This window comes from Chlamydotis macqueenii, chromosome 9, assembly GCF_036417535.1.
Source record: "Chlamydotis macqueenii isolate bChlMac1 chromosome 9, bChlMac1.mat, whole genome shotgun sequence".
Taxonomy (NCBI): domain Eukaryota; kingdom Metazoa; phylum Chordata; class Aves; order Otidiformes; family Otididae; genus Chlamydotis; species Chlamydotis macqueenii.
Window position 1 is genome coordinate 19664045 of NC_141564.1, and position 72089 is coordinate 19736133.

At 40.3% G+C, this 72089-nt stretch overlaps 3 protein-coding genes across 3 annotated transcripts in view; 1 reads left to right on the forward strand and 2 right to left on the reverse strand.

Annotated features, from left to right (window-relative positions):
• Nucleotides 1-1625: 1625 nt before the first annotated feature.
• Nucleotides 1626-57857, reverse strand: USP13 (ubiquitin specific peptidase 13). Its single transcript, XM_086754877.1, has 21 exons — nt 57622-57857; nt 45842-45967; nt 41634-41694; nt 32453-32574; nt 31885-32027; nt 31500-31684; nt 27027-27121; nt 25235-25422; nt 23479-23550; nt 23125-23218; nt 18440-18565; nt 16967-17120; nt 14701-14875; nt 12543-12631; nt 12066-12188; nt 10984-11010; nt 10092-10235; nt 8727-8893; nt 8050-8212; nt 6298-6382; nt 1626-5728 (listed from the first exon to the last, which is right to left on the reverse strand). Exons 1-21 carry the CDS (start codon nt 57772-57774, stop codon nt 5635-5637), a joined length of 2586 nt encoding a protein of 861 aa, XP_086611003.1. The 5' UTR covers nt 57775-57857; the 3' UTR covers nt 1626-5634.
• Nucleotides 57858-60762: 2905 nt separating this feature from the next.
• NDUFB5 (NADH:ubiquinone oxidoreductase subunit B5) lies at nt 60763-65987 on the reverse strand. Its single transcript, XM_086754480.1, has 6 exons — nt 65829-65987; nt 65004-65092; nt 63998-64064; nt 62982-63043; nt 61791-61897; nt 60763-60948 (listed from the first exon to the last, which is right to left on the reverse strand). Exons 1-6 carry the CDS (start codon nt 65950-65952, stop codon nt 60828-60830), a joined length of 570 nt encoding a protein of 189 aa, XP_086610606.1. The 5' UTR covers nt 65953-65987; the 3' UTR covers nt 60763-60827.
• A 98-nt stretch (nt 65988-66085) lies between these two features.
• The window catches only part of MRPL47 (mitochondrial ribosomal protein L47), a 6142-nt gene continuing 138 nt past the window's right edge, over nt 66086-72089 (forward strand). Inside the window, exons 1-7 of the mRNA XM_086754479.1 lie at nt 66086-66199; nt 66756-66901; nt 67255-67315; nt 68109-68205; nt 69865-69995; nt 71166-71261; nt 71706-72089. The exon at nt 71706-72089 is cut by the window's right edge and continues 138 nt beyond it. Of these exons, the coding sequence (XP_086610605.1) occupies nt 66099-66199; nt 66756-66901; nt 67255-67315; nt 68109-68205; nt 69865-69995; nt 71166-71261; nt 71706-71823 (750 nt within the window). The 5' untranslated portion in view covers nt 66086-66098 and the 3' untranslated portion in view covers nt 71824-72089. The remainder of the gene's footprint in view (nt 66200-66755; nt 66902-67254; nt 67316-68108; nt 68206-69864; nt 69996-71165; nt 71262-71705) is intronic.

Consider the following 72089-nt stretch of genomic DNA (forward strand, 5'->3'; position numbering starts at 1 on the left):
GCACAGGGGCTGTGACAGCTACAGCAGAGGGCTATTGACAAAGCAGGACAAACTTGGCATGGATCTGAAGGCTGACACTGTCAATGGACATGTGGGTTGCTCCAGAAAAAAAAAACAAACAGAAGATACATCCACAGTTTGCTCATAGAAGGAAAGCTTTGTCCAAAAAGCTAACTGGCTGCCTATTGCTTTCACCAGAATCTTCCACTAAAGAATAAAAGGGAACAGACTCTAAAAACACGCTAATAGTTAGGATGAAAGCAATGTGTGCTCTTGACTCTGGTGTGTTTTGCCAGGAGGTGTTAAGGTTAGTTTAGTTCTTGCTGCTCAAACATACCAACAAAGAAGGAGCAGGAAGAATGCCCATTAGTTATGTGCTCTGTAGTGAATACGGATCAGGAACACTGCAGACCTGAAGCCAAAGACATTGGTTGGGAGAAAAGCATTAGTGCCAAATCCTACATACAAAACTGCTTAAAAAAAACCCCAAACGAAACAACAAACATTCAGAAGGATACTGGTAAAGAAGCCTGAAAATATAATCACCTACTCCACATCAGCTGTCAGCCATGCACCACCTGTCTTTATGGCATTTTTCTTTCATCACAGCTGTCAGTGCCTCCCTTATTCATGCTATGCTCGTGGCACATCTGAGGGACAGAGGTGTTAACTTGGTTAAGGGCAGTGTTAACTTGTCAGTTATCTAAAACTGCCTTCCACAAGCAGTCTGCAAAAGTTAACAGGCACAAATACTATATAGGAAATACTTGCATGAAGTCTGAGCAGGGGCCTTTAGCTTGCACAAGGAGCCATGTTCTCCCACCTCTTCCAGTTGCTACAAGTGGTGTGAACACAGAGCGGTGTGACTTGCCACGGGCACAAAGGACATCTCTGATAGAAAAGAAACAAAACCAAATAATTAAATTTGGACTTCAGGAGCTGAACCATCTTTACCTTTCATATCATTCAACACTTCACATGGCCTCTACTTCCATGTCAGGAAATGTCACTTACAGTCTTGTAGGTTTACCTCTCCTCCAGTTCCTGGTCCCATGATCCTATGAAAAGATGAAAGGGTTGCCATCCCTTGGTCTTCTTTTTTTGGCCCATTCTTGCATCCACCAAAGAGTCCCAATGATCACACTGCTATGCAAAGCCCTTACACATGAGGAAAACAGACTTATTTACTGAAGAGCAGGTCAAATTTCTAAACGAATATGAGGAATTACAGACCAAGATAAATAATTTCATATTGGGGATGAAATGACAACAGTCTTCCACACAAACATTGCCGACTCTTGTGTTCAAAGAATGTCAAACTGGCTTAGAAGTTTAAAACAAACAAATAAACAAACAAACAAAAAATCAGTCTTAGTTTAAATCCTATTTTCTATTTTTGCCATGTTTTATATCCACTCAGGGCTTGCAGATTATTTTTTTTTCCCCAATATGTAGAAGTACCACGAGTCACAATAAATCAAGACTCTCACAGACCTCTTTGCTCCCTATGCAGGTTTAATTAAAACACCAAACGTGATCACAAAGAGTAAGAAAAAAGGCAGCATCAAAACATACTCAGTCTGTTCCTCTTCAGACAGGAAAGAAAGCAAGAAGAATCCACACAGTTACAAGATGTGAGAATATTTCTTTTTAATTTAAAACAGTTGCAGCAATGTCATTCACAACCTTTCTTATCTCAGACAAACACTCTCCAAACTGTTAACAGTGCTTCAAACAAACAACTCTAAACAGTGTAAAGTAAACCAGTACAGACACTTCCAGGATACAACAGTAAAACCACTGAATAGTGAAGAGAAATCCAAAACTGATGTCAGCCATTAAGGTCAAAAGGGGCCATGAGAGAAGAATAAAAAGTTATGTCCAGTTACATATTTTGCATAGTCTGTCAGTGCATGAAAACAGCAAAGAAGATAAAAAAGGCTGCTGCCAGGATGGAGAACAAAATTAATGAATTTGAAATGCTTCTAAAATAATCTAATGAGCTCTGGTTGCATCCATATTCAGAATGTGTGCTACAATCCAGTGGAGGCTGCCTGAATCAAACAAACTGGACTGATGTTTGTTTCAGTTACACCAGAGTCAGAAGTAATGCCACTGAACCTAGTAGATAGTGATAGTCCAGAAGCACCTCGACTTGTTTTTAAATCACAGCTTTGAATAAATTAAATTATCCTATTTTAGCTAGGGAGATTAAATAGGAATTTGTGTCTACATGTATTTTGGAGCTTGGAGATTGTGGGTCTACTGGATCCAGCATGCTGCTAGGAATGAGAGGAGAAAAGGAAAAAAAAAAAAAAAAAAAAGGAAGAGTTGTTGAGTTTTTATTCCTTCCACTCTCCTAACTTAAATGTATCATACAAAAAATGAAAAATCATTCTGACAAATAAGAGCATTATTTGCTGCCAAGTCTTGGCTTGCCATAATTCCCAGGTTAGATTGTCTCAAACAGCTCACAGTGATTTTTTTTCTTCCTCCAACCTTTTTTGTCAAGCAGCTCTCAGCACACCTAACCCTTCAAGAGCTGTAACAGTACCCAGACACATGGAGTTTCCCATCAGTCACTGCCCAGGTTGCACACTTAAGCTTGGCCCAGCAGAGTCAAGTGCACATAAATTTTAGCAGGCAAAGCCTGACAAATTAGTCATCTGTTGAGGACAGTCTCTTTGAGTGTGGCTTCTGTGTGCTGAAATTTAAAAAACCAAACTCACTCCTCTGCCCCACATTAGGCTGAAGAGTCGGGAGTTTACATCCTGCTCCTCCAGATCCGTAATGTTCTTCACACATATCCCATCACAAAAGGGAGATGACTTAACTGGCCATTTGAAAAAGAAGGGAAGCCACTACTTTGGGATATATTAAAATAATTCCTCAAATAGCTGAAGAACTTAAACTTGGTTTTGTGCGCTAAATTTTAGAAGCCTTTCCCCTAAACTGCTCCCTGCACTTCTAACCACTTGGTAGTTTAGGCAGGCAGTACACAAGAGTGATGAAATAAAAACAGTTGCAGAAGTTGACCTGCTACAGTTCATCTATCACAGCCAGCAAATTGCTCTTCCCTTTCATCTACCATTTCCAGTTTATCACCTGCCAGTTTTCCAAGTGTGCCTCCTATTAACTGAGAGCAATCAGTCCCACAGCCATTCCAGTTTTAGGATGTACCAGACAAATGGCTTGCAAGAGTCCAAACTCCATCCTTAATCCTGCAAGACCAGCCACATTTCCAGTTTAAAAATGAACATGGCAACAACTTTGTTGGCCTTTATTTACCTAAGGTTTCTAAATAAAAAGACAGTGGCCACCAGACCTTGTTAGTTTATAAATAGCCCTTTAAGATCATGAGGCAAGAGGGAAGCTGCTGTGTTGAACTTCCTTGGAATATAACTGTGCATTCAAAAACATTTTGAAAAGGAAAAAAAAAAAAGGGGGGGGGGGGGCGGGAGACAGGCCTTTTGTCCTTTTCCTTTTTCTACTGCCAGAATGAAAAAGCACACTCATAGATGTACAAAAGTTTTGGTTTTTTTTTACTTTAAATAAAAGATGTATCACTGCATAATTTGCTGATCTCATTTTCAAATCCGGCATTTTCTGATGAAATACACAAATATTTAAAACTCCAAAGATGAAAAAAAAATTACTGGCAGCTTTTATTTTGTCCAGAACTGGTGGCTCAATAATTACAAGGAAGCTGAACCTCATGGGAGCCTCTTACTAATGTGCTAGGACGCCCTTCTTTTGTGTCAAAAAGCGCACCAAGTGCAGGAAGCTTTCCCAGCAATTAGGCACCATTTATACTCTACAGAATTATTGCACTAGAATTTCTCTCATAATCTCCTAAGATCAAAACCTGAATAATAAAAATAAAATCAACAGTATTTTTTTGGCTCTGCATGAGGCTATATCACCAGAGGGAGAGCTATTTTTCCCCCAAAGCTGGAAAAAATAAAATGCCCTACTCATAACCAGATTTTTAATCTAGGTTCTCTTCTGTAGTGCGTAGCTGCCTGAATTTTGCTATTTAACTTGCAGGCACTGACTGCAGGGAAAATGCAATTACACCTCCCTGCCTCTCTTGCACTCTGTAAGAAGGATTTTTTGGACTGTTCCAATTTATTTTGAGGGCTCAGTAAGATTATATGAGGCAACTCCAGCAACAGTCTCTAAGCAGTGGCCAACACTGTGAACCTTTGGAGGTTTTCTGGAATCATGAAAGGTTTCTCATTCACCATTGTATTTTTTCTAGAATTAGTGTTTTAAATACAACTTAAAAACCCACATATATATTCTCGCCTGTGACACAAACTGAAATAACACCTCAAAAAAAAAAAAAAAAAATCACCACCAGAAAAGGTGAGCCCCTACCTACTCACCCCTTCATCCCTGCCAGAGATATAAAACTCCTTTTAGAAGGTGTTTGTTGAAGAGATCAGATTATTGGTGTGTTTGCAAGTCTTAAGAAAGCTGAAACATCATTTCAAGGTGAGGGTTTTTTGGTCAGGTTTTTGTTGTTGGTGGTTTCTGAGGTTTTTTTTTTTTTTTAAAGGGAGGAAGGAGAGAGGGGCAAATCAATAAATCAGCGATTTTACTAAGCAATTTCCCCCACTCACGGATGGAACAGAATACTTAAGCAGTCTTTGGCAGAAAGCAGAATTGCACTATGAGTACTTTGACAGGGAGTCGATTTCAGCTGGAATCCGATGCAAATTTCCCTGAAATAAATATAATGGGACATTAACCCCTTCTTTACCTCTTTCATGAGAAAAAAAAATTAAATAATAGCCTTGCCTTTCCCGAGGGTATGCATTTCATTTTGTAGTCAGAAAGTCTGCTTCTTTTAGTCATCTATAATCCTGAATCTGTTGGAAGAACTTGCAAATATTCACGAGAAGATGAAGAAATTTACATCTGCAAAAATAAAATCTGCTATTTCTCTTTGGCAGAAAATGTACAGGGCACTGACAGGAGACTGCTTCCATCTCCAGTAGTTTCTTAGGCTTAAGCATCAAAAAGGCAAATCAAAATACTATAAAATTGAATTCCAACAGATACAACTTCAGTTGACTTTTCTCACTGTACTGAAAATAATCTTTCAAATAAGATATTCTGCTTTAAAGAACACTCACACACTCCCTGCCTCCAACTTTAGATGCAATATGACTTCTCTGAGTGGTCTGGACTCTGGTTGAAAACACTGGCTCCCTGTTATCAAAGATGCAAATATTTATTCATTGTATTCAACAGATGAAGGGACAGAATAGGCAGAAGCTGGGCTGAACTGGGCTATTTTTATTTAACTCAAACTTCTGGTTTTTTCTATATACGAGCTGCAAACTCCACCAGTAATCTGCATAGTCTTAAAGTATCCTTTCAGGCATATAAATTTAAAACAATGTACTACTATACATCACCTAATAGAAATTTTCCCTCTAATACTTAAGGCGGCATCAAATTACTGTTTTAAAATGAACTATAAATATCTCAGGTTTTCCTTTGCTTTTTGGCAGTCCAAGGGTTAGGGGTCTTTTGCTTGGCTTAGATTTTCTTTTTTATTGTACACTTTGTTGGACAGGTTAAAAAGGCTTACGGCTTCTTAAGGCCAGGTAGTAGATTTGAGGCCTAACTTGGTATCCTGTGGTAAAAATAAATGTAGCCCAGATCTTTGGGAGGTCGTTCTGAGGCACAGACTCTAAGGTCATTGTAGATCACCCATCTGAAATGAAAATAAGATTGATTACATTCCACACGGATAAAAATCACAAGTTTAGCAGGGGCTTCTCAGATCTAAACTTCAAAGAGCTTAACATATAAAATTTGGCATTGCAACAAGAACAAAAGATCAAAGAAAACAGTCAAAGCAGGTTTACTGGCAGTGTCAGGAACAGAAAACGAAGAGGGACGTGTAGTTACAGTTCAAAAAAATATCAGAGATTCTCAATGCCAAATAATAGGGGCATATCAAAATCATAGCCAAGATCAGCACTGCAGTACTAGCAATACTAGTATTAGTGAATAGTTGATGGGTTTCTTCTGATGGGCAACGAAAGTAAGTTGGAGGAAGCTCAGATAACAAAGCCAGACACAGAACAGCTATTTGTCACAGCAAGCACAGGAAAACTGACTCATCACAGTCTGTAATAATCTTCATTTCTTTGGTGGGAAATGCATACATGGTAACAATATGCATGTTGCCTCCCATGCATACACACCCTGCTCTGTACAGATGCACGCTTCAAAGAAAACATTTGCTCATCCTTGTGTGTGTCTCCCAATTCCACTCACCTTCCCTCTTTTTTGAGATGACAAACGTAGTGGCCACTCATGGTGGATGTTCCCATATGGCTGATGAACCCAAACAGCTCGTATCCTGTTTAAGAAATACAAATGCAAGCATAAGTCTTATCACTAACATTGCAATATGTCTTCAAGGGAGATTTTCCTTCTAATACTGGAGAAGCAGCTAGGCACTCCTAAATCAGACCCTGCATCCCCAAAACCAGTTTCTGTTAAAACTAGAGCATATTCTCACTATAACTAGTGGTCAGATTCACTGTCAAACATCAAACCAATTCAAATCAAACCCACATAGATCTGTGCACATACAACAGGGCTGTGATCATAGCCCCTACTAGGAAAGAGAAAACAGCAGATGAATTCCCAGTTCACAGAGAGCACCACAGAAAGTGCCAGATTTGGAGTTCGTTCTGCACACAAATTAGCCACATCTATGAGTGTGATCACAGATCCCCTATAAGTCAAACAAAACCCAGAAGTTTAAATTTCAGTAGCCCGTAAATGAGAGGACAGGAAAGAAACTTCTTCCTTTAATAGGAGGACAATTTTTGAGCTTAGAGTCTCTGGAGAACTCAGCATTAGTTTTGCTCCGCACCCATTCATGCCATTCACCCAAATTACCACCAAAAGTAAAAGGGTACCTTCTTTCAGGATATTGCATAAGGACAGGGGTCTGGATTTTGGTGGAGAGGGCTTTCTGGAGCCATTTTACAGTATGATGTTGGTTATCAGGATTTCAGGCACTCAGTAAATAGTCTCAGTCTATAAAGGCTAAGTACCATAAAAAATAATTACTCCAAATCTTTTTTTTTTAACCTAACAATAATCAATGTTTCCCATGTCTCCAAGAGACTTAAGATTGGTCTTTATTATGTTAGAAACAAAGAAATAACATAACAGCAGAAATTACATAACAGCAACCACAGAAACAAAAATCAAATTGGCTGGTTTGTTTTTGTTCTTGTTTTTTTTTTTAATAAGACCATTACAGTCAGGATCAGAGGTATATGTTTAGAACACACTAGTTATTAGAATTGATTACTGAAGACCCTTAAAAAAAAAAAAACGTTATGTGATATCCTTATACTAGGACCACCACCGCTGAACTTCTGTACTCTAGTGCTTTTACACTCACAAAAGGTTCTTTCCCTACTTCACAACTTTGCTGTACGTTAGCCCCATCTTGTGGTTTATTTAGCAGTAGTATGACTGAGGATCCCAAAAGAAAAAAAAAAAAAAAAAAAGCAAAAATGGTACATGCAGAATACCAACTATACCTGCCATATTTAGAATAAGGAACTTGGCTGAAGGGATTATCAAATCTCCCACCAGATCACATGAGAACAGAAACTCAGGTGGTCTGTAACAGCAGCGTTATCTTTAGGATCCTCAGCCTCTGAAGATTCAAATATTTTAGCTTTTCTTTGTCTTTTTATCTTACAGAAACAAAACAAAATGTAAAGCTAAGCTAGGAGAGACTTACATGCTGTGGCAACAAGAAACTTGGACTCAGGTTATTCACTGAGTCCAGGGAAAGAGTTTTCTCAGCAAACACCGCCCACAGAACTTGGCAGCCCCACAGAGCTGGACTCAGCCCCAAAAGCAAGACTGGAAGTAAATTATCTGGAACATGTCCAAAAAAACCAAAATAACTACTTTCAAAATAGAAAGGAGCTCTACAAATGTTGTAGGTGTGATGCAACAACATGATAGCCAGTTCTGAGCTGAAAGAGAACTTACTCCCAGACCCATCTTTGATCCTGGGTCCCTCTGACCCCGTCTCTGCAAGGATATTGGCATTAGCATTGTTCTCTGTATTCATGCCAGCCAAAGAAGGCTCATTTTCTTCCTCAAGTTCGGGGTGGCTGAAGATCCACTCTAGTGCACGCTCCAAATTAGCATTCTGTGAGTCAAACAAGCAAAAGAGCAGCCTTTAACACATTCTCTAGCACCCTGTTCAAAGACCAATGAGCGGTAGCAGAGTAAAGATCATGTTCGATAGAACTTGTAAGAGATATACTCTACCCTCCATGGAAAATAGTATTCAAGAAGCACTCTGCAGAAGCTTGACAGATGGAAAAGAAATCCTCCCACAATTAATCCCCACAGCCCCCAGGTTCTCATTTTGAAGGTGCACAGTCTTTAGGCATCCAGGTTGTTTCTCAGCAGATGGTAAAAGAAGCCAAGTTTTTCTCACTTTCCTCCACATTTTATCATTCAAGTGAAACACACAAACCACCTTCCCCATTCTAACCCAGACAAGTCAGGCATCTCACACTTGGCCAGAATAGTTCTATGTGCATCATCTACTAACTGGATTTTTATTTGCGTGTTTCAAAGGTTTCTGAGCATGCAGATGTACAAAGCACATAATATGAAACGAAACTCAAGTGCTACTGGTGACTCATGGAACTCACTGTTGCCTTCAGCGCTCGAATTGCTAGATTCCTTTGGAAGCCCATAGAAATGATAATTGCAACCATCTCTTCCGGAGGTTGGTTATCTAACCCAACAGCTCCCAATCCAGCTGCTCCACTGGAAGCAACATCTCCAAATGCAGGTACGACCAATGGCTCAGCAAAGTCTGGAACAAACAAACATTTGTCAATTTTTCTTTTTCCTTACTGAACTGGAAAGTCAACAACAAACACAAACAAACAACAAACAGGACCTCAAAAGCTGGTCTGAAATCAATGTAAGCTAATTTCACTGTCCCATTTGGGAGTTAGAGGTGTGGAAAGCCTTAAAACAATGAGATGAACATGCACATCACAAAATACCTAGGTGGACAAACTCATAGTGAGCAGACTGGAACAACTCAGACTTGATTTAAGGAAAAAATTTTTACAATGAGGGTGGTGGAATAGTGGAACAGGATGCCACATCCCTGGAAACATTCAAGGCCAGGTTGGACTGGGCTCTGAGCAACCTGATCTGGTTGGAGATGTCCCTGCTTCTGGCAGGGGGGCTGGACTAGGTCCCTTCCAACTCAAACTATTCTATGAATCTATGAATTTGGCACTTGACAGAATTGGAGCAACTGCAGGAAAGTAGCAAAGATTGGTATGGAAGTAATGATGACACCAGAATAGTAGACAACCCGGCTGATACATGTATAGATGTAAAATGAACTGATTCCATAGTTGAAATTACATCAGTTAAGCCCAAGTGAAACTTATTCCCTGTGTACACAAGCAACAGAAAAGCCCACAGCGAAGCGTGAATTCAACAAAGTCTGGAGTTTTCCGGCAAGGGAGTGTTCAGGTATACTCAGTGCTGAATCCTGGGTCCAAATTTTGCATGGATGAAGCACAGGAAGTGAAGAACATCTAGAAGCCCTGCCCTTTGGTAGATAGCTCAAGTTCTAAGTACAGCATGAATGCTCTAGCCTGAGGTAGAGAACGCCAATATGGAAGAAAAGCATCTGGACCACAGGATTCTTCCTACTTACACTTGATGACAAGTCAGCTTCCCCCTTAGCAGCATAGGCCTAGCCAAAGGGTGGAAAACAGCTGGCCCACACCATCAGTGAGGACAGGACAGTGTACTTCTGCTGTAGCTCTGTAGCTTAGGTTTGCAGTCATCTTCTTGGCAGAGCATGCCACATAATGGTCAAGAGCTACATATCCCAGGAGCAGCTTAGGAAAATTCACTCACACCTCCAGGTTTTCAGGGGTGGGGAAGGGGGCCATTGTTTCTCTGTCACACATTATAAAATTTCTACTGACTGCCAAAACACATAACCACAAGTTGCATTTAACTTTCATCTTCTAGTCACTGACCTGGTTCTTCCATGTGTGCAATGATCCAGTTGAAAGCGACTTCAGCACCCAGGTTGCCTGTATAGTACACAGCTTTCCGACACGCTTCCAAAGGAAAACCCATCTCTGCTAGTTGCATAACTGAAGACTCATCAATATCTAGAGCTACAAGAAAGGACCTTCTAAAGTACAAAAGTCTAATTTCATCCATTGTATAGTATTTCTTACTGTTATTCATGGTGCCACATATTACAATACATCTCCCTTGGATTTGTTTTAGTACCACAGTAAATCCATACCCATTAGAAAACAGCCTTGTACAAAGCATTATAGCATTCGTTATGGACTTACTGATAATCTTTTGTCTCAGTAATCTGCATAGATCCATAAACCTTGATGAATTCCTACAGGACTTTATTCAAGAAGAAGAAATTCAGCACTGCATTTCAAGGGGTGAAGTTAGGTGCTGACTTTGGCTAGAAATGGCAGCCAAAAGCAATCAGCTCTCTTAAATACAGGATGTTGCTGGTGAGAGAAACAACAGCTGCTGGATCTAGCAGCCTCCGATTGAACTTCATCTCTGAATGACAAGGCCCAACAGCTTCAGCTGAGGTCAGACTCCAGAGGGAGCCGGGATCAAGGTGCTGTGACCTCCAGAACTGCAAGATCCTGCTGATGAGCAGCAGACAGAGAAGCAGCTCATTCTGGCTATGCCGATGCTAGTACAGACTCTTAAAGTCCTGCACACATGCAAGTAAACACTGAACAAGTAGAAAAATCAGCTGTTATTTAGAAATATGCAGGGTACTACTCCATGCATCTCTATGAGGACAGAGAAGCCATTAGCTGAGCAAAAGCATGACAATTTTTTCAAGCAGCTGAAATACCAGTCTCAGAAAAATGAGATACATACACTCCATTAAATGGTTCGTCATACGATCTGAAAATTGAGAAAGGAAAAAACAGGGAAAAGGACTTATATGAATGCTAAGTAGATTCATATGAGAAATACAATTCCATGAAATCATAGAAACATTTTACCTCATACAGGCAAGGCATGTTCATTCTTACATGTACTATACATATGTACTGTATACAAGGGAGTACACAAGAACTGAGAGATTGATTTATCACCCAGACTACTTTATCACCAGGTTTTAGACAAGAGTTAGTACAAAAGTGCTCAAAAGATAACAGCAGTTTAGTAACACCTCTTAAACAAATTTAAGAAATGAGTAGATTAATGCTCCACTCCGACACCTATCATGAGACTCAGTGTGGGAGTCTGAGAAAAAGTCCTTTGCACCAGGCCCTGGGAAGTGCACAGTGACTTTACTGAAAGGGATTCATGAACGTGCACTGAAGGTCAACAGACAGAAGACTGTCTCTGCATGTAGCTGACTTTCATAAATGTAGAGCTCTTCATATGCTTCTCTATCCACTTAAGTCCGACATACCAATCAACATTCAATAAGGATGAGCACAAGGACTCCATCCTTAAGTAAGGATAACCATCGATGCAAATGCAAGACACGGAACAATTCTGCCGGTAAAGATGAAGAGATCATAATGCAGCACAAGCTGCTCCACTGAGCAGCACTAACTATACTACTGCAAATGAGGCAACCACCACACAGCAGGGTAAGTACAAGACTATAGCCAGTAAAGCAACTGAAATAATCTGTTTCACAAAATACGATATCTATCTTTAGGCACAGCAATTTCATAAAAATAGGAATTATTTGGAGACAGTTCAGAGCAACAGCATCAGTCATAAATCCTGCAAACATCAAAGCAGAAAAGCTGGAAGAACTAGGGTTGTCTAGTAGGGAGGAAAAAAAAGGCTGTGAGGTGTTGTAACAGTGTTCAATTACAGAAGCACAGAGCTGCTTTTTTGTTTATAGCTCCAAAAGGTGAAGATTAAGGAGAATCAGTATATGCTAGAGGGAAAGTGGAATACAGAGAGAATCAAGAGGGAAGTCATCAGTAAAATACCTTTTGGGTCATCAGGAATGACAATGGGAGGAGCAATGTCTGGAAGTTCCTCTTCTCCTGGCTGGAGACCCCTGGCCCGAAGGTAGTTGATATCTAGGATATCTGGCATGTCTACAGAAACATCTACAAAAGCAGAAAAACAGACTAAGCTTATGAATCCAGCAAAATTACCTCATGGTGCAACGTACCCTTTCTGAGAAGGGACTCTGGGACTCTAGTACTCAAGCTACAAACAAAATTCAGAACACTACAGCACAATTTAACTAGGAGGACAGACTATATGAAACTATATTTTGACTCCATAGACCTGATGAACTGGTTTAGTTTGTCACTATTGAAAAAAAAAAAAAAAAAAAAAAAAAAGAGGATTCAATCAGGATCTTCACAGTACAGCTCAAGCCAGGTCCTTGTTATAGACCAAAGCCTATAGATTATCTTGGCTAGAATGAGAAAAAGGTAAATACAGAAGTCACATACCAAGCTTTTTGGGTATCCAATCAAGGCCAAAGGTGAATTTCTTTATCTGCACCACTAAGTACTCAGGAAATGAAGCAAAACGCGAAGTCCTGGGAAGCACAAGAAATACAATCCAGTGAAACAAGGCAACCAAATCACAAGCAGCACAGATTTCAGTACTTCACGCACTCTGAGATGAGTAACTTCAGCCCTGAGTGAGACAAATAGTGATGGAGTTTATAAACATAAATTTCACCAAAAAAAAATTTTCAAGTACAGTGGAGAAGTATGGTAGTAGTTTTCTATGCATTCATATCCTGAAAGTCAGCCCAAACCCTTGTAGGCAACTCAGCTTGTAGGAAGATTACAAAAAACAACTACAAGTAATATTAAACTTGCTTACTCAAGTTGTTCTAAAGTTGAATGTCTGGAAATAAAGACATATAATAATGACATATTGGCTAAAACTTCAGGGCATGAGCTTAAAACACAGCTCAGAATGGAGTAATAATTAAATCTATTTTTTTTCACTCCCTTTCAAGTAACAGTAACATTGTCCATGAGGTATCAGTCCACTTAGAAAGCATTTCATTAAGCAAAGATTTAAAAAGCTGTTATTTGTAGTTTTTCACATGAAAGTGCAATGTAAAAAAATTACATTATATTCTTATTGAGCTACTATTATATTTATCAAAATAGAGGATGACTTTGGAGTTTAAGGGGATTCCTGATATTTGCCCACTTAGTGACAATAAAATGTTTAACCTTGAACACAGCATAATATTACATGTACTGCCATTCTTCTTCTCTATGCTCCCATTTTCCCCCCATTTAATTTCCTGCATCCTTCCCTTTATTTTCCATTCACACATACCATCCTTTTTTCTAATTCATTTAACTCTAGGTAAAATACAGTAAATGCATCATAAATATAAAGCTTTTCTATCATACTAGAACTAACGACTTCCTAAATTCTTGTTTGCACAACCTTGCAATTTTAGTCACTTTTCCCATCCGCAGCACAAAACTTTTGAATTTTAAACAGCAAATTATTCTTCATCTTTCAATGCTTTTAAAGACCTAGGGGATGAAAAGCTGAATTAGAAATTAACCCTGGACGTATTTAAAGACTAGAATGTTCTTCCAACACGTTCACAGTTAATACAAAAGCCTTTAGATTTCCAATACATTTTCCTCCACAATGTGCACTTGTCTCCTAATTTTCAATACCATGTCAGTGAAACTGTATGCTAAGACAGCAATGAGTCATTGATATGTTAAGTGATCTAAAAATAGAAGGTATTTAGCCACAGCAAACCAGTTGCAGAGCCCAATTTTCAATCACTCCTTGCTGCTGACATAGAAATGGAACCAGATAAGAGACTAACTCTTGTTCTCAGCACAAAATATTGCCCCTGAAAATTGCACTGATCTCTGCCTGCTGTCCTGTTTCTTCTTAATGCTTTTTTAAGCACAAGATGTTCTTGGTTCTTTTATCTACCTGACTATAAACACATAAGACATTTTCTTTCTCTTATATCACGTACCATGGCCCCACAAAAACAACAGCAAACTTCAGAGATGCAACCAAACACTGTAGCATACAAAAATAATGAGTTGAAATCCAAACACAAACAACATAAAACATAATAAAACCAAATTTTTCAGTATGGCACTTCACAAATGCAAAAACTTCCATCCATCTAAAGAACTTTCTCACAAGAAACCACCTTTATTTGTTTCACCTTGTTTTGTTCCACACAATGCCCTTCAACATTGTTACTCAAATGAAGATATCAAAAGACTGAGAAGAGGCATCCAGACTGTATCTCCTACCACACAATACTCTACTATCCACTCTATCACTAGCTGATACATAGGATCCCATTTTAAAAGGTAGGCAGACAACCAAGCTCCAAGCATTTAACATTCAAACTCTTAACAACCAGATGGCATCACCTCTTAAAGTCTGATAGTTGAGAACAATTTATCTCATGCTCAATTGGTCATTACAACTCTTGCCAGGCTTGATCTGCACATCACATTGATGAGCCCCAGCCCTAACACAATGCAAAGTCCACTATGCCTTTCTATTTCTCTCTGCATCATGTCCAGGTATCAAGATAAGCACAGAGCACTACCATATAGGTTTTTAGCAGGCAGCCAGACACGCACTTACTTAACTCCTGCAGATTTTGCTTGAAGGGCACTGCTCCAGAAATCTTCTACATTGCTTGGCTCAGAAAAGGCCTGCAGACAGGCACTAAATGGGATCTTGGCACGGACAAGCTCTGGTGGAGGTCTCCTTGCAGCTTCTGCTTCTCGCCTCTTCAATTCATAGGCAATTAATTCATCTGAGAAATATACATGACACTAAAAGCTAAATGAAGATTGTTGTGGTTTTGATGTCCCTTACCAGTCAAGGTTTTCCAAGTTTTAGAAATGCAAAAAACCACTTATCAATAAAACTTTTACATGGCTTTAACCAGACATCAAATCTTTTTGTCTGCACTGGAGTCAGGAGCTACACTTAAAACCATATCTCTTTTTTGAAGGTTTCTGTTCATGGAGAAAAACACAGAACTGGAAATAGTGAGCAACAGGCAATTAAAACCTTGCCATGACAGCCAGAATCCTGTGTTAAAAGTAATGCTAACTACCCATTTAGACAGCAATAATTTTCCAATTCTCTGTATTGTGCTATTTCCAAGGATCTGATCAAGTCATTGGAATAGATCCTTCTCGCTTTAAAATATTTTAAATTTTGAGATTATGAAGGAAACCAGAGGCACATCCTCCTTCTAGTGTTCCTGTGATGTCCCCTTCGCTTCCACCTCAAGCATACATTCATTTACCTCAAGCACGCATTAGCAGGACTAGGGAAATGATCATTCCCCAGTACGCGGCACTGGTGAGGCCACATCTCAAATACTGTGTTTGGTTTTGGGCCTCTCACTACAAGAAAAACACTGAGGTGCTGGAGCATGTCCAAAGAGCCACAAAGCTGGTGAAGGGTCTAGAGCACAAGTCTTAGGAGGAGCAGCTGAGGGAACTGGGGTTGTTTAGTCTGGAGAAAAGGAGGCTCAGTGGAGATCTGATCGCCATCTGTAACTAGATGACCTTTAAAGGTCCCTTCCAACCCAAACTATTCCATGCTTCTATGAACTACCTGAAAGGAGGCTGTAGTGGGGAGGATATTGTTTTCTTTTCCCAGGTAACAAGCAATAGGACATGAGGAAATGGCCTCAAGTTGCACCAGGGGAAGTTTAGATTGGACATTAGGGAAAAAAAAATTATTCACTGAAAAGGTTATCAAGCATTGGAACAGGCTGCCCAGGGAAGTGGCTGAGTCACAACCCCTGGATGCATTTAGAAGACCATGTAGATGTGGTGCTTATGGATATGGTTTAGTGGTGGACTTGGCATTATTCGGTTTACAGTTGGACTCAATGATCTTAAAAGTCTTTTCCAACCTAAATGATTCTATGATTTATTATCTTAGTCTGCAAGACTCCACCAAGATTTGTCAGTACCTCCTGCTTCCAAGTCTTCTAGCCTCCTCAGCCATTTTCTCCTTTAAAAACAAGTATGCTTTCTCAGGCAGCTCACAGGCATGAAAATATAATTCCTGTATATTGAATCAATATCCAGCACTTCGTCTTCCTTCCCTCCTCTCCTCAAGACCAGGATATCCAAATTGTATATTTTTGGCTTTATAGATGACAAGCTATCTTATACCCCTCTTCCCTATTATCACATTAGATCTTATAATCTGCTCCTAACAAACACAAAGCCGATTTGGTGAGGGGGTTTTTTGTGGTTTGTTTGTTTGTTTTGGTTTTTGGGTTGTTTTTTTTTTTTTACTATTTATTTAGTGTTTGTGTGTTTGTTTTTACAAGACACTCATGAGCTAGCATGATTAAGAAGTTTTTATATACTGGTTCACAGTCCAGGACAAAGGAAATCCAGTCTTAATGGGGATCTTTTGGCACACACATGCACACACAAAAAACAAGGGAAAATAAATTGTAGTACACGTGGTGTGGCATATGCCTGGGTCAAATCCAGGTTAAGGTTTTAAATCACAAATCTCTGACATCTTTATCATACAAACTGCTACCATTCTTGGTGATACACTCCTGAGTGGTGACTTAATGGTGGTCCCACAGTGTGAGAAGTCTGTCTGAAAATTTGCCATGAGTAGCCAGGTAGAATTCTTCTTCCCTAAAAACATAATCGGGGTGGTAAAGTCACAAATTGATGTGTGTTTAAAGTCTCCTTTAAAGAAAACCAAACCCAGTGACTTTCACCTGATCGCTTCATTGGTTTGATGTGCCACATGGCCTTGAAACATCTTATCCACAAAGAGACCACATGGGGGTCAGAACTTCAGTGGCTGAGAAAGTCACCAGAAGGTCAGTCAATGGACCAGTTTGTTTATTTACCTTTGTTTGTTGCTGCTTCCATGGCAACAGGTAACTGCATTATATAGTCCACCCTCTCTGTGTAGCGGACCTTTCTGGACTGGCAGCATTGTGTGCGTTCTTCCACCAGGAACCGGAAAACATCACTAGGGTTTTCTGAACCAACAGGGTTCCTCTGAAAGGAATATTAGATCCAGTCATTAAAGTGACAATCATTAAAATGGCCAGAGAACCCAAACGGCTGCTGGCTGTTTTATGGCAAGCACAAAGACACCAATCTTGCACCCAGACCTAACAGCTCAGCTTGCATTTTATTGCATATATAACTCCTGCATTCAGGGAATCCCACTGAAGTCCACAATGTCTGCACACACAGCAGTATCTTTCCATGCATAGTAACTTGCAGATTATGTACTTAATGAATCTGACTGAGCCAAGGTGAACAGAAGAAGGTAGGAAAGTGGCAGGTTACAATAAAGAGAGACAGCTCAGGTAAATAATATGGAGCATACTTTCAGCAAATAGATTTGCTCCTACTACTTTGAACCTGCACTGAAACAGAACAAGCAACTTGTAGCTCATTATCCAGATGGGAATGTCATACAAATAATACACCTCCTCTTTATTGTTCATGTTAATGTCTGTTATCAGGCAAAAACTAGAAAAATGTCTAACCACCCTATAATCAGTACATGTGTTTTGGGATGCAGAACATCATGCATGCAAGTGTGAATCACTTGATCTAGACTGTAACACGTGAATAAACACCCTCGATTCTTGGGGAGAATGGGAAAAATAATGAGGAAGGATGGACAAGAAATAAATGCTTTAAATCAAAACTGCATGTATTTGTAAGTTTCCTTTTCAGAAAGACAGCATTAAAATTCACAGTACTGATTCTTTTACACAGAGCATTGAGCTGGAGCCCAGTGAAACTAACATTTTACACAGAAATATTCAACTGACAAACAGTCACTTCGCTTTCAGCAGGAGAATCCTTCCTCTGGTAACATTTCAATGACATACAGCTGGGATTTGTAAAAGAACTGGACATGGTAATTAGTTTGCTCCCAACAATGATATCCATTTGGAATAATAATAATCATAACATCTGATTCATTAATATTCCAAGACAAGCTTCAATATGATAACCAAATGGATAGTATGGAATCATAAAATGAACAGCAATTTAAAAGGACAGTCATATATGTTTATTAATCTTATAGCCTGTACAGTAATGCTTGGACTTCTATATCTCCTGCAATTCTTATCAGCAGCATTGGCCCCGTGTGTGGTTATGCAAGAGTCTCTACTAAAAAGAAGGAAGAATTAAAGAAACAAGCATTTCTAAACAAAAATACGTTTAAATTAGTGCCATTTTCTATATATCCAAGGCTGAACTACGACAATAATAAAAATTGAGCCACTCATAACAGCTCTGCCATTGTCTTAACGTAACCAGGCAAAAAAAAGCAGTAATTCAGTAATTCTCACCTCTACTAGATTTATAAGATGCAGCAAAAATTCCTGTGCGTCTTGTTGTCTATTAGAGGAAAATTCTGTGTGGCCTTTACTTATAAAGGCCTTAAACATTCGGGGAGATATTCCATTGTGTTGAGGCTAAAAAAAAAAAAAAAGAACGATTTTTATTCATTCCTGGACCAAGTATCCCAAAGTCACTACACTAGATCTATCTATGGCCCGTTTCTGCCACTGGAGAAAAGATAGTTTCAGTTTAATCTGGTTTTCCATTTTAATAAAAATGAAAAGGGTCCTGAAACATTATTTGGAGGTCTCAAGACATGTTTTATGACATAGTACCTACAGTTTTCAGTTTATCTGATTTTTCTATAGCACTTGCAAGTTAAAAGAGATTACTGAAGATTTGCTAAAGGTCAGCAGTTTTCAGAAAGGCCAAAAGCTTACACTACTTTTGAACATTTGACATTCCTTTCAGACCCCTGTTCCACCTGAAAGTATGTGGGCACTTTGCTGTATCAGCTAGCAGCTTTACTCAGGACAAAACCTTTTCAGAGATCTCTACAGAATCAAGCAGAGAACAACTAATGTGTGCAGCATGCATTCCCATATGGGTTGTTAAGAATAGACATGAATTTGCAATTTGCAGGTATTGGTCATGTTAAAGGACCGTATCATACTGCCTTTAGCCATTCAGTTACATCAGTAGGAAACCACTCCAAATCAGAAAATCTCTAGCTTCCAAGAGACTCCTAGTTTTGACTTTCTCACCCTCTATACCGCTTTAAGAAGCCTCCCCAACCACCTCAAATTGCATCCTCAAGACAACACTAGCTATTATCCCTTTTAAACAACAGTTTTGAAACGGTCAGAATCTTTTACTCAGATTTGCCCTCATCCTCCATGAGATCAAATAATTTTCAAGACAATCCATGCAAAACTGCAGCCTTTAGGATATGTCAGAGGCTGTTAAGCCAATCTCATTCTTTACTACAGTTGCATTATCATACCAATATAAAATAGAAAAAGTGGCATGAAATGAAAGGGACATAAAACACATACTAAAAGAGCAAAATTTTACTCTTGGTTTCACTAGGGTAAGATATTCCTAGACCCATTGAAATCAGAAGCAGATTCTCAGTTTTAATGCTTTTTCAATTTCTGGCAGTACACCAGCAACCACATTAGGCTAAGATGCTCTTTAAAGGCTCTCGTAAAAAGACAGAGTCTCAGTATTGCTTGAACAAAGAGATGTTCTAGGGATTTCTGAATCTTTGGTTATATATTACTTCCGTGTCCTCAGCTGCCTTTCATCAAAGCTAGGACTGGGGAGAGAAATGCAAAAACCAGCTCAAGTTACTACATACCTGGCTTCTTTCAATGTCAGAAGCAAGAATACAGCAAGGTGGTGCATTTGCCCTGATGTATAATGCAATGAGTTTGGAATTAAGCCTCATTTCCACCTATATGCTTTTTACTCAGACATTTCAGCAGGGAAAAGAGCAACATGCTGTGTGTGACAGTCTATAGAAGAGGACCGGATCTTACCCTCTAAACCCTTTCCACCTCAAGGACAAGAAAAATAACAGAAGAAATGGAAAGGCTCTAAACAGAAAATAAAGTCCTAGCTGATGATCATTTTGGCTTTCAGCCTATTTTTAATGTCAAAGCTGGTCCAAGAAAATTGCTGCTGTGGTGAAAAATTTTAGCTCCACAGTACCATGAATATTTATAGAATACCTAGCATACTTTCCCCATGAACATTTGCAAAACAGTTTAGCTAAATATAGACTGTGCTGGACCACTGCAGATCTCATATGATTGCTTTTACAAGCAACACCTCTCAAAAACTTTGGATGAACTCCAAAGACCCAGAAAGCTAGAGAACTTCTTTGCATGTAAGAAGGGAAAAGAAAAAAAAAAATAAAAGAACTTAAAAAAAGAATAATTGATTTTATATACACAAAGCAGAAACACTTGAAAATGCTGGTGACCTGAAATCCTATGCAATTATATTTATTACAAATGTCAGTAGAACTCTTTGGATGACAAGATATTATCTGTATGTATACTAGTATTATTGCGGTAGAAGACTCCAAACAAAACAAAGCATCCCCAAACAGACAAAACATGGATTTGTATGTCCAGAACGAGGGGGAATTGAGAAAATATCTATACTTGATTTTTTTTTTCTAACTAAATCTTCAATACAACAAAGAACAAAAGCAGTAAAAGCTGTTTCAAATCCTAATACATGCTATGAATTGCTTGATAAGGAAGTAATCTGATGCATTTAACTACAAGTTTATTTAACTGAACTTACAAACACCACAAATATTGTTAAATGCCACTAGAGGGCTACTACTACCTGACAGTCTTACACCATCTGTCATCAAAAAGTTCTCAATATCTCATTGCTAGCAATGGCTGCTGGGCTAAACATGGAGATGTAGCTTTATTCAAAGAGTTCAGGTCCCTGAGCTTCCAGCACATTATTCTTCATTCATATCCTGTATGTGTTTAAGAAAGCAGGTCTGTCAGTATACATAATGTAATGCGAGGAGTCTGTTGAAATCTACTCCGCTATTCCTTAGTCACAGTGATGCACTGGTAAGTTTTGAACTTTATTTAAAGGAAACAAGCAGGATTCATTCATTGTTCCAAAACAATAAATAGCTACTGTACAAAGCAGTTACTTAGGAGACATAGGACTTGCAGATCATACAAACTACTCTGTAACAGATGTTCTATCTTTGTCCAAAATCTCATTGGCATTCTGATTTCAGAAGGAGAAATTCCTCTATCAATAACTGATAGATGAAGGTAGAGGAAAATATCTATTTCCATAGAAACTATCACCATGATTCTGTGACATAAGCACGCATGACTTAGTAGCTGTGTATATAACTACAATTTAATATCAGAGATTTTTCTTCCACAAAGACAGCTCTTTTCTAAAGGTAGTATTTTCAGTACTGGTTATTAGTTGACCTTTCATTTCTAAATATCCCATCTGTGGAGTCTGTGGTTTCACTCCACATGCTGCTTGAGGTCACCACAACAGAGGCTGACAGGGACACACATACATTCTAGGTCGTTTTCCCAGCATCACTCTAAACAATATGTTTCAAGGTAGATAGTTTGAATAGTAAAATGAATTTAAAATAACAGATTTGCTTAGGTAGGTAACATTGTCTCAACAACAAACATTTTGCTTAAGACAACTGTTAACTGGATGACTCCAGCGAAAACAAAGGCAATCCAAAAAGCAGCAGAGCTGGAGGAGAAAGGCAAAATCTGAACTGACCTTCTCACTCTCCAAATGTTGTAAACTTAAAAGAACTTACAAAAAGAGAAGATACTTTTCCATCTCACCACTAAGCTACTGATAGCTTTTCTTCTTCACAACAGCAAGCAAAACCAGGTAAATGATAAGCCAGTGAATCAGGTAGTGCCTGTGACCTTGTTAATACAAATAGATCAGTCACGCCTTCGTCAAAAAATTATCCTTACTGCTAAAACCAAAAGACTGTCAGACAAATAAGATGAAGAGGCTTTCTCAAGACTGTGAAAGTGAACGTATTCATTGCTGGTTGAGGAAAAAGCACAAACAGATGAAGACACAGGTCTATGAATGTTATAATGCCAACACATGCCTTAATGATTTTTGCAGTGGAAGGGAAACAAACAACTTAGATGTTGCAGAACACCACCACAAAGGCAGTATGAAGATTACAGAAGCAGCAATATCAGAGTTCTTGAAGCTAGATACTAGCTAGATAAGCTAGATATTGTAAGCTAAGTATCTATCTTGCTGCAAAATTACTGCAAATTACAGGAAAAATAAGTTTCCCACTGGTAACACTATGACAGAGAAATAAAATTCAGTATCATATAAACATGGGCAAAATGGTTAGTTCAGCCTCCAGTTCCTCTGTGTCTAGCATGTTAGCTATACAGTACTTACCCCTCAGTACACCTTCGTTCTGAAATTGCCTATTCTGAGCAAGCTGATTCCAAGGTTTGTTCTATTGTGAGTTATTAGAAATCAGGATACATACATTGTTCTCCCCAGGTTATTCAGCAACTAGAGTTTCAATTTTAATCCAAAATCACATATACTACTGTTTCCAGGATAGAGTCCACTGGCACAGATGTGCTTCTACATCATTTCTGTACCATGAAATACTTGAATAAAGCCCCAGTGTACGTGGCTCTGCATGGCCCCTCCTTCATCTACTTCAAAGCCTCCAGCATCACTTAGTCTTGCATTACCTAGAAAGCTTCACCTGAAATCAGGTGGAATATTGTCAGACACTTCCTGGAAACAATTCATTAGCTCTTTATACTTCCTTCTGAAATTTAAAGAGGGTTTAAAAGTTTGCTTCTAAATACTCAGGACTCTCTAGATAACATTTCTGTTCCTCAGAGAAGATAAACAGAAGAAGTTGGAAGTTCTATGAACTTTTGCACTGATCACTGGAGCAGCAGGATACTTAATTAGCAGAACAAATGATTGCTTTAATGCTCTGCACAAATAGCCCCTGACTAATATATTCCTGACTAGAATCCTGCACATTCCACCTTGCTAAGCACCCCATGCTGGATCCACATGTGTTCTTCAATGCCCAGCACCTGTTCCCTTTTCTCAGGATATCACTTTTACCTAGTTACCAGGCTGCACAAACTCAGTCAAATACCTTGTGTTCTTCTTTCATCACCTGTTCAATAAGCTCAGATTTCATGGGTGGCTTAGAGTACTGGCCTGAAAGGAGGCCGTGTCCCAATTTAGCCCTGTAGGGAAGAAAGTGGCGGGGTGGAAACAAACATATGAGAAAAACAGAAAAGAGAATATTTTTATTCCAAGCAAAAAAGAAATTTACTGTCTTTGACCCCCTGATGAAACATCATTACCTGCAACTAAGCAGGCAAATCTTCCCACTCTACCTTGTGCCATGTTTCAGTTTCAAGCAGAGACATTCTTCTGCTCTGCCATGAAATTATTTAGATTCTATTTAACTTGACCAAGTAAATCACTGAGAAGTGTCACTTACATTTGAGTGTTGAAATCTTGTGTTGGATCAAGAGGAGAGTAGTCAAATATTCGTGGAAGATTTCCCACATACCTGTGCAGGAAGTAAAGAGCAGAAACATTCAAATATTGCTGCTAGATTTACTCAAGGATATCCTAACAGATCCTCAGCCCTCAGCAGACACTTTAGCAGGCTTCCTCTGTGCTAACAAGTCAAATTTTGTATCATAGCAATGACTTAATCTACCCCTGGTGAGTGCTTCTATCATGGAAAAGTAATAGCAAAGAAATTAGGAAATGGACATTTAAGTTTTGCTTAGAAGCTTCTAGCTATAAAGGATATGGCACTGTTGTTTATCTGGAACTCACATTTTATTCCTTGATCTTGAAATAGCTGCAGGATAGTGTTGCTCAAAATCAGAGCTGGACTGAGAACCAACGTACTGTCTACTCCTAACCAACATCGCCAATAAATTCAAAATTTCTATCAGGACAAAAACACATAAAAAGAATGTTACTAACAAGCTTCTTTAGAGAAAAAAAGGCTAACTCCTGACAACAAACACTGAAGTATATATTCTTCTAGCCAATTTGTTGAAAAGTGAAGCATTTAGTAGTCCACTATCTCACATTACTTCCCTTGAGCACAAGAAAAACAGGCTAGGTAGGCGTGGCCATGTTGAAAGATCACTTCTAATTTCTGCCTGGTCTCTCTTTCATCAAAGACCTCCACTACTTGGTTGATAATAAGTGCTCTAGGTAACTCCAAGGACCATGCTGTAGGAAACAACCTCCCTTAGTAGAGTCCATTTTGATATTTTTCAAAAATGCAGGTAGAAAAGCTGGCATTTAATGAATCTACAGGCTGTACTCCACATGGCTAACAAAGTAAACAAACACAAGTTTTCTCTCTCATCTTCTACAGAAGGCAATTACTACATGAAAATTTGGGAGGCTTTCCAAAATCTAAAAGCCTTACTTCCAGCACACACACACACACACTACTACTGCTGTGGAATGAAAGAGCACTCAATTTTATTGCAAACCATAGGCTGTCCTTTACAAAAAGGCTTCTCTACTTGAGTGATGTGTTCAGTCAGGAATATTTCATACTCTTCTGCTGTGCTTATGAAGGATGATAGGCAGACTCAACAAAAATGCTTTTGTCCTTTTACTCTCTTAATTATTCAGTGGAAGAACATGCTCAACACTATCCTTTTCATGAAATAAGGTTTTTTTTTCATTAGAATTTTAATTGAAAAATGCCTCTGATAGTTCCCCAGACCTGCATGCAACAGGTGCATTGCTTTTCACTAGCACGGATCTAAAAAAAATTAACGTTTGTGCCAGCACAGTTTTTTGCACAAAGGACACTGGAGCAATATAATGATTCCTGTAGCTATATGAAGGTGTGGACCAGTACAAAAAAAAAACCAAAAACCAAAAACTTAATGTGATACTAATGATACAGAGATAGAGATATGTACCTAGGTGTATGAAAAGCAGAGACAGAGCAATCAAGTTTACAAGGTGGCATATGATTTCCCACCACTGAAGTTAAGTGATTAAGTTCTGATTTCAAAGGCAGACTGGGTTTTGTGTTCCAACCTTTTCCAGAACAAAACAATACAATCACTAAATGCGCTAAGCAGCCACTGAACTGACTGGAAGAGACTTGTTTGCAGGCAAGATAAAAACTAAAATACCCTTTTGCTTAGGAAAACAAGAGACTGAGGAATGCAGCAGCTAGTGACAAGAACTACCTTGAAGCTACTTACGCTCGCTGGAACTCTGGGATACTGAAAATGGCTTGCATTACAGCATTGAGGTAGCAGCTGTTTCCCAGGTTCTTCATGCCGGTGTATCCTGGGCCATACATGGGCTTGAGCTTCACGCCAGCTTCCTGAATCACTTCCCATTCAGAGACTCTTGGTTTTATATCATTATCTGTTAGCCCATTCTCTGTCTGAAAGCAACAAGATATTTCTGTGTAACTTCTGCAATAATTACGCTGCTGCTATCCTCATCACCAACTTTGTGATCTATGCTCTAGAAAAGAAGAGCCAAACCAACGGGCAAAGGGAGGTAAATTCTGCCTGTAGGGGAGAAGATCAGGGTCAGAAGGCCAGCAGCTTTTCCTTCCAATATACTTAGCTCTTTACCACAGACCACTGGCTCTTCGAGTGTTCCTAGTTGTAACCTCGATTCTAGCTGGGAGCTTCACTTCTCTCACAGCTGAGACCTCAAGCCTCATCATAGAAACACTGCATTTTTTCAGATTTTGTATTCCATTTGTAATGGCCAGGAATAGCTGCTGCTGTAGAGGCTGGTCCTAGCAAATAAATTAGATGAAAAGCTGCAGATCCAAGAACACTTCCCTTCTTTCAAAAGGGAAAAGCCAAAATTTGTGATGCTGAAGTTTCTCCCCTTTACCACTCAGCTTTCAGCTTGGAGGTACATAGCTTGTTCACAGCTTGTAGGTACAGATCACTACAGTGTCATTTACCACTCACACTACTCCACCACTTCACTTAGAACTTTTCAGAATGATCTGAAGACTGGAGTCAAAACCTTTGCAACAGCCAAGACTAAGTTTTCAAGTTTGCTGAATACAATAGGTTTTCCAGAAAGACCGCTAGATAAAAGAGACTTTTTATTCATTATAAGACAAGAAAATTAGTATATAAAAAAATATTAGTAGTACCAGGAGAGCTTTTGAAACTGCAGTTTAACTCTATAATTTTAGAGTTATTATTAGTTTCCTCTCCACTCAGACAATGAGATACAATACATCAGTATCAGGTTTGTTCGTTTTTAACAGTTTTCATGTTCAGGTTCAAAAAACCAACCCCTACAATTGCCTTTATTCAGACTTATTCCTTTTCCATATTGCATTCAGACTTCTTAGATCATTTAAACAGAACCAAAATCAACAACCATTAAGATATAAAATATGAAAAGGACTTATCTACCAATACAGACTAGCAACAGGTTCAGGAACAGGACCCTTTTTGCCCCAGGCCCTTTCTAGTGTACCACACCACAGGTCACGCTGTTTTCTAGACTTGAGAGAATATATTCTTTCATTAACAAGACCTAAACTGAAATTTATAACTTTACATAAAGAACCTTTCACTCTCTCTTTTAATTATCCATTGCTTAAGCTTATTTTTGCTTAAGATGTTATTATCTGTTTACACATACAATAGACTTTCGTTCACTGACTGTAATTAAATATTGTAGACATTCTTCTCTAATTGAATGAGGGTTTTCATCTTGAAGGAAAATGGTACATAACACATGACAAGCGAAACATGTAAACTAAAGACTACAAAGGAACTCTTTTGGAAGGCAATTTTTATATTTAAGAGTAATGATTCACTCATTGCAGACCTCAGAAAATAGAACAAGAACTGGCTGGCTGAACTGTACAAAACTAAGTATTATCATAACAGTCTGAAATAATCACACAAATATAAGCTACAAATACAGTTCTTCTGTTTCTCTCCCACCCCCAACTAAACAAAAAACACGTAAACAACAAACTAAATAAAAAGATAGATTTCCTACCACTTGCATCTGCAGCATATCAATTCCAAAGTGTGCCAGATGTTTTGCTATATGTGGATCTAAAACTGGCTCCTCTTCATCAAAGGAATAGACATCTACAAAAGCAGACAGAAACAGATGAGCTATAGTATCAAATATTATTCCTTCTCTTTGTTTACCAAGATTACATTCTCAGTACAGGATTGCCTATACAAGATGCCTTATTCATGTTCTCCAAGTTTGGTTATGACCAGCAGAAAAAATGCATAGACATCCATACAGCTCAGCAAATATTTAAAATATTCTCAACACAATCACCTCAGCTACTCTCCTGAAAAGAAATTAAATGCCCTCACAGTATGAAAACCTAAGAATGTTTATAGTGATCACAGTATTTTCTCCCTCAAATTAAGAAATTTATAAGGAAAACGAGGCATGCAAAGTTCTCAGATACGTGATCAGTCCATGCTTTGAACATGGCAACAAGAGATTCTGAATTTTTGTGGAGCTGCTAGATTCAGGCAAACATTTAAACTGTGAGTATATGGTGCCAAATGACTACTGCCAATGGTATTTTAATTTCTAGCATGGTTTAATGAATTCACTTAGGCCCTTTTCCTACAGAAATGCAGGGAGAACTGAGAAATTCTTTACTAGAAATAGAGGTGTTTATTGGATTGGACACCATCGGAGTGGACTCGGAAGATTAATCTTGTGGTTAGGGAGAAAGGATGATTTAGTGACTGAAGTGTCTTGCTTTACTGTATGGAAGATCTAGATTTCAGTTCTAGCTCTATGATAGGTCTTTATGGCCTTAGTAAAAGCCCATAAACATTTTGGCAGGGCAAAGTTCAAACTGTGTAGGGAAGCAGTAGGTCTAATGATGATATTTTCATTATGAAACCAAGTTTAATAAATCCAACAGAAGGAGAAAATAGTTGAGAGAGAAAAAAAAACCTCTGGTTTTGTGTTTACCAAGCAAGTCCTGTAACGAAGCTGAGTCCAGATCAGGTTTCATCTACCTGAGCAAATAACAATAAAGCTGCAGGCATCGTAAAAAGATATGAATGATAAGACACGCACCAGTAAGACTTGAACAGGTCTTCCATCTTTTCTCTTCTCTGGCCTCTTCCTCTGTAGCGAATGACTACTTCCCTGCTTTGGTTTCTATTCATACTAAAATCCAGGATCCCTCTGCGAGTCTCCCTGCACTTGTCTCAGCCAAGCTTCCTTCATGCCCAGCAGTTTCTCAGTGACCTTGTGCCCTATGACCAGACCCAGGCTGACAGAGAAAACTTAGCCAGAAAATGAAACAATGCAGGAGAAGAGAGCAGGAACACAGATAAAGACTGTTCATGGCACAAATACCACTTCTGAAAGATCCTTACCCTACCCTCTCCTGGCAGCTACACACCCTGGCTCTGATTTAGCCCATCTCCTATGTAAGACTTTAAGAAAAAGGCAGTCTCCTTGAAATCTGCTAGTACCAAGCCCACATTCAAATGATAGGTTGAAGGTTAGTCAAGACCTCAAAAACCTAATGAAACTTTTAAAATTTACAAGTCCTATGAAAACCATTAACTTTCTCAAACCAGGAATTGTACTTTTGGGTCGTGCTGCCAGCTGCTGATTAGCCATCAGACCCTCTATTATCATTGGTCCTGATGACCTCTCTGGCATGCACCTGACTGTAGCTGCCCATCTGCTGGAATTCCACTGTGTGGTAGCAAGCATGCCCAGAAGACCCAACTGTTCATCCATACACAAGAGATCACAACATTCCCATAGTCTTCTGGTGAGGTCACAGCACAGCCAAAAGATCCTGTAAAGTTCAAACACCTAATGGACTGAGATTACACATCAACTGATCTTGAGTGACAACTTTCAATGTGGAAGCTTTGATTTTGTTTTTTCTGAACTCTGGCAACTGAAGAGAGAGCAGCCACCTGGGACTACTGACCCAGAGCAGCAGAAGTGGAACACAAGACACATTAAACTTTTGCTCAGGCCTAGCTTGTGTACTACACTTAAGTATTTTCTGCTGCAAAACTGACTTAAACTCATGGGAGAGACACAGAATTCACTTCAAAAAAAAAATCAAATCAAAGAGCAACATATCAAAAAAAAGAAGATGAGAGGCTCCAAATACAGGTCTGTAGTGCTGTCATACAGACTCTGGTAGATAAGGAATGTAGACAAATCAACAAATGTGACACACAAAAGCTGGTATCATTACAGTGAGAAAGGGGAGAAAGGGAGGAATATGGGGGGGGGGGGAATAAAAAAACCCAAGAAAAATCTGAGATAGACAACATAGAATATTGTAAAACAGAGACTAAACATTATTATTCATATTATGGTAAGAAAAGAAAAATTACAATGCTACCTGTACCTCCTTTTCTTCCACAGCTCAAGATTTACACCTGTTCTGGCTGTGCAGACATCACTCCTTCCTACTTAAAGGATAACAGGCAATGGCAACACTGTCCCTGAAGAAACAAGTGGTACAGGATCACCCAAAGAATTATCTGACAATTGCTGAGATTGACATTCACAAAGCAACTCATTCGAGTACCTGTCAGGTAGGGCTTCCCCACTGCCAAATTCTCATTCCATTCCTCAAACCAATTTCAAACAAGCAACCTCATAATGACTTGAAAGGAAATCTAATGGCATTGTCGAGAGATGCAGCAGGTAGCACAGTCTGCCAAGTATTCAACCTACTGAAACAAGCAGCTTTTCTGACTCGCTCATGCATCCTGTCCAAAGAGTGGAAGACAGAAGTTTGGTTCAATTTCTGCCCTGATCCCAGATCTGTGTTTGACAGAATGCTACAAAATAGAGCTAATGCCCCAGAAGTCTTTCATAATGTATACAACGTAGATTTGTCAATGAAAGACAAGGAGCTCTCCTCTGCTCCTTCTGTGTACACGCAGGGTAAGTATAAGTGGAATACTGGCACCACCTCTTTCTCTTTCTTACTGGTGTGGAAGAAAAGTTACGTCAGCAGAGGGACTAATGCTTATTACTCCCCTACCATCACCTCTTCACTCCCAGCTCAGAGACGCAGAAAACAGACAGACTTTGTGTCACAATCAACCATGGAGCCTCTTTCCTGAAGCTCATCTGACATCCAGCCCTATCAAGAGGTTATGATTGCCACTGCAATACAGATCAGAGAGACTAATTACTGAAAAGGAAACAAGGAGGGTTGGGGGAGGGAAGCCTTTTCTACAGTGAAACCAAGTAAACGTCATCCAGAAGAACAAAGGTCTGTGGAGAACAACTGGTGCCCCTCATTTAGAGGGAAGGATGACAGCCTGTCCTTTGTTATCCCAAAGGCCATGTAAGAGAGGAAGCAGCTGACTGGTGGAATGCAGAAGGACAGCAGACATAAGGAAACAAGTACTGCTGCTAAAGAATAGAAAGAAAAAAAAAAATTGGAAAAAACACCACTGAAGAACATTCTGTTTATTTTGTAGATACAGTTGAAACAGAGCAGGGCAAATCCTAAACACCTTCAATAATTGAGAGACTTGGACAGAAATCATCCAAGACCAGGCTCAGGCAGGGAAACAATATTCCATCTGGGAGAGAAGAATGATTTTGCTCAATGTTTCTGTGGCACAGCTGGTTGAATCTGACTACAGTCTCCTTTTCCTGACATTGAATAGGACATAAAGATGAAAAACTCTCAACTGATATGTGTTAAAAAAAAGAGGCTGCTCTAAACAGCTATTTTTCATCCATATGGACACAAGCACTAAAACCATATGATTGTGCTACGTGTTCTTCTGGTTTTTTATTTGTCCATATAGTGCAGCAAAGGATCTCCTTGCTTATCACTTTTTCAGCTTCTCATATTTGTACTCCATTAACCCTCACACACTATAATCCTCTCCACAGCAATGCTTCAGAATATCATGCTCAAAGAATAAGCAAACAAGGATACATCTACAGCTTTTTTCAAATGAGCATCACAGCAACCCCATGAAGACGAGCGTTCATTAGACTGAACAAAGTGTTACTGAAACAATAAGGAAAAATAGCACAGTTTCCAATATGATTAAAAAAAACTTACATGCTGATAAGAACAGACTTGTGACTTTAAAAACCATTACCTTGTTATTGTCTGAACGACTTGCCCCAGCAAATGTAGCAGAACTGAAAAATACTGTTTCTCCAGATTCTGTTGTTTCAAAATAATACCATTCTTCTATTATAAATCTACTGTTATACAAACCCAAAAAAAACTATTTACATCAAATATAAAAGAGTAGGAGAAGGGCAGATAAAAAAGGCAAAGGCTTTCTCCGAATGGAGAGTGTGTCATTCCCCCAACCCTGATCAAGATTCACAGACTCAGAGGGTTTTCTTTCCATATGATACACTCAAACATTTGCACTAGAAACACAAAACCACTTGGTAATAGATACACACTGTTAGTCTCATGCACAAAAAGTACCCCATCTCAGAACCTGCCAGGTGGCTGACCTGCTCCATCAGGAGTGATGGTTCCCAGCTTCACTGCCAGAGGATAACCTGTCTCCTTGTAGTGCTCTACTGCATGCCCGTTCCCCCCACTGCCATCGAAGAACCACTTCCCACACAGCACCGAACCATCTGTCAGGTTTAGCCACAGATTCTCCCGCAAGTCACATTTTGAGCACTTCCAACCGCTGCAAGAGAAAACAGGAAGAAACAACAGAAATAGTAAGGCAGGAATCAGTCCTCTATTTCCAATTGTATTATGTCAAACCAAACTTACACACTCAGCCTGGAGTCACGCAAAAGAACTGTCGGCTGAGTTGCTGGCTTTAGTTCTGTTACTCTGGACTGTATTAGAGAGTCTACAACGAACAAACCATATTACTCTTACCTGGGGGGAATTCTAACACCATTGTCTAACTGTACAAGTGCTTTGGCATGTTTAGACGCCTGTAGCTCTTCTTCCCAGGAGTCAGGATCCTGCTTCCTATAGGGTGATTTTGCACTGAGGAGTGCATCACAAGCTATCGTCACCTGGAAGACAAATGTATGTCAATCAAAACCTAACATGATTCAGTGACTGGACAGAACTTGGCATTCAGCCCATTGCTAGCCACATACAGAACCAGGTATCAGTAAGACTATTTATGTACTTAAATATGCACGTATTCTTCTAGATTGTAGTTATTATTATTTTAGCAGGACTGTAAGCACAACATGTACTACGTAAGCCACCCTGGGACAAGCTGGCATCACAATAAGGGAAGGAATATAGGAGGTAAAAGGAAATCCAAGAAAAAGACAAAGCAGACTTTTTAAAATGACTGACTCTCTATCACAGCTGGTTAAGAAAGATCTTTATATAAAAACAAGCACCATACATAAGAAAACAAAGCAGCATCTTCATAAAAACTGAAACAGGAGACAATTCATATTACCACCTGCACACATTCACTAACCAGTGCTGGTAACTCCTCTATATTGGGCAATGAGATTTCATAGTGATCAGGAAATATAACGAGTTTTGCTTCATCTTCATACTCAAAGTCATCATTGTTGAGATCACCGTTTGTGTCTAAATCTGGAAAAGAACATAGGGAATGTTAAGAGATTGTCCTAAGATCAAGGTTCCTAAATTGTGGCAGGGGTACCACTATGAAGCATTGCTTGCCTGGCATCAGTCTGCAAGTCGACACTGTCAGTAGTTTCTTCTGCCTAGAAATATTTGTGAAATCCTGATCTAAACTGAAATCTGACCGTCCTGCAAGAGGATGTTCTGAAGATCAAAATTTCCACCTTAATCTGATCCCTACTCACAGTTGATTTGGCCCCTCTCCAAGCAGTACACTGTTGCAGACATCACATTCTGGGAAGCAGATAACAAAATTCTGCTCATTTTGAACAAAATCAGGACGTAATACTGCTGGGTCTTTTACCCAGGATCTTGAAACACTACACAATGTGGAGACCAGGTCACACTACTCATGCCCAAACTGCAGAGCAGGAACAATACATCTCTCTTTCAGCCCCCCATATTTTCCAGATTACAGACCTGGCTGAAACATGCTATGGCTCCCATCCATCTTGAACTTGTGGCCTTTCCTCCCATGATGATGTCCACAGCTGGAAGTATTCCCACATCTCTTTCATACTCTCAAATAGCTATAGCAAGTATATAGCATTATACCAGCACTACCCCTCTCCTACCAACTCCACTGTAACCAGCGCAGCTAACTGTTTAAAAAGCACTTATTAACTAATATAGCTTTCCTTTGAAGATCAAGCCTCCCATAGCACTTGTGTACACTCTTATTCCAGTGTAAGGATGACTTTTTTTGGTTAAATATGAGCCTTGATCAAGCCACATCAGCTAAAATGCTTGCCCAGATATATGTGGAGAGAAGCCAGGAGAGTATATAAGTCACTAAATGGCTAGTGTTTGTATTTCTAGCTTCATCAGAAATAGAATTATCCAATAGCAACAAGGCTGAGCTAAAATCTTGCTCAGTTTTTTCCAGGACAACTGAAAAATTTAAAACTAAACATGTATATGTTGTGTCAGACATTTCACAAGATTAAATTGCAAGAATAACGTGGGCAAGGATGAGATCTTCTGGATCCTTCTCCCATTTGGAGATGCTGGATCTACTGTATTCCACCTTACCAGACAGTCGCTGACAGGATAAGGTCCAACCAAGAAAGAAGATGCATTAGCAGCAGCTAAAGCTGGCTGTTATTTTCGCTCCAAGTATACGCATATACTTCATCAGTCACTCAATAATAAACAAGCATTGGCAGTAACCACTGCACCCTGGGAATGCCTGAAATCTCAAATGTATATTTGGGAGAGAGGTGAGGATGACAGAGGCCAGATTCAGAAACTCTCTATTTACCCAGTAGGCAGTAACAGCCTGAACATCCTAAATGATAAACCAAGTATTAAAAGATACTTTAACTTGATCTGGAAAGACTGTCTCTTGAGAGGAATATAACCCAGGTTCCGTTCAATTCTTGGCTCACCTGCTGCACCAGCCAGTTCTATGGGTGACAACACCCACTGTCAGTGACTTCCAGCAGCACGACCTCTTTCTCAGTAGCAACCAACAAAAGCCCCTTCTCATCAGCTGAATATAGACACAAAAGCAAGAACTTTTTCTTATACTGAAAGCATGACATTTACAAAGAAAATATTAATTTATTACTAATTTCCTAAATCACACTATTTTCATAGCAATCCCTTCCCTTATGGCAGCATAACAAAGACAACCAAACTCACTTTACTCCAGGCTTCTTTCTCAGCTTGTATTACAATCCTGTGTTTTGCTAAAGGAGCGAATCTCAACAGATGCAGTCTGCAACAGTAAGCTCTTCTGCTCTATGAAGCAAAGAAACTGAATATCTTCAAGTTGATGATACATATGGCAATGTATCACAGAGAATTTCCATTTAATGGCCAGAAATTTGATGGTGACCAGCATAGCAAACCCAAAAGTACTGACGAACTCTTAAGTACGACAGAGGTTCCTCAGTGAGGATAAAAACTCAGTGTATGTTCAGACAGGTTTAAAGGCAGCAAACACCTCTTGCAGGGCCTGCAGTCACACACTTTCCTCAGCCACCAGAGGGAACCTGAGGACAGCTCACATTGCCTGCTGTTATCTGTAGACAAGTGTAACACCAATGCTGGTATTTTCATTTCTGTGTGATACTGACATTAAGTTTATAGTATTTACAATCCACTGTATCGAAACAGCAGTGATACATTGCCTGGGTTCAAAATTCAGACACACACTTCAGCTCATCTCACAAGCCAGACAACAGCCAGATACTAGCAACTGTACTGCTGCTGACCTGACCTGCATTTGAACTACTGATCCAGGGATGAAAGACTGAGCATCCTATTAGCAATCATCTGCTGCCAACCAAGGACTTCACATGCTTAGGAGCATCAGCCTTTTGTGTGTAACGGGTAGGGAAGAAAAGCTCCCTTTTACCTTCTGAGGCTTCATACCATTCACATTACCAGAAAAGCAGAAAATTATGTCCTATCAGCATGGCATTCTGGATGTCTGACATGCTGATATGGCAGCATCACATCTCTTATTTTAAAGAAAGATACACACACCTTCATAACAGCTCCAGAAAAAAAAAAAAAAAAAAAAAAAAGAGGATTTCACTGACAATTCCACTTTGAAGGTGACCATGTAGAGCTGGTACACTTCCACTCCACAAACCTACTCCCTCTGAATAGGAATTAAGAGGACCACCAGTGCTTTTTGGGGATTATAACTCTGAGGATAGTTTCTCAGGGTTCATATCCAGTACATAAGAGTGCACAGGACTTCTAAGGCCACTGACTGAAATCCCTTGATACAGCAGATGACCCTGACTAATCCCTTTTGTTGACTGTCAGACAGGCCCCTTACAATGTCCAGTTGAAAATTCCCAAATCACTACTCATGTTTTTAAATCTTGGCTTGTATGCAATGAGAGCCATAGTTGTTAAGTTCAGTAAGAAGTTCTACCTGCATTACATTTTCCGTGCCTGTGCAAGAGTCAATACAGCTAAGAAAGCATGAGTGCAGATATAACAAAAACAGACAGCTATTACTTTAGAAGGCAATGGAGCCCATGCTAAATGAGGGCAGAGGTTGACCCCATAGTCACTAGGCATCATGTGCAGTCTGCAGGCAGTTTTGAACTTGGATTTTAAAAATAGCACAGAATTTGAGAGTGGAAGAAGAGTCACTAAAGGAAAGAGGAGCTGGGGGAAATCTACTTGCAAATAGAGCATATTTAATTAAAAATTACTGTAACACTAAAGGCACAGAAAAGTATGACCTTTCAAGCACTATACTTCATACAAAGCTGTTTCTTGGACAACGATGCTCTTCCAAGGTGCACTGTGAGTAGAAGAACCTCTGGGCCAAAAAAAAAAAAAAATTACTTGGTTCCAAGACTGACCCACAAGACAACCAAACAGTTTGTAATCTTTTCAAAGAACTGATAGCTTGATGGTGAATGTCCACATGACATTGTTTCCCTTCTAGTGGACTAACAGCTTTATGGTGCCTCCTCAGAGCCAAAATTAAACACTATGGTCACTAAGACAAAGTGTCCATAGGTCCTAAGTGTTGTGTTGGGAGGCCAGGACAACAGGCAAAGCAAAATAACAGACATGTTAAAACAGAGGCTCAACTGACGTTATTTTGGGCAAGCAGTCAGTAGAGTAAATTTACCCCAGCTCACAGGCATCACTTTAGTGATGGTGAGAAATGCATTGCTGCTGAACTGACTGAAAACAGCAGCTGGAAGCGGAAGACAAAGTACTGTAAACCAACCCACCAGAGGGGAGGAAAAGGAGTGGACATGTGCAGATCAGATTTAGACAAGTTACCCACTGATTGCACTAATATAGCAGCATCAGGAGACTCCAGGCAGGACCCCCAAACAGGATTTCCTGTGCATGTGGATCTGTCTGTGTGCATATGAAAGAGAATACAAACACAAAAATTGAATGAGGGTGTTGACTGATGAGCCTACAAATCATTTTAAAAGCCTAAAAAGATATCTTAGGAATCTGGGCTTGATCTTGCTCTCACTGAATGCAATGGACAAATTTGTATTGATTTGGAAGTGGAGGACTGAGTCTTTAAATCAAATAATTTCTTCCTAAAGCCTCTAAATAATAGTGAATTGCAGCAGCAGCACTTTTCAAACTATAAACTACTCAGTTCATTTGTCTTCAGGCACATCTGAAACACTGACCTCATCAGATGAGCTATAAAAAAAAAAAAAAAAAATTTAAAAAATTTCACTCAACAGTTATAACATTCTATTTTGTGTCCCCTCAAAAAGCAAAACTTTCTACTAGGATCATTTGGATCATCCACTACTTGTAAAATGACATTCAAATTGCTTGCTACATCTCGAAAGCATTAGTATGCTGTTCTTACTGCTACATATAGACCTTACCCCTTGGATTTGTGGCACAGTTGTGTTAAACAAGCAAAGCTAATTCACCAAAATTCAAATTCTTAACTATTTTTCTAGCAGCATTAACGTTTGTTAATGTAGTCTAACTTCCACAGTTCTACCTAAACCAGTAAACTATTAAGACTCTATTAGCGTAAGGTATCTGCTCACCATTCTACGCTCAACTCAAGCTTAGATGGCAAAGCGAGAAAGCAACGGGTTCACTCCTGGTCTAACCAGTTCCACTTCTACTGCTGGGGAGTATGTACAACTTTACTGGGCTAAAATTTAAAAATGTTGTCAGGAAACACTCACATCCTCCTAAATTACACCTTTCCATTCATAGATATATACTCTCTATGTGCATGCTTAATTACATAAACTCAAACCACTCGTGGCAAAAGTCCACTTCAGAAGCTTACCAAACAAAAACATCCCTACTGAAAACAGGATTCTGCTACTATGAGATTCAGGAGAGCTAAGTGGAGCTGTGGTCAAATCCAGTACCATCACTCTCATGAATGGTCTTTATGCTTGCAAACAGTAGCCAATTCACTGCCGTAGGCAGGCAAGTGCCATCCAAGAAAAGCTCATCAAGTTTACACATTCTCCCAGACTCTCTAAGTGGAAGTTTTCTCTTCCTTTCCAAGGTCTTCTCTGAGACCAGCTGTGTGTCAAGGATACTGCTGCTCACGGACACTCTTCTCACCAGCAATTGCCATCCTCACAGATCTGCTGACATAGCTGTTCACTGGAGTACTTCAAAACACTTTTAACTGATGGTCTAAGTTAGCCCTGACTTTGTTCAAAACAGAGCTCACACAACTTGCTGCACTGGCAGATACTGCTATGGTAACTGATCTGGAAGAGGACATCTGTTTACAGACAAGTTTTATGACAGTCACTCTGCCAGCACTGTTTAGTGTAGAGTCCACGCTCTGGCATGGACCAACAGATGCCCAGGAAAGGGGTACCAGAACAATGCCAAAATGCAGCAATTCCTCCATCAGTGTATAACTCATAGTTTCCACGTATCTATCAAGGGTTTTTTGTTTGCGAGGGCTGGGGTGACTCTGTGTGTGTCTGTCTGTCTGGTTTTGGAGAAAGAGAGACAGGGGGAGATACTGCATGCAGCTATGGTTTCTCTGTTCAAGAGAGGCTCACTCTCTTCACTGTATAAAGCAAAATAATAGAGAATAAAACATAAAATATCACTCTACTGATGTTCCGCTTGTCTCTTTCACTGCTGCCAACAACTGAGCTGACATTTTTAGAGAACCCTTCACGCAATCTCCCTCAGAACTACCTCGCTGCACAGTAATAGCTAATTTAGACCACATCACTATGCATACAGTTAAAGCACTTCTCATTTTCCTTGCATTTTCCAACATTCACTTTATCTATTGTTTACTTACTCAGTTACACATTAAAAATCACTTTTAGATTTAATCTCTTAGACAATTTAAAAATCAGCCAGCAAACTGTTTCCTCATTTTTCAATCCCTTTCCAGATCATTCACAATTGCATTAATTCTTCATCATTAGAACATGATAAAGGACTCTGCTGATAACTCCTGGCAGTAACAGGTCCAGGGGGACTCTGCTGGTAACTCTACTGTAAGAACTGGGCCTCCAATCCCTTCAATACAAGGATTTTCCTTCTTCTTTGACCAGGATCTTGTAAGGAAAATCATAGTACGCAGGGAGACTACTACACATAGTCCCAGAGTATTCAGGCAAACCCAGAACCATTACTTCACTTTGGAAAATCCACAATGGTTCTCTTCTGTTCTGTCATATTTATGCAACTTTCTATCAATTCTGATTCTTTCTTTTTCTTCCAGATAGACTAATATGATAATTAAATTTAGTGACGATGCTTTTCCTGGTCCCATCAAGTCTTCTTTTTCGCCAAAACTGGTATCACATTTAGCATATTGTGGCTGATTTAAACAAGAAGTTGCATACCAAAGACAACAGTGCAGCTATTTCGTATTTGAGAGCCTTGTGAAGTCATGGGGAGCTACCATCTTGTCCCATCAATTAATTCATTTCAATTTTACAGACTAGATATAAAACTTCTTTATGTGATAGCCACACATATTGACAAGCACAAAGTATCTTCAAATGTGCTAGCCTAGATAACAATGAAGTAAGGATACCACTCCATGCACTGTAATGCAGACAGTCTGCTTTAAGTATCATGCCAAATCCCTTGAAACTCGCACAATCTGGGCTGAAGTTACCATATCCACACTGCCTAGCAACATGTAAACAATTCAGATTAAAGGCAGTTCATACATTTCAATGCACAATGTATTATGCTTCCTGATTACATAGAACACTCACAGTCAACACCCTCCAGCCAAAGAAAAACAAAATAAAACAAGCCCAAAACCTAATGCACATGCACACACACTTTGCTACAGATCTTTTAATGTTTAGGGAAAGACAAAGCTTCCAGTCGACTGACCCAACCAGCCTGTGTTGCTATTGCATTTGCTGGAAAGCAGCAGTGCTAGAAAGTAATCGGTGAGCATCCAGAAGATGTTTTCCTAATACAAAGGAGATTAAAAAGGGTTTAGTATCTTTAATAGCTTAACATCAAAGAGGATTATAAGAAGCAATGTAACAAAAAGGTTGTGCACAAAGCTTAAATCACTGGGCCTTCAGGGAATTATTCAAAGACACCTAGAAACACTGGTTTCTGTTAGTTACCCACTGATCCTTGTCTGTTCTTGTCTGACAGGATAAGCCTGAAATGGCAGCGTTAATATGGGTTAATAATAGCCAGTTTGGTGCAAACCTCTGCCATAGGTGTCTAAGGTTACAATGAGAAAGACAGAACTAAAACAACCTGTTAAGATGAGAACTCCAATGACCTGTTAAGATGAGAACTCCAGCAGATCTGAACCAATGAGGAAGATGTTGGATTAAGATATAGATGTCAAATTTCGCTCAGCATCTCTGCTGCTGTCACATGCAAAATTATCAAATCAGCTGAGCTCTCTGTGCTTGCATTTCCTCAGCTATGAACAAGGACAGGAATAATTCTTTGTTCTTCACTTTAAGCAAGGCCAAAAAATAATAAAATGTGCTGAGCCAAAAAGGTAGATACAAAGCATTTGGATGCATTGAAGTACTCCCTCAAAGATCAGAGCAGAGAGTTGATACCATTTTACTCCCAGCCAGCAGGGGCTGCAAAGAGGACTGTAGTAGAACAACAGACCAAATAAGATATATTTTCAAAAGTGTATTAGATTCCAGAACTGCTAGATTAAATGGTGACAGCTCCGTGTGCTAAATCCACCCCAGTGAAACTGCATCGCCTTCAGAAGCTGCCTGCAACCAGGACACTTGGCACTGCTGCACCAGATCAGCTCCATGGGAACAAAATGCTCATGTGCAAGGATGGAATTTGAGGACTCCAACGTGGCACATCAGAGATATTATGCCACGTACACTGTGTGCTGGCATACCACAATGACAGGAGCCTCAAAATGCATGCAGTAGATCAGCAAGAATAAAATTTGATCATTTTTTTGTACTTCTTGTTTACACACACATTGCTAACACTGTACAAACATTGCTGCATTGCAGCCAGCTTTGTTTCCGAACGAATTATTTTACAAACATACAGTGACCAACACTATTTTCAATGTGAACTGACAGTAAATGGCATTTAGACCAGCATCTGTGACTTAACAATATCTTCCTACAAAAGCAGTTTCATTTCTTTATGACTCATCTTAAGACTTTTTTTCTCTCTAAGGCCTCCTTGAAAAACTTTCTCCAGACATTAACAACAACAATTTCATCGATCACAATCTGCAAAGGCCTCTCAGGGACACATTCCACAGATCAAAGCAATTCCAAAGAGAGGCCATGCTATTGTTTCCCTTTAGCCATAAGGCTGACAATTGTAAAGAAAACATTTAACCTCTTCATTACCAGAAGAAAAATTCACTATTCACTGTTAATAAAGAGAGAATTAATAACAGATGAATTGAAGAAATACCACAAGTGGTGGGAGGACAGAGAACATAGGCTTTGTGTCACATTCCCCTCATCCATATTTATGACATCCTCAGGTTTTCTGGGTGATCTGAATCAATGGATATGAGATGAAATGGACAAGAGATGCTCATGCTATATGTACTGTTGCATTCATTACAGGAGAGACCACAGCATCAGTTAAGAACATTTACCTGTGTAACAACTTTGAAATTATAACAACCCTTCCTATGACCAGCTGCTGAGCTGAACAGTGCCACACTGAGGTCCTGTTATATCTAAACATTAAGTACAGATAAACATTTTAATAAAAGGGTGCTTTGTGGAAATCACAAAGAGAGAAAGGTACAGAATTAGTAAAAAAAATGCCTATCAAACCCTAGGCTGTTTGAGAATAGCTGAGGGCCTACTTTAGATTAAAATGTTTCATGTCTACATACACATATCTCTCAATATGCACAAAAATTGCTAAGAATTACTTATTTGTCTGGATCAACTTCAAAAACTAGAACCAAAAGCTAAAAAAAATAGCCCAACAGAAAAAGAAAACCCACAAGGAGCCCCAAAGCCAGACACAATGGTGGACAGAACCCAAGTACACATGCAGACAGGGTCAGAAAAGGACTGTGTGAAAGCAGCTGTTCACAATACCTAAAAATAGCTTAGCATTCCTCCTTTTTGGTAAAGCTCCACCAGATGCCCCTGGTACCTTCTGGAAAGAGAGAAAGAAACAATTAAAAATCCATCAAGCCAGACAACAACAAATCAGCAGTAACTCCATACCATCACCATTTCTAACACACATCTATCTGTTCATAGTCCTTCTATTAAACCACAGCTCTCGCTGAGCAAGAATGTAAATCCTTTTCGTTCACCTCTGACAACGGAACTCAACTAATCACTGCTTACTACCCTCATGGAGTGAGAAAGCCACCACCTGAATCCTTCATACCTTGCTCTGTTAGCCATTAAGCAGAGCATGTGTCATGGTCACTGTGGGTGACCGCTGTTCTATCAACAAGATAGGGACATCTAGCATGACTGAGACCTCTCACCACTAGATCTCCTACAGTATTCCTTAACGACCAAAACTGAATTAGAGAGAGGAAGAAAAGGCTATTCTCTGCATAAAAGACTCAGTCCTTCATAACTAACTCCAGTTGCTGTGATCTATTAGTTCAGCTAATTTTCTTCTATCCAGAAAAAAAAAAAAAAATGCCCTTTCCGTCAGGACCTCTGCCTGCTTCCATTAAGATCAATCCAAGTTACCGCCATGCTTTCTTAATATTAGAAAGTATGGAGGAAACCTGGCAACACTCAAGCAATTGTTTAGGGGGGGATTTTATTTTATTTTTTAATTTAAGCTCCAGAGTAGAGAATAGTAACTTCCAAGTGATATTCAGTTTCAAGCACTACTTTCCCAGTTCAAAATACCTCAGACTACTTAGGGAAAACACTAGCAGCTGAGGAAATGTAAGAGTCAATCACTTTCTTCCTAAGATTTTTATTAATAGGCAACATTAAATCAAATCAAATGAAGTCAAATAAGCCTCTGTGGCTGTAACACCAACACTATGTGTTATGTAGTGTATAATGTTAGAGTAACTGTCAAGGTTGTTAGGCAATTATTTTTTTTAAATAATAATAATAATAATAATATTGGTATACAACAGGTGGAGAGAAATCAGCCAAGAACCTGTCAGCCTAGTGAAAGTTCATGTTTGCCTCTGCTTCTTGGTAGGTGAAAGGGTCACATATTTTGGGTGGTTCCCTTCAACATGTAAATAAAGCTTTGGCCAAAGCAGACTGCTTGAATCATCAGTGAGGTCTTATACATCATATGAAAGTTTTCCATTCTTCGAAGGAGCAGATGCTAACACTCCTTGGCTGCACTTAAGAACAGAACCTATTATCCATACGTACGAGCCCTAGGGAAAGGGGAGTCAGGGTTGCAACTCCAGCATAAAAAAAAAAATATTAAAAAATCCTCCGTGAAGTGAAAATAACAAGCAGAACCTTTTTTTATTCCTTAACAGTACTAGGAAGTGCATGTTGAAGCAGCAAGATACAACATAACCCAATTACAAATATAGTATGAATAAATTACACATACTCCCAGGATTATAGCTTCAGAACTAAAAATAAAATAAAATAAAATAAAATGTTGCTTCCAATACTAGGAAACTCCAACTGAATTCTGATGTCACCCACTGGGATGTTGTGAAAGTCGTTAAGACTAGAGATTTCAAAGAGGAAGAATTCACATGGTGTTTATCCCTGCCAGCTTGGCATTAAATATTTCAGCTTGATTTTCCAAACGGCTGAATATATCTGAATGGGAATTGCATACGTTTAATACTCCTGAAAAAGCCAGAACCTGACAGTTTTTTTACCTTGTTTCTCCACCTGACAGAAATCACAGAAAATGTTTCCCATTCACAAAACAATTTTGGCTTCTAACAGATGGGACACACTCAAGCAAATGGGAGTCCACACAATGCATCAGTAGTGGCATTATATTCCATTTGTGATGCTTCTCATAAAAGGTGTCAGTATAGCTGATTCTGCATTCCCTTTAACCGCATCATTGCCAGTTTTTTTTTAATAACAGGGCCATCACCAAATAATATCCAGGAACCCATCATTGTAGGAAATTTCATGCTTCTCTGGCCAGCGTTTTCAACAGGGCTGAGGTACCACTACAGCGCCAAGCTGAAGCTCTGCCTGGGGCTGAATACTACCCAGGCAGTTGTATATCATAGGTATACACTGCAAGGAAATGGTTCATTTCAAAATTCTGGAGTGACATTCAAGGAAAAAGGGAAAAAAAAAATGAAGGTTCTTGATATAGTTAAGTATTTTACTACAGGGTGCTCCAGAACTTACACTTGCACACATTTCTGATGATTCAGCAGATGCCTCTGGTGCTGATCTGCCTCTGGCAGATACTTCAGCTCTACTTAAGCCAAAAGGCTGAAGATCTGACCCTTATTTTCTAATTGAATTGTGACAAGATACACAATTGATACTTATTGCAAACACCTTTGGAAGTAAACAGGGATTTCTGCAGTAATGCAGTGCATTTTGCAAGGATGATGCCAAGGGAACCACAGGCAAGAATAGCAGCCCCAGTAAAAGAATCTTAAGACAGCATATCAACGCCTTTGGCTTTACTGTATCCCACACCATCAAAAGTTTGGCTTAAAAAACCAAAACCACAGTGCAGCATGTGCCAGATACTTCATACAACTGTTCCAGTGAAGGCTCGATGTTTCACATGACTCAAAGGAAAACACAGATAGCATGTAAGCAAACAGTCATGGTAAACAAAATCCATAGCTGATGTATGAGGAATCCTAGCTATGAGCCATGTTACATGACACAATATTCACCTGTACTGTATAGTCAAACACTGTTTCCTACCATGTGACTCAGTGCACCAGTGTGTCACCACCTTCAAACATAGATGTCAGGCCCCTCTGCTACAATCACAAAGAGAAAAACAGGAAGCACTGAACTAGTTCAAAGGGGTACGCAACACCGAACAACAGACAGTATATTTGTTTCTCCCTTTTGGAGTTCTTCAGTATGATCTTTATCCAGGAAGGGAATTTTTGAGGTCTCATTTTAACCCCCGTTTACTTCAACACTGAAAATTCCCACGTCACATGTTAGAAGAAAGTTATATACAAGGAAAGTTGACAAGATGTCTGCCCACCTGTCTCTAGTCCTAGATATCATCTTTCAGGAACTTTAAATTAACTCAGAAAAACTGTCACTAAAACTAGACTAGGCTCTCCAAAGACTCAGTTAACAGTGTGAAGGAAAATGTTGCTATCACCCTTCCAAGGAAAGGCAATTCTAAAGTATAAAAAACATCATTAACAATCTCAATCTGGGAGACATGCAATCCACCTCACTACGATTCTGGTAAAACATGAACAGTCATCTTCTGGAAATAAAATAAGTGGTCAGGGCACTTTACATAACTCAGGACCTTCATCATGCAGGGGAAACATTGCTGTAGAACGAGAAACGTGAAGTATTCTGTCCTGCTCCAAGCAGCTATTTTAGGCCCTCTAACTTGCCAAAAGAGACAGAGCTTATGAGAGAGTGAGCTATAAGCAAACTCAGTGCCTTCCATATAGCCCAGGTCAGAAGTCATTAACAGCCCTTTAAAGATACCAGACAAACCACACACAAACAGATGTTATAAAAAGCACAGGTTATAAATTACTGTTGATATGCAGTGCTGTTATGGAAGAACAGTGAACATGAAGTTTGCATGTATACATCCATGTATAGGGGAGTGTAAGACTGAACGAGCTCAGTGCGCAGCTCTAGAATCCGGCATTAATTTAAGTTAAGCTTTAGATCCCAGACCAGGTCAAGATTAGGGTTCATGACTTAACTGTACAGAAATCTTAGGATGAAAAGAAGTCTGGTCACCCTGAGATGAAACCAAGTATCTCAGAAGCTTCCAGCCAAATCTGGGCCAACATCAGTAATTTGACACTTCCAAGACAGGTTTCAGGAAAGTATTTACTTATGTAGAGTCTGCACAAAACATGCAGACAATATGTATGTGATACCCAGAAGTGTGTAGTGGAAAAGATCAGCGGAAGTCAGGCAACAAGCTGCCTTTAAGGTCTGACTCTTTAAGGCTTTTGATTCATCTCAGAACTGAAGCTATAGGATCGGTTGGGATCCAACCATCTGAATTTTATATCCAACCCCAAATCTCAACATGTTAATTTCTGTCAATCAAGATTTGGTCTATGTCTGAAATGTGTTAACTAAACGTGCACAGAAGACCCAAGAACTGCTGTGGTAGTTAGTTGGGAAGCCACAAGTCTCACCTCTATCACATGCCGTTTCAGATGCAAATATACACACTGTCCCGTTTTCCGGTAATGCCTTTCAATGTGTTCCCTTCCAAATCCCAGAAAGGTGTTCATGCACACATAGAGACCTCCTTCTGAATCCTAAAAGGAATGACACAAATAGTTACAGTACAGAAGCAAGTGAACAGGACAGAAAGGACTCAGCAAGCAGAAAAATCAAAGAATTGCACACCCTTTCTGTTATCAAGCAAGCACTTAACAGGTGGCTTCCATAGCACATTACGGTGTTTATATTATCAGTCCTCTAAGAAACTTCCACATCATATCAAACCCTGTAGAAACTCCTTGAAATGGGTTACTTTACAATTACAGATTAGTGAGTGTCCAAATTGGAAGTCTAGAAGTCAGTCTTGAAAAAATTACACTTGAGCGCCCAATCCACAGAGATTTGTAGGTGCAGAAACTTGTAAAGCATAGAAACAACAAAGCGCAGACATTTGTTTGAAACAGTAGGTATTTTTTTTTGTCCATTTGAGTGCAAGAACAGCATTCCAAATCAGAAGTATGGCAGAGCTGATGGTCCAGCTTCTACTGTTGACAACAATCTTGTCCGAGAAAAACAGCTCTGAAGTGATCTTACAGCTCTTAGAATCAGCTAACAAGAAAATCAGCAAGTGTTTTGTGAATATTCTTCAGTATCTATCAGGAATTCTCTCTATTCACACAATTAGAGTGCTTAGAGATAAGGGCACTACATAAGAAATACAAAGATATATATTCCTGGTACTGATCACAAATGCTGACATTTCGGTAACAATCTGGCAGGAGTCCTATCACCTTTTGCTCTCCCAAAAGCTGAGTGTCCATGCTGGCTGTTAACAGGGTCCTGCTCCCTTTTAGCACTGCTCCCAGATCTCCCCTACATCATTCAGACTCCCAGGTGGACTTTCAGTCATCTGGCTCATTGGTGCTCTATCATTTTTTTTAAGCCCTCTCTAGCATGTATTGTTTAGAATAGATGGTGCATAACAAAGATTGAGCCTTTCAGAAGCACTGTGACCTTCCTTCTATTGTAAATATGTTTGTGCTATCGGATAGTACAGAATATCTCGTGTTAATTTCCTGGAAGAACAACATGAGCTAAACTCATCCACAGGGACCTTAGAATTAAAAAAAAAAAAGTAATCTTCAAAAACAAGTCATGTTAGGCATATACATGTGCATAATCATGTATTGAGAACTGTTAAAGAAACAATTGCTTTGACAGGATACCACCTCATAGTGGCATGCCTGAAATATATTCAACACAGTAAACCAAGAAGTTCTCTCTGCCTCTCTTCAAGGCTTTGCCAAGCAAGAACCTCCACTCTGCCTCTGAGCGGAGGCTCCTCTGCCAGGCTCCTCTCTCAGAGCAAGCACAAAGCTGCCCGTCCTGCTGTGCCAGCCACGGCACGAATTAGGCTCTCTCCAGTCCTGTGGGCTGGAAGAAGTAGCAGAGGGCAAGTCGGACAGAGATCACAGCTGATCTCCAACACTTTCCCAACCAGCACCAGGTTAATACACCTCATTGTCTCAGAAAAGGAAGCTGAAAGATTAACAATGTTGAGCAGTTGTTGCTCACTTGATACATGGCACAGACCAGCTAGGGCTTGACAAGTCTCTCCCCTCCAACTACTGCCCCAAAACCAGGCTTGAATGTGCCACTCTAAACCCAGTTAATTCTCCCCAACCCATTTCAAAGACTGGCATTGAGTATTTCTGTAGGACTTGAAGGAAACTAAACTTCCAGCTTACCTACAACCCTCATCCATATCTGTATGCTGCTTTTTCAAACATGCTCAGTTCTGACTTCAGTTATATTGATAAAAATGAAGAACTGCCTCCACCACCTATAAATACTGGTACTTCCACAGCAGCCAGCAGAGCCATGGAGCTGTGGAACAGAATATGATGAAAGACCAGAGAATGATGTTTTTACCCTAACACTTTAGAAAATACCTGTCTCTTCTGCTTTTCTCACTGTGAACCAACACATACAAGCTTCAGCTTCTCAGATTTATGTGAAGGACAAACGTATAATGAACTATACAACTGTTGCTTTACCTACCTCAAAAGGACAAAAAATTGCATTGAGCATTCCAAGGTTCAAATATGCAGTGTGAAACAAGGGTTTAGACTATCTGCCATTCATGCTTAACCTATACCATGAAGTCATTCTTTCAGCATCTAGATATCACAATGATTGTCTCTGCAGAATAAAAAGTAAACCATTTAGCCATCTCATTTCTGAACTACATAACCCCTAAGATTCTATTTAAAAAAAAAAAACCACACAAAATAAACAACCACAGCTCCTTTGAATTTGAAACATTCACAGCCTTTAGAAAATAGCTGGTATCACAATTGTGCTCAAAAGTAATAAAGTGGTTAAAAGAAAACTCCACATCTGATATTCATAATATTAATACAATTGTATTTAAAATGTATTACATTTATTTTAATTTAAACTAGTCTTTCCCAGATTTGTCTACTTTAAGATCCATTATACCTTTGCTGTCTGCTCTTATATCCTGTATTCCAAATCCTTCTCCATTATCTTCTACTGTGAGAAAGTCACGGATGTGTCCTCTACAAGAGAGTCCTATAGGTACCCAGCCTAAATAAAAAAATATAGTTTTGTCACTCTAGGGTATCAGGAACTTTGTTTACAATTTTGTTTTCTTGGAGACCACTCTCTTTTTCTGGAGGGAATCCAAGAGACCACTGAACCATGTCCGATAAGCAGCCTATGACAACAATCTGACACTTTCAGTATATGAGCTAAATGTGGCATCTGAGTAAGTTGGTTGTGGTTACTAACAAAACAGTTATTTCTCCTGGAGAACGCAGGCAGACTATTCTCTCACGCAATTTGGAAAGAAGTGGGCAGACTGTTCAAAAGCCTAAAAGGTCACAGCAAAACAGGGGCAGGTGTGTAAAAGCCACCTTTGCAGAAGGCTGTATAAAGGATTAGACCCCTCTTTAGGGCTCAAAGAACATTCAACTGTGATCTAAGACAGGCTTCGTGCTGGTGAATTTAACCCTACTGAGCACACCACCAGTTCTGGAAGGAACAATATTTTACATAGGCATGTAAGTCTTTGTAATCAACATTAATTTTAGACCTGTGAAAGTTTATGCTGGAGGAACACAAGATACCTAAAGTACTGAAGATGCTATTTTACACCAGAAAAATACAGCTTGTCCTGAGAGACAAAAATAGGAATTTTAGCAGGGTTTTTTCCCCCCTCACAGTTGCCTCATATGGGCATGTAGTGTGAAGTTTAGGATAAAGTAATATATAACCATTGTCTTCCCTTATTATTCCAATCTGAAGACACTGTCGGGGCAGAAGCTTGCACCTCTACCCAGAAGGCCACTTGAGAGCACACTCAGTGGGTCCTCTTACTCACTGAGCAGAAGGAAAAGTGATTGCTCTTCACCGTATTTCTTCATGTTCTCTGCTGCTAAGATGGTCACAGTATACCAGGTGCTTTATTAATAGAGAGGGAGACACACTGTCCACACCAGGGAGAAGAGGTTTTTTTTTTTAATTTCTCTTCTTACTTATTTAGATAATAATTCATGTTTTGCAGAGGTAGGATGAGGAAGGAAAGGGACAGGGAATCCACAGTGAAAGACAGATAAAATGTGAGAGTTACTCACTCTCACACCTGAAAAACAGAGCAAGGAAGCTGGCAAACACAACCACTGGTCCACAAGGAAACAGAGAGAGATCACCACCTCTCTTCACACACGCTCATGGCATCAAACACTAATTGCTTTCAAACCCTACTAACTTGATCAGGATTTGCACTAATGACCTGTATCCCATTACCAACCCCCTGAACCAATTAGACCCCTTAGGGAAATCTAGCGTTTAGCAATTTCAACCTCTGAGGTGGCTCAGACAATAGTGAATTTAGAAAAAACACAATTGCTGTGGTGATCTACTAACACAGCAAACAGTTACAGACTTGGGCACACTGTCTACAGGTGTTTGCTTCAGATACACTAGAGCAATGGTGAAACTTGCTAATACAGATATCAGGGAACAGAGTAAAATGGCACCTCAAGTCTTCACAAGTCTCCATACCCAAATATAAAGAATGAAAAGTTTGTTCAACCTATCACATGTAAAGTAAAAAGTGTCAGTTATGACAGAGGGTCACTGGCTCCTCTGTGCATTCTGCCATGGTTTCCATGAGTGTTTCCCTACAAAATCCACGACCATACAGAATATTGCAGGCTCTACTCACAGCATCTGCTCATCAGGAATCATAGAATCATAGAATAGTTAGAGTTGGAAGGGACCTTCAACGGTCATCTAGTCCAACCCCCCTGCAAGAAGCAGGGATATCCCTGACCAGATCAGGTTGCTCAGAGCCCCATCCAGCCTGGCCTTGAACGATTCCAGGGATGGGGCTTCCACCACCTCTCTGGGCAACCTGTTCCAGTGCTCTACAACTCTCATTGTAAAAAATTTTTTTCTCATATCTAATCTAAACCTACCTCCTTCTAATTTAAACCCATTACCCCTTGTTCTATCACAACAGGCCCTACTGAACAGCTTCTCCCCATCTTTCCTGTAGGCCCCCTTGAGGTATTGGAAGACCGCTATCAGGTCTCCCCGGAGCCTCCTCTTCTGCAGGCTGAACAGCCCCAACTCTCTCAGCCTGTCCTCATAGGAGAGGTGCTCCAGCCCTCTGATCATCTTTGTGGCCCTCCTCTGGACCCTTTCCAACTGGTCCATGTCCTTCTTGTGTTGGGGACTCCAGAACTGGACGCAGTACTCCAGGTGGGGTCTCACCAGGGCAGAGTAGAGGGGCAGAATCACCTCCCTCGACCTGCTGGCCACGCTCCTCTTGATGCAGCCCAGGATGCGGTTGGCCTTCTGGGCCGCAAGGGCGCATTGCCCACTCATGTTGAACCTCTCGTCTACCAACACTCACAGGTCTTTCTCCTCAGGGCTGCTCTCGATCCATTCTCCACCCAGCCTGTATTTGTGCCTGGGATTGCCACGACCCAGATGCAGGACCTTGCACTTGGCCTGGTTGAACTTCATGAGGTTGGCACGGGCCCACCTAATTAACCTGGCTATGGTCACAAGACACTTGTTTAACTATGATCCAATCTTTGGGAAAGTTACAGGAACATCCCTAACATACACATCTTGCATTAAATCCCACAATAGTGTAGGTAAATGACATATATTTTATTTCAGGACAGGCTTAAAAAGAAAACCAGAGGGGGTAGGAATCAACCCGAAAGATGTGTACCAAAGGCCAAGAGAATATCTAGTCACATCCAAAAGGTATATGGGGTATGAACACTGGCATAATTCTGCCTTTTAAGATAACTGTCTTCTGCCATCGAAAGTTGACAAGAAAGCAATGGTAACAAAGGAAAGCAGAAAAGGAATAGTTAGAATAGGGCAAAACTGGGTGTCTGGTAAACAGGAGGTGAGGAAGAAACAACAGAATCAGAAAAAGAAACAGAATGACATAGATATACACAAGCATTGATGTGAAAATACATACAAGCAGTGAAGAAGAGCCATGTACTACTGGACCTGATGAAAGATGTGAGATGGGAAAAGAAGGGCTGGGTTGGGCAGAAAAAGAAAGGACAAATGATCTGGCAGTAGGAAAAAAAGGATAGGGCTTCTAATAACTGGACTCTTAGATTCAAGTGCAAGAGAAACCCTTCCCTTGACCTCTCTTAAAAAAAAAAGTAATAGATATCAATTACTATTTACTATTTATCACACTTTGGACAGCTTGAAGGAAGTATACGTCACAGAAATAAAAAAAACATATCAGGACTCTGGTGTTCTGACGTTATGTGGACAACCAGATAAAGTTATAACACCAAATATATTACAGTTTTGAAAGGTTTAAAAACCTCCATGTTCTGGGCAAAGGCCAGCTACTAGGGATGGCACAGGATATTTCCCTACCAGCAGATTATTTCACAATTACTTAACAAACATGTCCGCTATCTCTGTTGTAGCTTCTAGATAGGCACATGGACAAGGCCAATCCAGTACAGCACTCACAACATTTCCTGGGAAGAAGCAAGCTGTGTGGGCCAGTCAGTCACTAAAATGAAACCAAACCACCATTCCAAGAGATGGATCAACTGCTCACTCACGGGCATAAATCACAGGTGGACTCTCAGCAGGGCATACATAATTCCAAAGCAGTATCTTGTACAAGTCACATTCACAGACAGGATCAAGGCATCAAGATAACTGAGCAGTTATCAGATAACTGACTAACATTAGGTCACGAGTACTTCTAACCCGCAACCAGGAACACAGAACTTCCCTCCATCCATCAACACTGTTTGGGGTCAGATTATCCAGGTGCAGATTGCATAGGCTGCTGACAGAGCTGTCTCAGATCCATCACAGCTTAGTTCCTAGCTCAAGCCCAGTACTGCAGCTTAAGCAGTGCCACTGCTTCTGTGGCAGCTTGGATTTAGAGAGCGCCTTGTCATTTTTGCTTTGTGCAGAGCCCTGTGTACAATTCTGTTGGTCACAAAGACAGTGCTGTGCTTCCAGAACAGAAAATCTAGGGAGGAGTTGAGAGGACACCTAATGATTCCACAGCAATTCAGCAGAATTCCAGGGTTGTCCATTCATCTGCATCTCCGCATTTATTCTCTAGCACTGCAGTTACCTTACAATCAAAGTCTCTCTGCTACCCAAAATATTTCAGCCCATCATCACTCTGGAAACACGCTAACTAGAGTTTGGTCAGTCACAGATAGAGAGGGAAAGGCTAGTAAGATCCAAATTTAGATCAGACCCACAGAAATGCACAAACACACTGGCTGTTCTCCAAAGCTGCATAGTTATTTCTCATTTGTGAGCCACTACAGGCACAACCCTTATGATTTTACCATTCTCCAACTTTGGAAGACCATTTCGTTAACCGTAGTGTCCTGGTGCACTCCCAGCCAGCAAAACACTCGCCCATGGGACAACTTTGGTATCTCCCTGTAATGCCACGGTACAACACTGCTCTGATTTTTCAGGTGATCACACACCATCAAGCCAATTCACTGCCTCAGTAACATGGAGGTAATTTTGCAGCTAGGCCAAAATCTTCTGTCTGGAGTATTCTATTTTTGTCTTGGTGTATTCAGTCCTCTTATGTGTTTCCTCACTACTGCTCCTGTCCCATCAGTAGAAACAAGACACCAGAATGACAGTGGCCCCAGTGACTTTCTAATTTTCTTCAAGGAATATTGACCCAAAGAGCAGGAAGATAGGAGGGGCTTATTTCCAGAAAGTTTTACACAGCATGGTCACAGATATCCATTACACACTCCAAACTCTCAAGGATGTCGGTCTCAGCTCTACTATCTAATAAACAGCAGAGCATCAGCACAGTTTAACCTTTGGGAATTGTCCTAACATAACCATTACAGAGTCCTCGAGCCACAAAAATGAAGTCAGCAAGACTCACAAAGGAAGCTGTTGTCAGCAGCAAGGTTTTCCAGCAGAGTGATGCCAAGCTTTAAGCTGCTTAAACAAACACAGTCCTGCAATCTGCAGAACCAGACTGCTTGGTCCTGTTGCTGTGTCGGACTCATTACCTGTGCTGTAGTTTTAACCAACGCCCTTCACGGGGGAGGCTTCAGAGCACATCCACCTACAAAACGCACAGCCTGCACATAAGCCTTTCTTATACTCCAGTTTATATCCCTTTTCTAGCAGTTGCCTCTCCCTTGGCTGTGTCTCATTTACAACGATTAGAAGTCTTTGAGACAAGGATCCCATTAAAAGCTGGAATTTCCAGCTGAGTACTATACTTCTATATAAATAAGTAGACAAAAGATTGTATAAATGCCATCTTTTTGCCTCCTGCATCCTACTGAATGCCAAGTCAAGTTTATTCACCAAAAGAGGAAGAGAGGTCACAATGGACAAAACAGGAGTGAAGAAACCTACACTACAGCAGCACAGATACAGAAAGACAGTCACTAGGAGGGACTGTGTACCAGATCTGAAGAATGAGAGGTACAGGACTTCATCCACCAAACTGCAGGGAAGCAGCAGGCTACTGTAGCTGCTGGGCCAGTCACTAGAGGGAGAGATACTCAACACAAGAGTGCTTGTGTTTTGTAGGCAGCCTTCCTTCCCTTCTCAATTCCCATAGAAAGAATCAATGGCTAACTGGAGGAAGAGCCCTCATCAGGGAAACACAAGTCTTCTAGAAGCCACAAAAAAAACCCAGAAAAGTATTTAAAAATTAAGTCATAAAAAGGCATATTTTCTAATCTTATGAGACAAGCAAATTAAAAAGTGTCACTAGGGCTCTTAAGTGCATAGAAATTTGCTTCCCGTTTCTGCCAAATTTCCTGGAAACTAACCCTAGTATGTTCTGCTGAAAACAGGCCATATCTAAGGACATTAATTTCTCATCCATTTAATGGTCTTTCTAACAATACTACCTTTCTGACAAGATCATCATGCTACAGTTAATCCACATGGAAAAAATACACTGAATATCCACTTGTACCTCTCCTACGCTCACACTTCTGATATCTCTCAACTAATGACTCCCTCTGTAGCACAAAGGCACCATTGTTCTCAGCTCTTTTTACCCAAGGAAGTAAGATTTAAAACTCATGGAAAGGGAACAGTGAGTCAACCAATTTTGAGAAGAATCGGTGAAGCTGCCTGTAACTACTAGAACATGGCTCTTCAGTGACACTACATCACTCAAATCCAGACAAGAGGACACAACTGAGAGTGATAAACAGGTCTGCAAAAGCCAGGTCTTGCAGCCATGTTAAATTTTGGACAACTGGAAGTAAAAGATGGAGCCACTCACTCAGTACCTCCTTTTCTTTGGCACCCTCTGACACAAACAGTACCATCCCACCCTTCTTGGTCCTTTTCAAAACTGTTGTGGAATCTTTCACTTGTAATAATAATACTTTGTACTCTAATACTCACAGGTCTGACAGTGTTTAGTGTATTTTAAAGATCACAGCACTTCCTTATAGGGAAGGTAATATACAATTAGTATAGTTAAAGAAACTTGAGTATAGAGTTGCTGTGTGACGGAGTATGTAACTTTAAATATACAGACAAATATTCAGGAAATTCACGTCTTTGGAGAAGAAAAAAAAATGAAGGGTAAAGCTTGAGAGACAGTCTTATAATCTTAATGAAAGAAACTACTGAAATAAGATCTGGTATTGAAGAAAAGTGACAGAACAAAACATCTTGCATTGAGTTGATTCCAGAGACATGGTAAAGTTAAAACTGTAACAAGGAGTATATTTAAAATGTCAAAATGAGAAGATGTGAGAAAATTCTGAGAAATAAGCTTACAAGAGAAAACAACTCCCCTATCAAAAATGTAATCTGAAATTTTACCATCAATTATAAAACCAAAAGTATGTTTTTTAATATTGGTCATTTGCTTTAGTATTATAACAGACCAAACAAACAACTTGTGTATCTTCTTTCAAAATAGGCAGACAGCTCAATAGGAAGGGGCTCGCTGCGGTCATACATAGCTAACCTAAGAAAGTCACTAAACCAACCTAATACAAAGCATACAGAGACAGCAAAGGCAACAACCTGTCTGTATCCTTTCACTTTCCTTCTGAATGAAAGGCTGTAAAAACACAGCTTTGCTGTTTTCAGTTTGCAAAGGACAGTGTTTTACCCAAGGAAGCACACATTCGCCCTTTAGAATTGTCATCCTAGAAACAATATCCAAGTATTGGTTAGATTATATGGGAATAAAAAATAAAATCTGAGACAAGTCTTCTGCCCAGCGAAGCTGAGGAGTGGCATGGGTTGAAAAGACACGGAAAACAATGGAAACTGAGACTAGTTTTATTTTTACTGGTACTGCATAGGTTTAGTCAAGCCCTTTCCCCAGTGAAGGTCTATAATGCAATTTAAACAAAAAGCTTTAACAATGGAGGGTAATATTTTCCAAAATCTGAAATATCTTCCCAATAAAGTCAAAAGGATGAAATTTTTTTTTTTAAAAAAGAAAAAATTAGTACATGGTGATTCTAACTCCTTCTGCTACTTTTATACATAGTTTCTGTTAAGTTAATTTAAGTTTTGCTCAAATGTTTTATGTTTTGTTCAAATACATTGTTTTGCTAAACACAGTTTTTGCTGTGTTTACTCGAGGCTTGTTGGAGGGGTGGTGTCTGGCTGTTTTTAAATCTGTAGCAGTATTTAATACCCCTTCTTACTGGTTAACAAAAACTTTTAATAAACCATAATGTTGAAGAAACCTGAAAGCGTTACTAAAAACATCGACCACGTGTTCACCCAAGCAAAAGTTTGAAGGAAAGACTGTAGTATTTTCATTTCCCCCCCCAAAAACCCTTATTAAGTATATAATGCAATTAGCACCTCTGCAGTAGAGTCTGATTTGGCAGTTTTAACCAGACGGCCTCCCAGTACAGTCAGGGCTGCTGGGTGACACTTGAGATCTTAAGAGTGAGGGTAAAAATAACCTCTGTTCAACAAGACACGATGAACACCAGACAGCTGAGTCACCTTTAAAACCAATTTTGATTTTCTGTATTATAAGGAATTATCAAAGAGAGGGTGATAAATGATTCAAAAATCTGTGTGAAACATATCTTTGATTGAATATTCTGTAATGTAAACGCTGAGCTACCTTCTAATTGCTGCCATGGACTTTAACATCAATATATAGTGCTCAACCACCTCTGAGAAACCTAACCTTCATGTTGACAAGCAACTTTTAATAAAATTTCAGTTCCATTTAAAAACTGTCATTTCTAAGCACCTGCTTCTTATGTAGCATTGATCGTGACTATCTACGAAGACTCCCAAGTATTATCAGCAAAGTTAAAAACCCGTTAGGCCCCAGATCTGCCACGGAACACACACAGTCTGTGGAGCTTGGGGATGTTTTGCAAGACAGCTGTTAACACCACAGAAAGTTTACTGTACTTCAAACATTCATGTAATAGCAAACTAAACATGCTAGTGGGGAAATACTACAAGTTTGCTGAAGTCCACTGATGGAACCAAAACCCTGCGAGAGAAAGCCTTTCAGGAGGACTTTCACACTGATTTTCTGGTTGAGCCTTTACTTCGGAAGCTTTCTCTGAAGATTTTAAAAAGGAGAATGAGCACCGAAACAGTAGGAAAGCAAAACGATTGTCATCCGCTAGCCAAAATACACAAACAAGAATGCCAACTGCTGCCTCTTTTTTACTACCTCAGCGTGAAAGTAAAAACAAGGGCTCCCGGGCAGACCTCGGACAGCCAGAGCCCATTTCCCAGCAGGCAGGGAAGTTTCCCCAAAACCCCCGTGTCTAAGCAACCATTTCGCACTGCCTGAAGGAGAAAAAGAAACAGACAAACGAGCAAAGACCGCTACTGCGTACGAGCCAGCAGCGATGTGCCGTGAGGAGTCCCGGCCGCAGCAAACCCCGCACCGACCGCGGCTGCGACGCGTGAAGGCAGCGCGGGCGGGGGAAAACCTGGCTGCGGAGGAAGCAAGGGCAGGTGGAGGCAGGGGGACTGGCAAAGGAAGGGATGGGGGAAAATTTTGAAGGCTGAGGGGGAGGCAGCGGCCCAGGGAGGGGGCCAAGGGCTGCCCTCGGAGCTGGGGGTGCAGCGGGGAAGGGGCCGCGGGAGGGGCGGTTCGGCTGAGGGCAGGTCGTCGGCAGCCCGCGGCGGGGAGGGGGAGCGGAGGCAGCCGGGGAGGAGGCGGCTTCGCTGCACTCACAGGTGAGTCGTAGGAGAAGGCACACTCCGTCTTGTAGACCCGGTCCCCTGACTTGGGCACCCGGATCGTGGGCATGTAGGGGACCAGCAGCTCGCCCAGGTCGCCGGCGGCCATCTGCGCATCGCCGCCGCTGAAGAGCGCGGCCCGCTGCATGCTGGCTGGGTGGCTCCCTCCCTCCGGCCGGCTGGCCGACGGCGAGCGGGCAACGCGAGGGCAACGGAGGCGGAGGGCAGCCGGGCCCGGGGCAGGGCGCGGTGGTAGCGGCGGCGGGAGCCAGGCCCGGGGGAGGGGAGGGGGAGGGAAGATGCTATTTTTAATCCAATGGCAGCGGGAGCGGCACCAGCTGCGGGAGCGGCAGCCGGGGGTCCCGCAGAGGGCGGCAGGGAGGGGCAGGGCGGCCCCCGGCGGCCTTCGCCCGTCCCTCGCCGGCGGGGGCCGCTCTCCTGAGGCGATTCCCGTCCCGCGGGCGACCGTTAGGTGGCAGCCGGCGTCGCGCGCGCGGCCGCCCCGCTTCCCCGCCGAGGCCTCGCGGCCGGTCGGGCAGCGCGCGGGGGTCTGCGGGCGGGAAACGAGCTGCGGGCGGCTTCTCCCGCCGTGTTACCGGAAAACCGGCATTTCCGTGAGAGGAGGGTGGAGGCTTCGTCTGCCGCTCTCCGCGTAGCTCAGAGCAGGTTCCCGTTTGAGTAGAAATACTCAGCTACCGGCTTTTAAATTTATTTTCTACACAGTTAAATACTGTATAGATATCAACTCTCAGCTGCCAGGATTTATTACCTTCACCTGTCTCCATGTCAGGTGCGGTGCAGGGGGTCCAGGTGCCTCCCGGGGTGCGTGAGCAGCTGTAGCTGAAAATGAACTTTTTTTTTTTTTTTTTTTAATGGCATTTGCTGTGTTTCTCTTTGCTTTTCACTTTGAAAGAATACTGTTAGGGGAAGGAGGAATAGAGTGAAGCAACTTTGTAAGAAAAAATAGTTATTTTTTTTCAAGCCACCTCTAATTGCATATGCCTGGCAGCAGCAGGACCTAAAGAAATGACTGATCCATTTAAAATCAAGACATACAATGTAGATTAACAGCCTTCCACCCGTAGACCACACTATATCCAGGGATTCACTGACCACTTCCAAGCAGGTGATGTGACCTTTGCTAGAACCACCTTTTACCTAAAAAAATCAGAGTTTCAAAAGGTGCTTCTAGTAAAAATCTCAACAACAGAATTGAAAAATAAGTTTTTATCCAGCTACAAAGAAGCAGGCTGTGAGTAAGCAGGCCAGTGCAGTCTGTTCTTCACCGTTCTTCTAGCAAAAAATCAAGTGTTGGGAACAATGTGAAATACCAAGGGCAGAACATGATGTCAGTGGAATGGCCTTAGACTTGAGCTCAAGAACAGACATTACATCAAAGACTTGTGAAAATCATTAGATGCTGGATAAAAACACAAATTAATACAGGGTCACTAGACAGATTTCTTTTGCCTGAGAAGGCTTTGGGCTTTTTCAATGGCTTACAATTGACTCAGTATTTATAAACAATGAAAGCCATAATAAGACATACAGGCCATCTAATCTGAAAGATTGACTCAAATAAAAAGGACAAGTCAAAGCACTGATACAAAATCAATTAGAGTCTTTCTAATGTTTGGCAGTGTTAGGAAACAGCAAACTAGGCAGTCTGCTTAAAATAGTCTGTGCAATGTTGCTTAACACACACAAAAAAAGACATTTATGTGTTTTAACAGTTTGAAACCACAAGATCAGGGGTTACTGAAGGACTTGGGTTTATTTCCTAGAGAAAAGTGTGAATTTTTAATATGGACAGATAGTTTAGGTTCACAAACTGTAAGAGGCACTTTCCATCACTCTCTTGAGGGATTTAAAACCGGAGTACCATGGCCAGCAGAACCTGAGGAAACACGTCCCTCTAGTGGCAAAAGTGTGTCAGATAATGAGTACCCTCTGTTCCCCAAGTAGTCAAAAATGGTGTAGAAAAATAGCTGTACGGTTCTGAAAATGCATGGCACGTGTGTGGATGTCCTCAGATGCAACTGCCCTTACTCACTTAACATATTTCTTAATTTTTTATTTGTTAATAATGGTTGCACAGCACATTTCCACTTGAGCTTTTATATAAACTCTTTCAGTTTGCTTTTTAAATTCCAGTTCACCCTGGAAAAGAAGCCTTTGAGTTATCCTAAATGCTACCAGAAAGGTTTACCCTTTTCATCTCCAAAATCACCTACGTGGCCTCTGTACGTTAAATGCATTGCAAGTATAAAGTTTGAAGTTTTGATCTTGAGATTTTGCTGTCAAGACTTACATTTTTATGTACTCAAAACTGTGTAATCGTAAGGCAGAAGACGTTATCTGCTCACTCAGCAGTGATACAACGATCCATAAAACCCATTAACTAATGTCAACCTATACCATTCTCCCTGGTGTGATCCTTGCTCTTCAGACATCTAGCAATCCTTTCATAACAACCCTTGATAAGCAGTTTCCTATTTTTCACTTTTTCACCTTACTAAGCCTGTTATAGGAAGTGAAGAGCTCTCTAACAACAGTATAACTTGAATAGATTGCTGAAAACATTAGATATACAGCAGTTACTAGGAAAATACTTAGTTTAATATTTGTCTACTGAGAGTCTTCCTTCTCATTAGAAGTTTTACATGTGACATATCTAAAGAAAGAAACTTCAGATAATGCAGAGAAAATGATAGCAGATATTCAACAATATGCAAGTTGGGAAAAAATAGTGAAAGATGGGCTTGACTACAAGTAATAAAAAAGAAAGTTTGTCTAAAGTGGTAGATGTAGTCCTAATATTCCAAAGATTTGAAGATGTTTTTCTTAGTTCATCTTCCACAATTTATCTGACACAAGGCACTGTGAAAGAAAAAAGCCTTACAGTTTCGTATACCTTTCATTTAAAACTCTAAATACTAGGAATCACACAACGAAGACTAATATTACCAACTTGTTTCACAGATATTGGTTCACAAAGCCCATTCTACACTGATATTCTGGAGAAAAGGAGTAATTGTTGGCAACTGACATAAGGCCTTTTCTCTGATTAAAAACCTGAACAGCTCTATGAGCTTAAGTGCCATACAATTTCTTTCAAATTATGAGAATCAACAGAAACATTGATTATTTTTATTCATTTCATTTATGCATTTAAGACCATGCATACTGTCTTAAAATTGTTTAATTGTCAGGTGTGGATTTCATAGAATTGTCAGTAAGATTTTTATCAGGTGTTTCATAATGATACCAAGGACCATCTCCCCTGTGTCTCATCAGTCTGCGTGCCTCCAACTCCATCAGCCTAAAAAAAAAAGAGGAACAGGCACACTCAACATGAAGTTTATTTAGTTTTGATCACACATAAATCAATGTTTAACATCAGGGTATTACAGACAACAGCCATGAGTTTAGCAGCTACGGTTTATAAATACCAAAGAAGGATTCAACTAAAACATGAGCTATTGCGTCCTTCTATTTCAATTTTTTTCAGCAAGTCATCTCACAAGAGTAATAAAAATACTTGCAGGAGTTCTGTCACAGGTTCTTGCCTAGTAAGGGGCTAGACAGTTTTGATACAGTTTTCAACTAGAAATAAATAGGAGCAAGAAAACCAGAAGTAAATGTGATGGTAGGAGGAACTATGCTGGCTTTGTCCCAATAGCAACAGGTTTTGGAACTCAGACTTTCTTCTACCACCACACTTTACTCTAAGTATAGAATAAATGCAGTCCAACATTGTCATTGCTGCCCACAAAATTTTCAACAGCACCAAGGAACATGACCAGTCCTGTAAACTGTCATTTAGCTACTCAATTAAGCTATGAGCAGAGGCAAAAAGAGCTGTCCATTTCCTGACTCAGGAAGACAGAGCTACACCTTTATAAATATGAATTGTTTTGAAGAGACATGTTTACAAGACTGCCCTTGGATCGTTCCAGTTCTGTTACTCTCAATACTGAGAAGGCAGGGACTACAAATACCATGACTTCCACTTTGGCACCAGCCAGTACAGCGAACGCTTAGGGTCAAGTGATACATTAATAAGCACGCTATGTCAGCATCCAACTCAGTATGTTAAGCAAAATAAAATAGCCAACTACAGTACGTCTCAGTATTTTAAATAACTTCAACTATGTAGCATACCTCAGTTCAGTTTTCTTTGCTTCAACATCAATCAAAGCCATCTGTTTCTCATAGTTCTTTTCAGGGGGGTCAAGCAAGTAACGAGCTATCCAGCGACTTATAGGGTGCTAGAAAATATAAAAGTAGAGATTATTCATGCAACTTCCATGTAGAAATGTCATCATAACTAAATCATATTGCTTGTTTCCAGTCCTGAAAACATGTCATCAACACTATGGGTGCTGCCATTCAAGCGGTAATAGTAAAGTTAAAAAATCATGCTCAACTATTTGTAAGCTCAGAACCAAAAAAGCTGTATTTCTTTTGCTATTTTTAATGTCAGGATAACCTGCAGATGACTATTCTGTAGCAAAATTAAAAGTTAATGGAAACGTGATTTATTTTCTTTCTGTTGAAGTAAAGTTCCTTCAACTGCCACTGTAATCACAGAAATGGACTCCAGACCTTTTACCGTAATCAGTAATATTTTAAAGTTCTGCTTCCACATAGAGGTTATTTCACTAGGAACAGAAGTCTAAATGAGTTGAAACAGCCGTAACAGTATTGCTGAATTCAATTACTTCCTATGAAAACCAAATAAGTGCTTGCAGCAAGAAGCCAGGGACTAATTTTAAGAAAATACAATGATATGACCTTGAGTTTCTGACTATAAAACTCTTCAGTTCTAGATATAAGAGCATGTGTGATCTTGGACTTGGAAAGAACACTAGCAAACAATACAAGATAAAGTAATGTCACTTTAAACTCCAGTATCTTAAGATGTTGCAGCTGCAGAGCGCGAAACAAAGACAAAACCTGCATGCTAAGAATAAAGAGAACAGAAGAATGTTCTTACTATTTAGGAATATTATAAAAGAATTCCTGGCATATAGCTTCAGCAATTTGCTTGCATAAAGTTACAGATCATTTGCATCTACTTGTGTCAATAAATATATTTCCTACAGCAACATGCATGTTCCCTAAAGCGGAAAAAAAGCAAGTTTACCAAAATCGTAATCGCACGATTTGATACACTGATAACCAATGGCAGGGATATGGCCATCCTCATTATCATACCCCACACATTTTACTCGCAGAAGTGTCATCAAGAGGAAGGCTGTCCATAACATAGAATCATAGAATGGCTCGGGTTAGAAGGGACCTTCACAGGTCAATGGACCAATATGTTGCCCTTTTTCATGTTACACTCACTTGGTAGTATTCCCAGTGCTCTGGAATATAACCTTCAGGAATCTCTGCAAGTTCAGCTTCACCTGACAAGGAAAGGAGGAGAGGAACATTTAATTCAAGTTTGATTTTGTTTTTTCTAAAAGTGCCTTATAGCCTGCTTTTCACATTAAGAAAAGATCACTGTTTCACATGGAGAGTGCACAATCCCTCAATTTGAGCTCCAGTCAGAAAAATTTGACTTGTAATTTTTCCAGACACTTCACACTGCATGTATCTAGCATATAGATTTTAAGCCATGCAACAAAAGGGTGAAATTAGCAGCTATAGGATCATAGAATAGTTTGGGTTGGAAGGGACCTTTAAAGGCCATCTAGTCCAACCCCCCTGCAAGGAGCAGGGACATCTCCAACCAGATCAGGTTGCTCCTGATCCTGGATTGCATCCAACCTGGCCTTGGATGTTTCCAGGGATGGGGCATCCGCCACCTCTCTGGGCAACCTGGGCCAGTGGTCTACCACAGAAGATCAAGTCCACAGAAATGCCCTTTAAAGTACACGAGCTGAAAGCATGAATTTTTCCTAATTTATTATATTAATCCCATATTATTACAGTAGTAGATTTAAAACATGTACTGCCAAGCAGAATTTTTGCTGGATAAAAAGTGACAGTTGCAGTGTATGCAGCTTTCTTAAAGTATGTAAAACAAGGTAATACAGACTCATCATTTGAATACAGAAGAACCATTCACTAAACCTCACGGATGTTTGAAAAACTGTCAAAAGATGGAATTTTTCTGTTTTTAAAAGTGTGGAAAGTTTTTTGTTTTTTGGTTTTTTTTTAAATCCACAACTACAGAAAAAGCAACAAGTACTGGGAACATCTTCTATGTACTTACACAACATTACTGTAACTATCAGGCCTATTTCATGGTCTTCTAAAGAGCAAGCCTTAAAAGATCTCTTTTTTCTATCCAGCATGCTTAGTTTCAATTAACAATTTTGACTGTGTACTTAGCTTAGTCATGACAGAGCACTCACCAATGAAGATGTTGACATATGTTATGAATAGTGCCACTGGTATTCCTGTCAGAAATATATAGAATCTCTGTATAGGAGATTAAAAGAAAAAGAAACAGTATGGGAAACTCAGAAGCCTGACAAAATTTAGATGAGGTTAATCTGAAAATAACGTAACAGCCAATAATTCTTAGATTTGTATTCATAGGTTAGATAGGAATGTTGCATGTAAAGACATATTGCTGCTTAAAATGAGTTAATTAATAAACTAGAATACAGAAACAGTGATGCTGTGTGAGTCCATGAGCCTATTTAGATTGGTTTTCAGTCTCCTGGAGAGGTCAGTCTCTGCAGAAGCAGACAGTAATACTTTCCCCCCGAATGCCATCTCAGCATCTTGCAATGACTGGTTTCAGCATTTAACTGCAATGAGGCACTAACAGCAACGCAATATAATCCAACATAAATCAACCACTGCTGGTTTTGGTGACTCTGGAAGACAGATAAAGGAAGCCTGATGACACGAAGGGAGCTGTATCAGGTTGGCTGTTACCCATCATATAGGCTTTATCCGAAACCTAGCTTTTTAGGGGTCGAACTCAGGTCAGGCTCCCTAAGTCTAAATCCCTGGTGTTAGTGGTTTAGGTAATTGCAGGCAAACCCTGCAGAAGAGTAACCTAATACGTTTTAAAAAGGAGGATGGAGTGGAAAGCATTTGTAGGTTATGCATATATGATCACTGACACATAATTTAAAAATGCTGCTACAGCTTTAATTCAAGTAGCCATCACAGTCATTGCCATTTAGCTGATCTTGTATCTTTTTACTTTTTCTGGCCTTGACTTTACAACATGTGACAAAAAAAAAAGTTATTTAGAAGGACTGGAAATTCTTGTTTATGGGAGTAGTACCAATCACATTCTAGACGCTGTCACGCAAACAATAGAGAAAATTGTATTTTAGACACTTTCACATGGTTTGCAATGGAAGTGTTATACTGAATGTATTAAATTTGTTTTTAACTCACCAACAAGTTTAGAAATCGAGTATCATAAAAACTTGTTGCCTTGATAATAAACATTCTCTTCCCATGGCTGCTGCTATGTCGTACAGGAGCTGAAAATTGAACCAAAGTATTATGTTTTTTTTCTCCCTTTGGCGATTCTGCCAGGATAAGGTCAACAATGCAGGTGAAAAAAAAAAGCAGCATACAGCAGCAGCTGAGTAGTTACAAGCCGGTTTTCTGGCGGATATCAACGTTCCTAGAAGCCTGCCTGAACAAATTTCCTATTTTGCTACAATGAACCATTTTTTTTCCTGACTTTAGACATAGGCCTATTTCTACCAGTGAGTCCCAACAAATAAAACGCTGAATGTCATCATACAGGAACATGTCAATTCACAGATTACTTCATTAGGAAGTCTGGCCTGCCGCCAGTTTTGATCCACGTTCTACGCAGGAAATGTAATTCCTCCGAGGAATGGAGACACACGTCTCGAGGGACTGCAGACCCCCTCGAGAGACCTCCCTGCAGGCTGAGCGGGTTTCCCACGCCTGCTGAGCCGCAGCACAGTCGCGGCGGCCCGTAACGTTACCGCCGCCCAGCTCCGCGTTCCCGCCCCAGAGCCCAGGCAGCGGGGAAAACCTCAAGCCGAGCGCCCGCCCCGAGCCGCGGAGCCGAGCCGGAGGCCCCTGCCCCGTGCCCGCTGTGCCGGCGGGCGAACCCTCCTGAGGCGCCGGCCCCGCGGCCTCTCGCGCCCCATTCCGCACGGGGGCACCTCTCCTCCGCTCCCCAAGGTCACCCCGCCCCCGGCACAGCCGCCCCCCTCGTTCCCGCCGCCGAGGCCCTACCGACGGTGCCGGGCAGGCGGACAGCCCCGGCGAGCCAGGGGAGGCGAGGGCCCGCCGCGCCGCTCGCCGCCCGGCGAGCTCCCCAGGCAGCCGCTGCCCGCAGCAGCAGGCTCATGGCCACCATAGCTGGAACTGGCACGGGGGCGGGGCCTGCGGCAGCGCTGCTCTCCGCGGCGGGGTGAAGCTAGACGGCCGCCATCTTGGAAAAGGGCAGAGCCTTCACTCTCCTTCCGGCGCCCGCCAGGCATTGTGGGAGGGGCGGCGGGGGTGATGGCGGCCGCCGTTGCGGTGGGCACACTGTGCCGGCGCCTAACGGGCGCGCTGCGGCTGTCGGGAGCGCGCCTGGGCTCGGCTGCAGTCGGCCTCCCGGGGTGGGCACTGGGGGTCGGGAACCGGTTGGGGCGGGGATGGGCGCGTCGCGGGCCGTAGCGCGGTTGCCGGGAGGGCGCAGAGCCGCCTTCAGCGGCCCCCGCCGCGGCGAGCCGTCCCGGAGCTGGAGCCTCGGCGGGTGGGCCGCAGCGCCGTGCCAACGCAGAGAGGAGAGTTTCCCTGTTTTGCAGCCATCGTGCGTCCAGCGTGGGGGTTTTTGTGCTTACACCGTGTGTTTGCTGCTTTTGCCGTTCAGTTCGTGTCAACGTAGAAGGAGGTGGTTTTGTGCAGTGTAGCTCAAATGTATTATTTCTTCTAATTTTCAAATTCTTATATATCTCCGAGTATAGCTAAATGATAATTAGATGAGATGGGGTAGAGGAGAAAACGACACTGAGATGGCATTTTTATGAAGAGCTGAAGTCACATCTTTTGCCCCTAGACCGTGGTATTCATCTGTTTGTAGGACCTGTGCCTTTATGAATGAAAGAAGCATTCTCCTGTAACTGAATATTACTTTTCCTATCGTATATAACTTTGCTTCTAATTTCTGTGCAGATTAACAGTGAATCTATTCCACAAGAACCCAGCAACAGTTGAACCCCTCTGTCAGTTGAAGTTTCTGCACACTTCCCTGTCTCGAAAAGGTCTGGAGGAGTTTTTTGATGATCCAAGAAACTGGGGAGAAAAAACAGTAAAGTCTGGTGAGTTATGTTTAGTATTTGCTCTTAAGTGAGAGTGTGTCACAGAAGAAGTTATTTGTTGGAATATATGGTACTATGGAAGAAAAATATTTCCATGTAAAGATTCATCTTATAGCTTCCCAACCTTTTACAAACACAAATAAACAGTACATGTCATTGCCTTTTAACGTATTTGTATATTCAAAGGAGACCTGAATATCCACAAGGATAGCATTTTTAGTATTTTTTGAAAAAGTGATCCTTTTTCTGTTGAGTCAGCTGAGCCTGCTAGTAGAAGCACATTTTTATTTCAGAACAAGAGGACTTTGTTCCATGAAATTAATTTTTAAAAGTTTGGATTTTTTTTTTAATAGGGGATGCATGGAATATAAAGCAGTTAAGGGGCAAGAGTAGTGAAGACTTGCACAAACTTTGGTAAGTAAGTTTTAGTGAAGTAGCTTCTCTTCTTTCAAAGCAGCCGTGCGCATTTTATTAAAATATGGCTGGTGAACTTAATAGCCAGTAAACTTAGTCTGCTGTAGAGCTCTGCTTGCGTAAGCCTGCTTGAGGCTTGGAGCAGCCCAAGTTCTGGTGCTGCTCAGAGTACAAAAGCTGTACTGCAGGTGGCTGTGTGATAGTAGCATCCAGTGCAAAGGGTTCGGGTTTGGTATGTAGAGACTGAGTTTGAACTCTTTAGGGGTTGTTTGAACAGCAGGACAGACTTTGGAAGTGACCTCTGATGGGGTTAACCGGTAAATTAGATCAGGTTGCTTAGGTCTGTATCCATTCTGAGGCTGGAGATTGCATCACCACTCTGGGCTACCTGTGTTGGGGCTAAACTAGTACTTAGTTTTCACTGTGAATAGTTTGTTCCTTGCTATATCTTGTGCTTTTTGCTGTGTAGCTGTAAAAAGAGCCTGGATCTGTCAGGTAGTGAAAACCTACTTAATATTAACCTCTTCCCTCCTTAGCCTTCTCTGTTCCAGGTTAAGTAAATCTGTCTCACTCAGCCTCTCCTTGTATGTCCTTGTACATCAGCCCTCCCCTGCCCACCTCTGCCCAGCTTTCTCTAGGTGGTCAGTATCTTTTTGCTCCTTTATATGAAGCTAGCAGGAATAGGATGTGGGTTTATAGGTTGGACAACTGTCCTCTTTCCAGCGGGGTGGTGACTGAATAATTGCCAATGCATCTAGAAATTATTTTTGAAGTACTGTGCTTTCTGATCTAGGTATGTCCTACTGAAGGAAAAAAACATGCTTTTAACTTTAGAGCAAGAATCAAAACGACAGCTCAGGCCTATGCCAAGTCCAGAACGATTAGAAAAGGTAACTTTTTCATACTAGCTAAAAATATAGCTGTATATAATAAGTAAAATTGCTGAGGGAAAGGTGAAGCATTTGTAAAAACTTGTTTAAGACCATTTTAAATCTATTTTCCTGATTTTAGTACAAGCACAAACACTAAAGCAACATTGTGGGAAAGGCCTCTCTACTTGTTATTTGCTGTTAAGAAATATTTTGCCATCTTTGTGTCCAGAAACTTCCTAGTAAAACTTCGACATTACCTTTATTCTTACCCTTCATAAACTTTTTTTAGCTACTTAACTGTTGCCAACTTCTTGCCTCTGACATTATCTTCTCCAAACTTTGGAGAAGCCCTTTTGTTCTTTGCTGTCCTCACTTTTGTTATCCCTTCCTTTTGCATTATTGTGATTCTGCCACTAATTTAATAAATTCATTTCCTCGGTATGTTTACCATTGAAAATTTAATTTGCTTATAAATCAACTGCCATCTCTATGCTTATGTCTCACAAATGGAAATCTGCACCTTCACTGGCCAGTTAAATAATGCAGCTGTTTGATGTGAGATATATTCTCAGATATCCCCGTTTATCCAAATTGATTTGGGCAAAGTCTGACCTTTACATTGTTCCTCTGAATTTCTTTGTATGGCTCATCATCTAACTGTTATTTGCCAGCACAAGCAGCTGCATTATGGTCTCTGTTTTTTGTGTCAGGCATGGGTTTGGTCTCCTCTTGTCATTTCATCACTGTACTTACAAATGAGGGAAGATCCAATACATAACTCTCTTCTATCTCCTAGTGTATCTTGTTCTAATTTATGATAATACAGTTTCTCAACTATGATTTCTAATTCCTATTCTGAAGAGTATTTTCAACTTAGTCTCACCTACACATCCACGTTCAGCAATTACGAATCACAGGGAACTTGTTAAGTGGCTCCAACATTTCAAAAGTCAAATCTTACTACTTGCCTGTTTGGTTTTGGCTGAAGCTCAAGAAAAGTAGATGTCGAGCAGCAGTTAAATACAGACAAAATACAGCAATCTGCTTGTTAAAACTAGCTCCAGCAGCTTCCCAGAGTGTTTAACTTTTTGCCATACGCAAGGTGTGTTACAGTAATATTATGAGACAGCTGTGGCTAAAACCCTTAAACTCAAGTGACATAGTTGGTCAAGGCAGCTTCGTAATCAGCCAGCAAGCATTAGCGAGGCTGTGGCCAGACTCCAAAGTGAAAACTGGAATAACAAACAGCCAGTACAAACCATCTGACACAAATACATACAGTATGTCTTCTCTTTGCTGCTTCTGCTTCCTTCCTGTCCCTGCCTCTGAGCTTTCTATACTTCTAGCATCAGCATTAGACCTGGCTTTATGTATCAGCCAGTCAGTCTTTAATGAAATATCAGATTTTCAGTTATTTCACATCTGTTCTGTTTGTAAGTTAGGTTTTAAATGTACCCATTCTTTACTCTTCTAGTACACAGGGCCAATTCATCTGTTTCACTCAGTCCACAACGGGGAGATTACTCATGATGGAACTCAAAGTGTGTTTTGCTGCTTTTATTGTTTTGTTTTTCTTTGCTTTTCCTTTAAATTTTGTCTTAGGTCTTCACTTGAGGTCTTTTAAATTGTCAGCATTGTGTTTTGTTGGCCCATCCTGAAACTATTTCCTATTTCCAGGTAGAAAAATCTATGAAAAATATAGACTTGGTTGTCAGAGAAAGAGAAATTGCTTTGAGACTTTTACAAACTGGCCATGAAAAACCAGTACCTGGCGAGTGGAGACATGACTTCTTAGGACGCACCTACTGGTATGGAAAAGAGAATTTTTTTTTTTTTTTTTTTAATGTGTGAATTTTTCTTGTGGTATGCCTCTTTACCAGAAAATCCTTATGTAATCAAGAGAGTATGCATATGCTCTATATAAAGAAACACATTTCCTGGTCAACGTTCAGGTGCTTCTTGAGTTTTTGTTTTTGGTTTGTTTTTTCTTTTTTGTTTTTCATTGTTTTGTTTTTTTTTTTAATGTGGTTATAATTGTTGCTAAATAATTCAGTGGCAGACTCTGCCAGTAATTATAACAAAATTAGTTCCATGTAACTAATATGATTTTTTTTACTCAGAGGATATATGTTGCTTAGCTATTCTGTAACACATGAATGAATTGGAGAGTACTGTTCAAGTTGAAGCATCTGGACTTCGCTAACTGTAATCCAAAAATCTACATACTGGGGGGACAACCACCCAAAATACTGCATGAGACCACACAAACAGCCGTTGGAATTCCCTGCTAGTCTTGGCAGATATTTAACTTTTCTACTTGTAAATATAGTCCACAAAGAAGGGTTCATCCATATATATTTGGAAGTCCAGTCCCCAGTTAAAGTAGGGGGAAAGGGGCAGACAACATAAAATGCAGAAACTCTGCAATACACGGTAGTAGGTCTGACACAGCCCAGATGCACTGGAGTCTGTAGGTAGGTCTGCACAAGCCATCTGTGCAGCCCATATGCAGGAGGAACCCCAAACAGAAATAACAGAGCCTATAGAGGGAAAGACTTCTGTTCAGGCAGACTTGCACTTGACATAACACTCCAACACTGGCATTTAAAGAATGCTGTAGTAGAAACAACTCCTTTCACACACAGTTTGGTCACATCAGCTTTTGAAAGTTTTCTTATGAAGGAGTAACTTTAAAAGATAAATGCAAAGAATCGTTTCTTATATTGGGCCCTCTCTTCAAACATCTCATTTTTAAAGCAAGACCACTTTCTATAGAAAGACCCTGGCGACGTACAAGCTGCCATTACAAACCAAGCCAGCAACAGAGCGGAAAGTAAATGCCCGCCTATAAATCCTGCAACCTACTGGGCAAATCACTTTATCACCCTACTGTAACCAAGTGTGACTGGTAGAATCCAAGAATGAAGACAAAAAGTATATGTTCTATACTATATGATAACTCTTACTGTCTTTAACAGGTACACTTACAAGGAATGGCCAATACCATGGTACTTGAACAAAAAACACAAAAAGAGGAAATTCTATTACTTACCTCATGTGAATCATTTCATCAGGTAAATATTTTTTTTTACATTCAATATTATTTTCTGATCTGTTCTTCAGTCCTCCTTATTCCACTTTGCAAGGAAAAAATAGTGATAATTTTGTTGGTTTTTTGTTTTTGCAGCTAGTAGACTGAAAATAAGGCTTTCTAAAGTTACAGCTTGCTCTGTTTCTTTTTGCTGTTCCCATCTTAGTTATTAAGAGATTTGGTTATCTGTAAATGACTAAGTCATTTAACATACAGAGTACCCATGATCCTCCCAGAGGCTGAATTTCTGTCAAATTCAAAAGCAGAAGAAAAAAAGGAGTTTGCTTTGCAGGCATTTTTCCTTATCAAAAGCAAATGAATACTGAAGTTGTTAATCACTAGGAGCCTCTATTTGCTTAGGGAGCTGAGCTCATTAAGGGTGGTACAAGCTACCTAGAAATTAACCACACTGACTTACTTATTTCAGACTCAGACTTGAAAAAGCATTACGTTTAAGGGCAAGAAGGCAAAACCTAGAGAAGACAAGGCAGAAGGTCTTGAGAAGGAAGTTCCCTCACCTTGCTGTAAAATCTCAGAGCCAATAATGTGCTGGAAGAGGACTGCAAGCAATTGGTTGAGTACCTTTGTGACTGGAACGTAAAACAACAACTGAAACCAGCAAACAAGTCGACTTGAGTGTTCCTGAGAATTTTTTTTTTTTTTTTTTTTAAAATCCCACATTTGACTTAAATTAAACTTGTGATCTGGAATGAAAAAGCAGCTTTGGTGCATAACTCAAATTAATCCTTACAGTTGTTTCTAGAACCTTTTGAAAAAAGGATGTATTAACCAGCTGTGATAAAAGTACAAC

Bases quoted from the DNA above. Each gene is read 5' to 3' on its own strand.
- USP13 (XM_086754877.1), bottom strand. From the start codon at position 57,774: ATGCAGCGGGCCGCGCTCTTCAGCGGCGGCGATGCGCAGATGGCCGCC. The intron at 45,968-57,621 runs GTGAGTGCAGCG...CATTCCTTTTAG, and splicing joins CCTTCTCCTACGACTCACCT to GATTCAGAAGGAGGTCTCTA. The intron at 27,122-31,499 runs GTCAGCCACCTG...CTGCTTTTGTAG, and splicing joins CATCACTCCTGATGGAGCAG to ATGTCTATTCCTTTGATGAA.
- NDUFB5 (XM_086754480.1), bottom strand. From the start codon at position 65,952: ATGGTGGCCATGAGCCTGCTGCTGCGGGCAGCGGCTGCCTGGGGAGCT. The intron at 64,065-65,003 runs GTGAGTTAAAAA...TCTCCTATACAG, and splicing joins CTCGATTTCTAAACTTGTTG to AGATTCTATATATTTCTGAC. The intron at 60,949-61,790 runs GTATGCTACATA...TTTTTTTTTTAG, and splicing joins GCAAAGAAAACTGAACTGAG to GCTGATGGAGTTGGAGGCAC.